Source organism: Abrus precatorius, unplaced genomic scaffold (genome assembly GCF_003935025.1).
Source record: "Abrus precatorius isolate BTA unplaced genomic scaffold, Abrus_2018 Scaffold7, whole genome shotgun sequence".
Taxonomy (NCBI): Eukaryota; Viridiplantae; Streptophyta; class Magnoliopsida; order Fabales; family Fabaceae; genus Abrus; species Abrus precatorius.
The window spans coordinates 5526992-5599080 of record NW_020874417.1 but is presented as its reverse complement, the minus strand read 5'-3'; the positions used below and the strand labels follow the sequence as shown (position 1 = coordinate 5599080).

General features: G+C 28.2%; 8 protein-coding genes across 11 annotated transcripts; 7 read left to right on the top strand and 1 right to left on the bottom strand.

Moving 5' to 3' along the window:
* The first annotated feature begins 10 nt into the window (after positions 1-10).
* LOC113872885 (purple acid phosphatase 22-like) lies at positions 11-3697 on the top strand. Its single transcript, XM_027510761.1, has 5 exons — positions 11-241; positions 664-955; positions 2070-2638; positions 2735-2823; positions 3359-3697. Exons 1-5 carry the CDS (start codon positions 74-76, stop codon positions 3558-3560), a joined length of 1320 nt encoding a protein of 439 aa, XP_027366562.1. The 5' UTR covers positions 11-73; the 3' UTR covers positions 3561-3697.
* Positions 3698-9220: 5523 nt separating this feature from the next.
* Positions 9221-10673, bottom strand: LOC113872309 (zinc finger A20 and AN1 domain-containing stress-associated protein 4-like). 3 transcript variants are annotated; one of them, XM_027509766.1, is made up of 3 exons: positions 10513-10673; positions 10260-10293; positions 9234-10194 (listed from the first exon to the last, which is right to left on the bottom strand). In XM_027509766.1, exon 3 carries the CDS (start codon positions 10114-10116, stop codon positions 9619-9621), a length of 498 nt encoding a protein of 165 aa, XP_027365567.1. In that variant the 5' UTR covers positions 10117-10194; positions 10260-10293; positions 10513-10673; the 3' UTR covers positions 9234-9618. The 3 variants fall into 3 exon arrangements, with proteins under 3 accessions (XP_027365565.1, XP_027365567.1, XP_027365566.1); XM_027509764.1 differs by lacking the exon at positions 10260-10293 and having other exon boundaries at positions 9221-10194; positions 10513-10672; XM_027509765.1 differs by lacking the exon at positions 10513-10673 and having other exon boundaries at positions 10260-10505.
* Positions 10674-19726: 9053 nt separating this feature from the next.
* Positions 19727-21623, top strand: LOC113870899 (serine/threonine-protein phosphatase 7 long form homolog). Its single transcript, XM_027507437.1, has 7 exons — positions 19727-20006; positions 20121-20370; positions 20465-20549; positions 20640-20887; positions 20971-20983; positions 21119-21330; positions 21437-21623. The coding sequence occupies exons 1-7, from the start codon at positions 19727-19729 to the stop codon at positions 21621-21623; spliced, it is 1275 nt and encodes a 424-aa protein (XP_027363238.1).
* Positions 21624-26694: 5071 nt separating this feature from the next.
* Positions 26695-32673, top strand: LOC113871960 (transcription initiation factor TFIID subunit 12). Of its 2 annotated transcripts, XM_027509060.1 has the most exons (10): positions 26696-27115; positions 27146-27407; positions 27497-27649; positions 28176-28664; positions 30510-30584; positions 31195-31273; positions 31353-31417; positions 31525-31560; positions 31814-32002; positions 32541-32673. In XM_027509060.1, the coding sequence occupies exons 1-9, from the start codon at positions 26844-26846 to the stop codon at positions 31946-31948; spliced, it is 1566 nt and encodes a 521-aa protein (XP_027364861.1). In that variant the 5' UTR covers positions 26696-26843; the 3' UTR covers positions 31949-32002; positions 32541-32673. The 2 variants fall into 2 exon arrangements, with proteins under 2 accessions (XP_027364860.1, XP_027364861.1); XM_027509059.1 differs by having other exon boundaries at positions 26695-27407; positions 27497-27637.
* Positions 32674-36353: 3680 nt separating this feature from the next.
* LOC113870897 lies at positions 36354-36759 on the top strand. The gene has a single exon (XM_027507431.1). It carries the CDS (start codon positions 36436-36438, stop codon positions 36757-36759), a length of 324 nt encoding a protein of 107 aa, XP_027363232.1. The 5' UTR covers positions 36354-36435.
* Positions 36760-41302: 4543 nt separating this feature from the next.
* LOC113873537 (GDSL esterase/lipase At5g03610-like) lies at positions 41303-46009 on the top strand. Its single transcript, XM_027511691.1, has 4 exons — positions 41303-41369; positions 41954-42151; positions 44717-44988; positions 45491-46009. Exons 1-4 carry the CDS (start codon positions 41303-41305, stop codon positions 46007-46009), a joined length of 1056 nt encoding a protein of 351 aa, XP_027367492.1.
* Positions 46010-56312: 10303 nt separating this feature from the next.
* LOC113873574 (GDSL esterase/lipase At5g03610-like) lies at positions 56313-59690 on the top strand. The gene is made up of 4 exons (XM_027511743.1): positions 56313-56384; positions 56487-56694; positions 58266-58537; positions 59172-59690. Exons 1-4 carry the CDS (start codon positions 56313-56315, stop codon positions 59688-59690), a joined length of 1071 nt encoding a protein of 356 aa, XP_027367544.1.
* A 2990-nt stretch (positions 59691-62680) lies between these two features.
* Positions 62681-67510, top strand: LOC113873300 (GDSL esterase/lipase At5g03610-like). The gene is made up of 4 exons (XM_027511360.1): positions 62681-62744; positions 63800-63979; positions 65444-65718; positions 66989-67510. Exons 1-4 carry the CDS (start codon positions 62681-62683, stop codon positions 67508-67510), a joined length of 1041 nt encoding a protein of 346 aa, XP_027367161.1.
* The last annotated feature ends 4579 nt before the right edge of the window (positions 67511-72089 follow it).

Below are 72089 nucleotides of genomic sequence, written 5' to 3'. Positions count from 1 at the left end.
TATGCTATATCTTCACTTTACATCTACAACTTGTTGAAGCAATAAACACACCAAACCAAAAGAGAAAAAAGTGATGGCAAAATGTAACAAGTGTCTCGCTGTGATTCCTTTCCTCCTTCACTTCCTATGCTTCCTGTTGCTCCCAAAGACCTTACAATCACAAGAGAATGATTTTTCTCGTCAGCCTTCTGGCCAGTTCATCTACACTCCCCACAAACGCTCAGATTCTGATCCTCAACAGGTTCATTATAAATCAATCATGCATGTATATTATACTTTTTTTTATATATACTTCTACACTCACTTTTTCTTGCATCCGTTCTTCATCCTTCTTTTCTTTCTATCTCTTTCTTCTTTTTCTATCACATTGTTTATTTTTTCTCTCTTTCTTGTTTCTTTTCTTCATTATCTCTCTTTCTCTACCCATTTAACATAAAAAATTTAGGTGTGTTAACATATCATTTTGTTATATTATTATATACACAGTTGTATTATTTGAATATCAAATAAATGGTACTACATAATTATCTTATTTCATATTTTTTTCATATACACACATCTTAAAAATAGTCTCAAGATTAAAGGAGATAAACTTGTTGTACGCAGAAAGTTCCCCTTACATATTATGGTTCATGAATCATAGTCTTTTATGTGTCAATTAAGGTGCACATTTCACTGGTGGGGAAAGATCATATGAGAGTGTCATGGATAACTGAAGACAAGCACACAGAATCTCTGGTGGAGTATGGAACAATGGAAGGGGAATATAGCACAATAGCAACGGGCGAATACACCTCATACCATTATTTCTTCTACAAATCGGGCAAGATCCACCATGTGGTAATTGGGCCTCTTCAACCAAGCACTACTTACTACTACAGGTGCGGAGGATCGGGTCCTGAGTTTTCCTTCAAGACACCTCCAAAGAAGTTGCCTATTGAATTTGTTGTCGTCGGTAAGTGCTTCTTTCTTTAGCATCACGATTTGCACTTGGCTTTTTAGTTTCATTTTTTAATGGTATATGTCGTATACGGTAGTTTCCGTTGTTTTAATTTCATTTCCTAGTTTGTATCATTTTGGGTGGGTATTATTGTGCTGTGTTCTCCTTTATAGTTGTACCTGAGTTTAATTAGGCAGACTTAGAGAGGGAGTTGATGAGTGCTTCAAACCAACGCAAAGGTCACCGTAAGAAAGAATAAGGTCACGAGGGTAGGCATTTGACAAAATTAGCACAAGAATCGCTTTCACTAACGAATTTCGATCTTTTGCAGTATAAAGTATACTTTAGATATATAGAAGAGTACAAACGGTAACCATTCATGATAAAATCAACAAAAAAATGTTTAGATCTTTTCATATTGTTAATTAAAATAATACGTCATCTTAGAAAGGGAAAGAAAGAAATTTTATCAAACAAGATACTAGCATGACTAGTTATACGACCCACTAATTATATTTGAATAAAGTAGTGTCTTTTTACTTCTTTCCCTAAAGGTAACCGTATCATGTTATTCAACAAGGTGAGAAGATTTTATTAAAAAAATATAAACTTCAACATGGATTGTTATTTAGATATATTATCATAGTTTAAATTTTTATTTTTATTTTTGTTTAAGATAAAGAGAGTGTATCCTTGTTAATCCAAGGCATCAAAAGCTTTTGAATTTTAAAAGCAGAGAGTAATAACGAGTTCATTATTCATTGTATCAATTTGTTTAAACAGGTCGTTAGTCATTAATCAATTGATATAATGAGCTTATATATATATACACACAATTTTCATGTGTAGTTCAGAAGGGGGTTTTCACGTGTAAAAATAACAAAACAACTAGAGGATATTGATATATCCTTATCACTAATTAAATCACGGTATATGCATACGCAATTCACTTTAATTAATTCATTTGACAACATTTATTTTGGCAATTTGAAACTTAATACACGGTCGCGATGGAAAATACTTTTACGTGGTATCATAAGCGATCATGAACCTCTCGAGTTAATTAGTCACATTTTTGCTAGCATTGCTCAATATAAAAACTAAGATACATATTAATGTGTACATATAGGTGACTTGGGACAAACTGAATGGACGACATCAACACTGAAGCACGTTGATAGCAAAGACTACGACGTGTTTCTATTACCGGGAGATCTATCCTATGCGGATTCTCAACAACCTTTGTGGGACTCCTTTGGTCGTTTAGTGGAACCATACGCTAGTCGAAGGCCATGGATGGTAACCGAAGGAAACCACGAGATTGAGAGTTTCCCCATTCTTCACCCACACGGTTTCAAGGCCTACAATGCTCGCTGGCCCATGCCTTACACAGAGAGTGGATCCACCTCAAACCTATATTACTCATTTGAGATTGCAAGCACCCATGTCATCATGTTGGGCTCTTACACTGATTTTGATGCCCATTCCCACCAATATAAGTGGCTTCAATCCGACCTAGCTACCGTTGATAGGAAGAGAACGCCTTGGGTAATTGCATTGTTGCATGCACCTTGGTATAATACTAATGAGGCACATCAAGGTGAAGGGGAAAGCATGAGACAAGCCATGGAGGAGTTGCTTTACGAGGCGCGCGTTGACTTGGTTTTCGCTGGACATGTTCATGCCTACGAACGATTTGTATGTCATGTTAATATTATCTCTTCTTCTTTTTTTTTCCTCGTTTGCATGATATTTTTTTAAAAAAAATTCTAACTATTTTCTGATTAACTGCAGACTCGAATTTATGACAATAAGGCTGATTCGTGTGGTCCGTTGTACGTGACAATTGGAGACGGGGGAAACCGCGAGGGACTTGCATTATCGTGAGATTACTGAGATACCTAGATTAACTTTTTGCTTAATGTTTGTACTAATGAAGTTTAGATTTTTATAATTTTTACTTAGAGCATTTTTACCGTTGCTTAAAAAGTTAAAAATAGTTAAAATAAATTAGAAAAATGCTTGTTATATATTTTTAAAAAAACATATTCTTAACATACTTCATATGATTAATTTACTTTTTAAAAATCAAAATACTTCATTAATTGATAATTTTTAAAATATTTTTTAACTTTTTAAAAAATTAATTAATTCATTATATAAAATATATGAAGAGTGTTATTAACCTTCCTCTAAATTTTACATATTATATTTTTTGAAATATTAATTTTTAATTAAAGAACTGTGGATGGGACAGGAAACACATAGCTTATTTAAGTCCTGAATTTTTTTTTTATATAAATTAAAATTTCATTTAATAACAGAGTACAAGGATTACTTAAACTCATGTACATTATATTCGTTGTCCTTGATATATAATACATATATATAATTATGCATGTGTTGATTATTGAGTAGGTTTAAGAAGCCAACAAGCCCGCTGTCGTTGTATCGGGAGCCAAGCTTTGGTCATGGAAGACTGAGAATACTGAACGAAACACATGCATATTGGTCATGGCACCGCAACAATGACACCCAGGCATTTTTTGCTGACGGTGTTTGGATAGAGAGTTTAAGCAACTCAAAATCATGCTGGGAGGTTCCTCATGAAGAGCTCTGAAAAGCTCAACTTGGAGCAATAGCAATACCTACTTGATGATGCACTCCCACCAAGAAATAATTAAGAGATGTCCCTTTAGTTAGTTCGTATATAGCATTTTGCATTTATCTTTACAAAGCTAGGATATTTCCTCTTCTCAACCCGTTTCAAATCAAAAGATTATAATTACTGGGTTCTGAGGAAAAATTTATTAGTTATTTGTAGTGCGTGCGTGTTCATGTTGTCTAAAAGGTATTACTTCACTAGTGTACATTATTCAAATTTATTAATTGTTCTGATCAAGATTTGCTTCTTCGCATTATGTGATAAAAAGACTACTAGAAAAAAAAGCTATAGTACATAGAAATAAACCTCAAACTTCACTGTGCTATACTTGACCCTTAATTTCATAGCCTTGAAGAAATTAGAATGGAAGGGGCTATGGATACATCTTTGCCACGCGCCTTGATGAAATAGCACGTAGGGCACAAGCCTGCACTGGCCTTTTTAATTTTCAGAGGAAAAAAAAATCACACTCCAACACATAGTATATAGTTAGAGAATTGGAACAAAAATGACAAATGTCGTAATCGGATGGTCGCAACCATATGGCAAAAATGTTTTAAAAAATATTAGAAGAGTGGCCACCAAAATTTATTTTAAGAAAATTTTAAAAAATCTTAAAAATAATATGATCTTTGAAACTAAAAATTAGTTGGAGAGTCATTTACGTGTAGGAAAGGTATTAGCACCCGTTTAAAAACGATTACATTAAATTAATTGTGTAAATTTATTTTAATTTTAAAAATATTTATTTAACCTCTAAACATTAATTATTTTTATTTTAGAAAAATAAAAAATTATTTATTAAAATATTAACTAGGTATCTTAAAAGAAAAAAATTATTTTAAAAATTATTTTGACTTGATAGATACAATTTTCGCTCCTACGTATCTTCAGGTACAATGGAAACTCAAAGTCATGTAGTTCTATCTAAAAATTACGAAGTTGGTTGATAAAAATTAAGTTTAGTAAAAAAGATTTATTTTGAGATTAATTTATAGAATAATATTTAGGATATGAGATAACGTGGTTATACACGTATCTTACGAGAAATAATACAGAAAGTAAAGGAAAATCATACAACCATATTGTAAATCGTTAAAATATATTTTTATTTGTAAATGAAATATTTGAATTTATATTTTTAAATTATAATTAATGTTGAAAGAGAATTTAAAATAATGTAAGTTATACATAAATTTCTTATAATTTATTGAATAATGAAAGAAAATGTAAATTACACATCAATATTGTAGAAATTTGTATAAATAAGTAAATAAATGTTTAATTATTTAATTTATCAAAATTAGAAGTATGCCTTAAAAAATTTTAAAATATGAAAGAAATTTATTTGAATTAATTAAAGAAGATACTTATTTAATTAAAAGATTAAAATTTTTATTTGATATATTTATATCATATAAAACCTAAGATAACGTTGGTACACATAATTTTTTTGATAATTTATAACACATAAAGCTAGAATCACTACAATTTAGCATTATAAATTGTTTTAAATTATTTCGTTAATAAAATCATCTAAATTTAAATTAGTTGATTTATTCATAAGTTAGTATATAGAAGATTAATATATCTTGATTTATTATTAAGGTAGTCATTTAATTACTTAAAGACAACATATAATAATTAATATTGTGTAAAGCCTAAATAACGTAGGTATACGTAAGCTTTATCAATTTATAATACATAACGATAGAGAAACTATACGTTAGTATTATAAATTAACATCATTATATTATTTATTTATTGCATCAAAGGAAATAAATCATAAATATAAATTTAAATTACATCAATACTCAATATTAGAAGGTCAATGATCGAAATAATAATTAAAACATAAATAAAATAATAACATAAAAAATATTAAAGAGAATTTATTGTTAATGTTAAAATAAAATAAATTTTACAAATAAAAATACAATTCACATATAATATGATAAAAAAAATGTTTAATCAATTTTAATAATTTTATCATAATTGTTCTAATTATTATTGCTTAAAAAATATAAATGAAATTTGAAGATTTAAATTAAAAAGTATTTCATTTAATGTAAAACAGAATAAATAAAATTAAACAGTAAATAAGTAAAATGATATGACGAGAAGAAAAAAAGAAAAAAAAAGAATGAAAAAAATATAAAGATAGGTCCACACAAACAAAAAAAATAAAAAATAAAAGTAAAAAATTAATCCTAACCAATAAAACAATACCTAATAACTAAACAGAAGAATAAAATAATAAAATAAGTAGAATAAGACCAAGATAATTAATGATGTACAATAGCTTAGACGTAAGAGCAGATTTCAAACTGCATATTTTGCATCGTTTAATCAAATCAACATAATAAAATAATGGTAAATATTAATAAATATATAAAAAAAAGTGATAAAAGGGACGATTACATTAAGCCTCGATGTCAACATTTTATCCATCTATCAAATCAGATTTAACATATTTAATAAAATAATATTAAATCAAAGAAAAAAAAGTTGATTTAAATATGTCTTTTGTGACAGACATACATCTATGCATGATATCAAAAAAACTTAAAAGAAAAAAGTTTATGGAGAGCAAATTTTAAAAAACAAAAAAAAAAATGAGCTTACGCAAATTGAAGAAGAAAAAATAAGCTTACAGATATAACGATTCAAACGATAGAACAGTAGTTAATAGTATAATTTCTTTTTTCCTTTTTGTTTTCATCTTTTTCTTTCTTTTTTCTGTAAGACTCAAATCTCTTTAAATTTTTTTTTTGCTTTCTCTCCAAAAACTAGTTCCCTTCTCTCCCAAAAACTTGGTCTTCCTTCTCTCAAATCTCTCAATTTTTTAAGAATTTTTTGCCCTCTCTAAAAATCTTGCTCTCTTGATTTTTCATTCCCCTCTAAAAATTGTTCTCTCCTCTCTAAAAAAATTTTGAGAAGAAAAAATCTCCATTCATCAAATCTCTTACTTATGTATTTATATGGGTCTAGTTCTTCGTATTTTAGGATTTCACATGAAAATAAGTTTCTAAACCTTTCCCTTTCTTATGTATGGAGTTTATCCTAGAAGCTGGGGTGTAAACTTATCTGAAGTAGGATTTCTGTTTCTAAAGGCTAAATCTCTTTTTTCAAAATTTTTTATTTTTTATGTAAAATAATTTAATTTTATATTTATATATATATATATATATATATATATAATTTGGAGGCAATTCCTGAGAGACAAAAATTGGTATTCACAACAAATAATAATAATGCGATAAAAAAATAAATAAAATTGGAATATGAGTATAAAAATAAAAGTTAAGACATAAAAAAACTAAACTTTTGTAAATTGTATGTGATTAATCTATTTTTTTTAATCAATTTTCACCTCTTAATTTACCAAAATTTTCCTTTGAATTCTACTTTGGCATATATATGATTTAGATTTATTGACAAAATGCTGTATAATTGTCAAATAATTGTATACTTCAAAATAAATTAATTTCTATCTATCAGATATAAAGAATACTTAGATAAATGTTAAATTGTTAAAATGTATTACTGTGTGCTTTCTATCTATAATACTAGAAAGAGAATGGATAAAAACCGAACTTAATTGGTGAGCAATGAAATCGGTGTTAAATAATGCCCATTTCAATGACCAATGAAGTTTGAGAAATAAGTTAAAATATTTAATGACCGAAGTATCATAATGAATTTTTAGGAAAAAAAAATTCATATTAGTCTCTATAGCAACAGTCAATGAGTCAGAGTGATATTTTTTTTTCTTTTTATTGCTATTGAATAGAAAAATGACATTTTATACAATAAATATATACAATTATTTTATAAATTAAAAAAATAAAATCAATGAATAATGTGATAAAAGAAAAACTTATTGTTCCCATGATACAATTCTAATTGAATATGAGTAATTTGTAGGAGGCAAACTCATTTTTTTTCTCCTCCATACTAATTAGTGTTCTTAAACGAGAGAATCGGGTTTTTATTCTATTTTTCTCTTTCAAACTACTTTCTAATTGTTATTTTGGGAATTCCTCAAGCCCAACCTCATCCTGTTGACACATTAGGCCCAAACTCTCGGCTCCTTCTTAAAATTAAGTGGGAAATACACCCAAAAAAAACGTTGGGAATATTACTATATAGCCTAGGCTTGTGAAATTGTGTGTTTCTGATTAACTGTAGGTAAAGCCCTACAATTCAGGTCCGTTTCATCTTTAAAAAATGTGAATTTATTGGAGCCCAACCATTATGTCTGTAGTAGTGGTTTTCTGTTTTTGTCCTACCAATGTATAAGTGAGTAGTGGCTCTTGCATTTTAATCTTACAAGGCATCAACGTATTTTTACAAGTACTGCTACCTTTCTCCCAATTTGAGACACCAAAAAGAATAATGAGTTATTCCACACTAATCAGAATGGTTCCTGTAACATTTGTGGCGTAGAATTTCACATAGTTAAAACACACACACACTTAACATGTTTAAATAAAAATATTATTAATTATTCAATATGATTGCATGATTAAGTAGTCCTCTTTTAAGAAAAGCTTCTCATATATTTCCTACACATACACTCTTATAAAATAAAATTGAGTCTTCATTTATGAAAGATAATTTTTGCGAGTATTCTAATTCTTATGTGGTTGTGTATTGTGACCCATACCTTCCAAAATTTTCCAACTAAATTAAATATAATTTATTATTTATTTAATAATTTAATTAGAAGATGTTTACTTTTTTCACTCCAAAATTGATATTCTCATTATTCAATTGATGTTAGATGTAATGAAATATTTAACACTACTCTTGAATTAAGTTTTCATCAATTAAACCAATCATCAAAAGTTTGGAACTGAATTCAAAATATTTATATCTTTAGTATTAATAAAAATAATATTTTATCAAATAATTTATCATTTTCTTAAACATTTATTTAATTTATATATTTAATAATTCACCTCTCTCTTTATATACTTGTTCAATATACATGATACTTTGTTTTAGGGAAAATATACATGATAGTGTGATACTTGTTTTTAATTGTATGCGTCAAGTATGTAAAAATACTTAATTATTACGCAAAATGACAATTTTTCACAATAACAATTAAATAAAATAAACAATTCAAATTAATTATCAATACATGTGTGTAATATGTAAAAAAACTATCACGAAAAGTGACATTTCACAATAACAATTAAATAAATTTAATAGTTTAAATTATTAACTAAAACACGCAACAACAATCATAAAACATTTTATACAATAAATATATTCAAGAAATGCTTAATTTGTTTAATAACAGTGTATAAACATCAAAATTTATTAATCTAAAAATTTAGTTTAATTTTTTATTAGTTATATTAAGTCTAATATATCATACGCAATTTAAAAAGTAACTAATGCTTTATTATCTAACTTTATTTTATCATATAATATACCATTACAGCATAAATAAACATTAGTTATAAAAATTTACATCGCTACAGATGTTGCCTAATTCACCTAAAAATTGAAAGTCATGATTCTGAAGATAACGTTCGTATCCTAAAAAAAGAAAAAACAGAGCACATACATGGATAATTAAAAAGGAAAATAAAAACATCTGAGTATGTAAACAATGAATAGATTGGAAGTACTTGAAACTCAAGTTTGACATTCATTACCGAAAGCATAATAAAACGCTCCACCGCACTGCGTTGCCCAAAGACACTAACCACAAATCATTTCATCCACCCCTCAAACTCAATCTCAAAGAAAGAGGACGGTGTGTGGTGGACCTACAAATTTTCATCCAATGCTCTTTTTTATCCTTTCACAAAAGCAAAGCCAAATAAATATGACTTATTCGTCCCTTCTAGACCAGACAAACGCACTTTATCTTAATCATATAATTCATAAGATTTATAGTACATAATCACATCTCTCCGTTCGCAGTACACGTGGACTGTCGCGATCGAATCATCAAAGCTCTCGGTCCCACACTAATCCAACGCCTCAGATCGAATCAAATCCTCCGCAGCTTCTCCGCTTTGATCACAGGGTTGGCGCGTGCAATCTCCTCTCGCCCCACCGTCTTAAAATCGAAGCTGCACGCGTGTTTCTCCGGATACCTGTGGGCCCCACAAAACGTCACCCCGCACCTGCACTTAAACCCGGTCAACCCCACGCGCTTCCGGCACGTCGCGCACCGGTTCGGTTCAACCGAAACCGAACCCACGGCCACGGAGCTCGACGCGACCTCCACCGGAGGCACAGATTCCACGGAATCGACAGCCGGCGGCGACGGAGACGACGTGGATAACGGAGGCATGGCGGCGGCAGCGGAGGAGGAGAGAGCGGTTTCGATGGTGGATTTGGTGGACGCTTCTTCTTGTTCCTTCAAACTGATATCAACGTAGCATTTGGAGCAGAGATTCATGGTGGCCGGGCTTCCGAAGAAGCCGCAGTTGTTAGCACAGAGACGGTGGCCTTCGGGAGCTTGGCATCGGTGTTCTTCCGCCATGGATCTGTGCTGGTAGGTTTTCTCTTTCTTGTTCGAGAAGATTGAAATTCGTGAGCGGAATCAGAGAATTCTCTGAACCTAAAGAAAAAGAAAAACGATTATGGTTCTGTTTGGATTCCGAGAAATTTTAAAGGGAAAATTAAAATTGGAAAGCTGGCTCGAAGCTGGAATGAAATACTGTATATAACTATATGTTAAAAAAAAATACAGGGTGCGAAAACGGTATCCGTTTGTGTTTTTTCTTCGTTTTCGCGGCAGATAAACAAAGCAGGGTCATAAATAGGCGAATTTAGTTGCGGCAAGGAAAAATATTAAAAATAATTATTATTATAAAAAAAGGAAAAAAAATTAAGAAAAGGGAATAGAATAAAAGGGAAAGAGTTAAGGAAATAGTACCTTCTTGATGCGAAGATGAAGAGGAAGAAGAAGAGGTTGAGGTTGGGAATGAAACGGAGAGGGAAGGGATGATAATAATAAGAACGGTGATGGGAATGGAAGGGCAAAGAGAAATAGAGAATCTTAACGGAGAAGGTTTAACAGAGTCTGAAAGGATGGTGAGAGAGAAAAAGCAAGAAACGGCGAAACTGGACAAATCTTAATAATCATTTTCAATTATTAATATTTTGTGTGATTTAAATAATATAATAATCAACAGTTGATGAGTCGAGAATGATAGATCTTGAGAGTCACAAAATTTGCCCCGCAAGTGGTGACAGGGACATAATAACTCTGTTTTTAAACACTTTAATTCCAAATTTGCACACAAAGCTTGTATACTTCAATGGTTATTATATGCTTTTAAAATTTTTATTCCAATTCTTCACAAATTTGCTCACTTCACGACAGAGGGGGCTGTAATTTGCATTTGTTGTTACCTGATCTTTTTTAGATGATTTTTTAGGCTAAAAGTTGGTCCTTTTTGGTGCTTTTTATTCCTTCATCTTTGTGAGTGTACAGGTAAAAAAGGGTTAAGAATAAGAGAGAACGTGTCCATATTAGGAGGGTACAAAATGAAATTATTATAATTAATTTTTTAAGCTTGTAATCAAAGATGTCGGTTAAAAAAAACATTTATTAAAAATTATATTATTTAATATTATTAAAGTAATAAATTTTGTAATATTTTATTTTTTAAAATAAAAATAATTATATATAAATTTTTATTGTGTATCTTAACACGTTAAAACAAATTATAACACATTAAAGAAAAAGTTATCTATTGATAATGAAATAATTTATTGAGATTTAAGCGAAACTTTTCATATTATTGTCCATAACAACATTGTTGGTGAAAAATGTTCCTAACACAAAGGATTTTCATGTAAGCAAGTGAAAGGCATGTTACCTTTCTGCTGGCATTTCATAGTGTAAATATAATGATTTAATTTTTAGGAAGGTAAAAGCAAAATGAAAAAAATAATTATTGTTGAACAATTTTTACCTATTATAAGTTAAGAAGTTTGGTATTTTAAGTGAGCTTTGGATAAAGATACAAGGGTGGTTTCACATATTATAATATTATAGTTATTTAATAAAGTGATTTAGGGATGATTATTGGTTTAAACCAACATAATAAAGTCATAAAATTGAACCAAATTAATTAAGTTGGCTTGCTTTAATCTATATATTTGGAATACAAACTAAATCAATCTAATGAATATTGATCATTATTACTTTTAGTTGCTTTCATAATTTGAATTCTAACAACTTGTTATATAATTCAATCCATTTCTTAAGTATCATTTTAATAAAAACGATATTATTTAAATTAAATAATACAATTTTTTTATTTTTTATTTAACTCAAACATAGTTTATATTTAACAAATATTTTTTGTAGTTTAAATAAAAAACTTTAATTTAAATTTATCTTTACCTTACACACTACACGAAGTTATTTTGGTTAAAAAATTATTACAAATCTAATCCAATTGAACCTCTTCCATAAATTTTTAAAATTAAAATAATATTTTAAAACCAAAAAAATAGAATCATACCAACTCATTTCTCATTAAATTTTTTATTCATATTAAAAAAATCAAAAACCAAATTGAACCAAGATATGTTATTGGTTCAAGAGTTTTTTTCTCATAAATTGAACAAAACTGACCTCCACAATAATTCACATATGATACGTATGTTTTGTTTTATAACCATGATATAATACATAGTAATTTTAACTCATAATAGTAACTTTTTGTAATATTAACAACAACAAAAAAAAAACATAAGTTTCTCATATTACAAATTAACAAGATAAAATATGGTTTATTAATTTGTAGGGTGGCTTTTTAGGTGCACTTATATATACTTTTCAGCCTCCTATTTTCTCTACTTAATATTTGAGAGAATACAAAATTAAAATTTTGAGAGATTTTATTTTGTTTTTCTAATATTGACTAAGACTTATTAGGATATTAACACTAATTTATTTTATCTGAAAGGGGTTTGAGAAGCAAATTGACTAATAAATGAATTATATGATAGATTAAGAATTATCATCAAAGTGAATACATAAATTACATGACATAATTAAATTCGAATTTTTAATCTGTTATTTACTACTAAATCTCATTATATAAATAGTTGAAAGAAGCATTACAACGAGCACTCCATCCTTTAAAATGATATAAATGTCCAACTAAGAATAGAAAGCTCTTTGGTAATCAAGATACTCAAAAGTAACTAAAGCATAAAATTGAGTGTAAACTATCTAGTTTTTTTCTCCTTAATATCCATAGTATGATTATTGTTGGTGACAATTAAGATGATCGTTTCTTGCTCTCAATAAACACAAATATGTAAATTACAGATAATATATAGTAGGTAGGAAAATGAAATTTGGACAACATAGGAAGGTGTTGATCATGGCACGGTGGCTAAAGATGGCAATGGTCTAAAGTGTGTCACCATTAATTCTACCAACATAGCTCACCCAAATTCAAGTACAGCTTCACACTCCTAAAGCCACAGTTCCTCAATTGTCATGATAGAGATGATTACTTCTCCCAACTTCAAACTCCCCATGAACAATTGAGTTAAAGAGGTGATTAACAACTTCATATTAATGCCATTGTGTATGGCTTTAGACTTATGAGTGTCAATACCCCTTACCCTTTTTCACTTTCAAGAATGCAAAGGCAAATGTGACTAATTTAAGCACAAAAATAAAATGAAGTTCTTTCGGACTTTTCAAGCACTGTACCACCACGTTACAGCTCTAGTTGCCTCTCTTATGATGTCGAAGGTTCTGAGCCAATGATAGCACTAACTGATTTCAACAGTGTATCTTTGTCGAACACCTTCTGAGCATCGTGGATAATTTTGGGTTGAAAATAGATGCACCTCGATGACAGCTCCTACCATGAGTCTATAACTGTATGACAAACTTTTCAATTTAATAAAATATTATTATATATAATAATAAGCGGTAATAATGTACTACCTGTTGAAAGCAGTTTACCTTAGGTATCACCTATTCTCTAGAATAACATTGTCAAGGGTGGACTGAAATTTATTTATTTTTTTAATTTTGACTAAGAAAGTGATTGTATTGTATATTTCAGACAAAGTTGATGAAGTCATATCTTATGTTTAACTTTTTTTTTCCCAAATAATTACTCTTCTTTCTAAATAATATAAAATTTATTTATTTTTCTTTTCATTAGATTTGTTTTAATATACTTTAAGACATTTGAGAATTAATTATTTTAAATTTTATGTTAACTAATTAATTGGTGATTGTCTACGATTAATTAATAAATTTATAAGACAAACTAAGTTAAATAACTAATTTTTATTGACTATTAAGTTAACATGATTTAACTCTTTAAAATGTGAAAAAGAAAATACCTATTCACTATTAATTTTAAGTTAATTATATTTGTAAAATATTTATTTAATTCAAATTAAAAGTAAATAAAATTTTAAATTTTCACTTTACATATATCTTGAATTTAAAGGAATTCAATTCTAACTTAATAAGCCTTTTTTATATTAATATTTTCTTAAAAAATTATAAGAAAATTTAATTATAAATTGAATTATTAGAAATTCATGACTATTGCTTTCTAAGAGAAATAATTGGTTAATGATAAAAAAATAAATATGTAGCTATAAAAATTCGTGAGTTAAACATTTAAACACAAGTGAAGTATAAGTCTAAAAAAAAATTTATTTGATGATAAAAGAGAATATTTACAAACCCTTTAAACTTCCTTCTTTTTTCATAAATTCATAATTTTAAATTCTTTGAAATTAAAGAATTTTTTTTAATTCCTCTTATCTTTTTTCTTTATCCTTTCAAACTTTTTTTTTTCTTTAAATTTTTACAGAAAGCTTTAAAAGGGTGAGATTTATCTTTATTCATATTCTTTAAATTTCTAGTACAATTTTGACAATTGTTAATTAATATCTGTAAAATGATAAGTAATACTCAGTTTGTATATTATTTATGTGACGCGTTACGTACCCTTCCTTTTAATATATTTTGTACATATTACTATCATAAACATAATTGATTGATATATCATGCCTTGAATGTTGTATGGATTTAGGGGGAGGAAAAACGGTTTTTGCAATTCTTGTCATGAAATCATTCAACAAGTTTATGAGTTTTGGAAGATTTTTTTAACAAAATTATTGAATATTTGGAAGCATAAAATATACGTATAATAAGATTATTTTGTGGGGTTGGTATTTATAATGGTGTTATCATTATCATCCCGACAACAAATGATCAAAATATGAATTATGTTATTTTATAATTAAAATAGCATTACAATTACAATATATATAATCAAGAGAATGACCCTTAAAAAAAAATATTATCAAGAGAAAGAGACAGGCCATAAAAATATGCGTTATGTTTTTTTTAATAAAAAATGATTAAAAGCTTAATATTATATCGAGTGAAAGAGACAGGCTGGCAGTGGTGACGCTGAATATGGATTTGGTAGCCACTTAATTAAAGTTCAGCATCTTTTTAAAACTTAGAAGAGCGTTCATCGTGAAAAAAAGTATCAAATAAATTATGGCCAATAAGGTTTCTAGCTGTGAATTTTTTGTCCTGTCTTATTTTTTAATATTTTCTTTTTTATTTATGAAATTTCTTAAAATCTAAATTAACATATTAAAAACAATCAGTTAAATTTCATATACAACAGTAACAAATTTTTGTACGGAGTTAATAGGTTCAATATAGTAACAAATATTTGATAAATATGAATGAATAAAACTGCATTAGAATCAGAAAAAGAATATGCAATAGTAATAATATATTCTAATCAGCTATCCCAAACACTCCACTTGAATAAAAAAACAAAAGGGGGTCTAATTGCAGCGGGTCCGTGTCTAACGCGTGGCTTAAAGTTGGGACAAATATGGAGTGGGGTTGAGGGAGAGTGACAAGGAAAGAAAGGAAATGGTTGATAGACAGGGTTTTGTATGGTGGTTTGGTAAGGGTGAAAGGAGAGGGATATTGTGTTGGCAAATATTTAGGGTAGTGGAGGTGTAAGAGGAGGTAGATGCACGTTTTGTGTTGGGAACACCATGGGTGTGTGCTTAGCTGGATGCACTGTGGTTTAGATAATGATCAAATGAATCCACTAGGGTAAAGTGAGTGATGAGCTGGTGACTCAGTTGATTCTTTCCAAAAACAGTATCATCGTATCCGTGTGCGAGAACTGAGCATGCGATATGAGGTTTTGGAATTGAAAGCAACCGCACTTGCTATGTGTTTTTGTTTCTGTGGGCTCGGGTCGGCACCGTCTCTGTCACATACGCCCCTCAGTCACATACGCCCCTCACACTTCTTTTTCTTGCTTTCAAATCATTTTCATTATATATTATAAGGTTAAATTAGTTAGTTTTCTAACTTTTAAATGTATTTTAAACATATTTATTTTTATTTATAATATCAATTTTTATTAACATTTTTTGTATTTTTCTGCGCATCGTTTTACATCGTCCTCTTTTTTGTCCCTTTTGAAAGATGTCACAGAATCAAATATGTTTAAAAGTCGGACGATTACAATGAAATAAACAAAATTAAAGAATTTAATTAAAGTAAAAGTTAAATTTAAGAGACATGTTTTACTAATTTAGATAATAATAAATACATCAAATTATAAATATAAATATCAATAAGAATCGTGATTGTTTTCGGACAAATTTATGCCCATACATTGTTGAAATATTTTTATGTTACTCGTTTATCTTATTATATTTGTTTTTAAAATTGCTGATGTATAAAATTAAATTTAACGATTCTTTTGATCTGAAAATAAAAAAGGTGAGAATTTATTTATTTTATTTCAATTAAAATATTTTGAAAACATAGGTAATTCAAAGATACCCATGGTGAAAAATAAAAAATAAAAAACCATTTAATTTGTTTGGATAGAAGAAAGGAAAATAAAGAATGGGAAAAATAATATTATATTTAATTAGAAAATAAAAAAATAAATTTTAATTATTCCTTTTTTATTTTTTAATTTAAAATTTTTAAAAAAGTTCCCTTCTCTCGTTTTCATTTTAATTTCATTTCAAAATCTTTGATTAATGGTAGATGGAAGTCAGGAAAATTATTTATTTTAAATATATTCTAATATGTTTTATAACGAAGTTAAATAATAATGAGTAATTTTTTAAATAAGAAAAATGATTTTATGGCCAACTCATTTGGCTTGTAGCTCATAATGGATTGCTTAGACTAATAAATATTTAAGATATTTATTGGCCATTTGGGAGTCAGCTGAGATAATTAGATTGACCTAAATTGACGTATCTATTATCTAAAAGTAATTGATAATCATAGAAGATAAATACGAGATGCATTTTAATAAATTTTTAATTGAGTATTAATATAATAAACTCTATTAAATAAAAACGTATTATTTAATTTCATTATAAAACATATTAAAATAAAATTTAAAAGACATCATTTAAACAAGTTTCTTATGATTTTTATTATATCTTTTAGCTTGTAAAAATATGAATTAAATAAAATTTTTATTTTTAAAATTTATAAAAATTTACTTTGATTTAATTTTTTAAATAAATTTTAAAAAATATTTTTTTCGCATGATGCTTAATTTAGTAATTTGTTATTATATATATATATATAGCATTTAACTTAATTTATATAATACGACATAAAATCGATATAGATTATCAAATAGTATATAATTATATTTTTTATATTTTTAAATTAAAATTTTTAAAATATTAATTATAATTTTAATAAAAATATTATTAATGAGATATTTTGAGTGTATACTTTTTAATTAAATTATATAAATTAATTTAAATATTATGTAAATAAATAATAAAATAATTTAACAAATTATTAATAAAAATTCACTTTTAAAAACTAAAAATAAAAAAGTTAAAAAATGAATTAAATAAAAAAATTACGGAATTTTGAAATATAAAAAATTTATTAAAGACATTATAAACTATTTTTATAATTTTTTTTTTGAAAGGAAAGAAACAATTTCAAATGCCTTTCTAATAACGAGATTAAGATTGTAATTTTCTTAATTTTCCAAATAGACAATTAACAAATAGGCATAGGCTTATGGATTAGGCTTTTTTATTTAATTAATTCATATTTAAAAACAAATTTCCAAGATATATTTATTTTCAAACTAATTCCCTATCTGGACCTTTTTTTTGCGAGATCAGTAGTAATATCGGCCATGCACCAACGATATTGTTTTTTTTTATAATTTTTTATTACTCTATCAACCACATACATTCGATACTAATCTATCATCTGACACGTGGATTTTTAAAACGGCAGAAAAAAAAACAATATTAGAATCGGCCAAATAGTGACGATAGAAATTTGAAATGGATGGTCAGGGATTAAGTTCGCCACGTGTCGAGATCATAAGTGTATCAACTCTAACACAACGACTGGGCTATCGTCACATCTGGGACGGTACTAAGTCTGCTATTGACACGTGGCATATTGGGAACCGCTGCCGCTCACGGCTTCTTCCCTTCCTCTCCATCAATTTTCTCCATTAACGCCGATCTCCAAGAACGCAATGTGATTTTGTAAAATTTTTGTCAAGAAGTTTGTTTTCGATTGCAATCTTGTGTAAAAAATTGGAAGGTAAGAATTAATTTGTTCAATTGATGATATTTTGTTGAGTTGCATTTAGAAAAAAAAAAATCGATTTAAATTTTAATTTTAAGATCTTCGTGTGATGAACTGGAATAGTAATTTTTTTTCTAATTTTTTTTCAGTTTTTAGTATGTTTTTTTTGTATTTATTATGAATATTGTGAATGTATGTATATATAAACACTGTGTATTTGGCTGGAACTGTAGAATAAGGCAAAAATGATATATAGAAAATAATTTTTGGTATTTTTTTAAACTGTAATTTGTTTATAAATTGTAAATTATAGATAAATTTAATTTTGTTAACTGTAATTAATATAGTTGTTAATTTGTGATGAAAAAGATTATATGTAGATCTTGCTTGATATTTAAAAAATTTATGTATAAGTAGTGCAATTTTGTTATTAGTTGTAATATTATGTTTAGAAAAAAAAATATAAATGTTATGATAGTTAAAATATAAAAAAAATATAAATCCAGTTAAATCATAAAATATTAAATTTAAAATACACAATTAGTTATATTTATAAGATAATAAGATAAATATATTTAGAAATTAAATTATTATTAAGTAAAAAGTATGAAAAATTATATTATATTAATTGTAATATTATGTTTAGAAAAAAAAATATAAATGTTATGATAGTTAAAATATAAAGAAATATAAAAATTTAGTTATATCATAAAATATTAAATTTAAAATACACAATTAGTTATATTTATAAAATAACAAGATAATTATATTTAGAAATAAAATTGTTATTAAGTAAAAAGTCTAAAAATCCTTCATATATTATTAGTTGTAATATTATGTTTAGGAAAAAAAATATAAATGTTATGATAGTTAAAATATAAAATTTAGTTAAATCATGAAAAATTAATTTTAAAATACCCAATTAGTTATTGGTAAAAGATAATAAGTATAACATGAAATGTTGTTGTTACTGGCTTGATGCATAATTATTAATTTGAAAGTTTCCATTAAAATTTAATATATAGATATATGATAGAAATTTGTATGCTGATATTTTATGTGAGACATAAAAATAAAATACATAATTGTTGTGTTAGACCTGTTATATTATTATCAATTTTGAAAAAAACTTTAGGGTGTTATATAATTGGGATTATATTTTTTTTTCATTTTATATTCTATTTATATTTTGTTAAATTTAATTTAAAAATTATATTATTAGTAGTTTAACAAATTATATACATGAATAATTATTTTTAATGTGTTTATAATGATATTTAAATGGTAATATATATTTTTATTTATTTAGATGACTTCATCTTCATCTCAAGGTATGATAATTAATTCTGGGCCAGAGGATCCATCTTTGTTGCGTTTTCAAAGTATACATGTCTCTGAACACATTTGAGATGGACGAGAGCATCCAATGTTGAGGGTCAAGAAGTCTCAGTTCATACCAGCTGGCATAGACGATGTTCCAGCATAGATTGTATCTCATTTGGAGATGGCTGGCTTTGGTAGAGTTACTCACCTTGCTAACTTTCCATTTGATAGAAATTTGATCACTGCATTGGTTGAAAGATGGAGGCCTAAGACTCATACATTTCGCATGCCACTAGGAGAGTGCACAATAACGCTTGAGGATACAACCATCCAGACAGGTCTTCGGGTTCATGGGCTTCCAGTATTTACAGCTATCGGATGTAATTGGTCGCAAATAGTTGAGGACAGTCTAGGTATTATACCACCACTGGAAGCTTTTGTGGGGAGTAGCTTGAAGCTTAGTTAGTTAGATCATTATTTCAGTCACATTGCCATGCAAAATCATGACAAGCTTCAGCTTACGAGATTTGGTAGAGCCTATATTCTTAGACTCATTGAAGGGTTTATGCTAGCAGATTACTCTAGCAGCAGGGTGACAGTTCGTTACTTGCCATTGCTTCAGGATTTTGCCATCACAAGGCAGTATAGCTGGGGAGAAGCAGCTATCAGTTTTTTGTACAGAGAGTTATGCATGGCAACAAACATTGATAGACTTGCCATTGGAGGTTTGACTCCATTGCTGATTATGTGGGCGTGGGATAGGTTCCCATGTTTGGCTCCCCCTTATCCTCCACATTTACAACATGACCTTCCTTATGGTGCCAGGTATGCATACTATATCATAAGTTCTGTAATCAATTTTTATAAAAATTAATACTTTGGAGTATATTTATACGTTATAAATTTTAGGGGTGTTTAGGTGGTTAGTAAATGGGGTGCCTAGAAGAGGGAAGAAAGATGTTGCATTTTATAGATATAAACTTGACCGTCTTATGCGTGATGATGTATGACTTTTAATTTTAATTTAAAACATTATTTGTTGAATTTGTTATTTTAAGAATATTTTTTAATTTTAAACGTTATTCAATTTGCAGATCGTATGGCAGCCTTATAGTCAACAGTTACTTTCTACATTGCCTCCAACTTGCTTAGAAGGGATGATTATTTGGAGGTCAGTAGTGCCCCTTATTTGCATACAGATTTGTGAGTGGCACCAACCAGATTGTGTAATGCGTCAGTTTGGGATGGTCCAATACATTCCTCGAGATCCTTATCAACCTGATGCATTACATGACATCACACTCAGAGGTAAGACTGGAGAGAATTGGAATGATAAGTTCAGGTATGTCTTAGCATTATGGGAGAGGCGCTTGGATTGAGTTTTCAGCAATGACCCACAGATTGGCTTATTGGGTTCTAATTCAGAGTACATGCGATGGTATTCTCGTCATACTAGACGTTAGATGATGAGAGATGCAACTGTATTTTCATTAATGGTATGTATATTCACCTAACTTCCTCATAATAATTATCCTGTATTTTGTAAACCAAGCATAATATTATGTTTGTGTAGGGAGATACACATGAGAGGACATACTACTTGGCTACTGATAACCAACAATCATTTACTTTTGATGAGCTGCGATCATTAGTTGAGACTATGTTGTCTTTACAGAGTGAACAGGCTCGGATCTTAGAACCGTCACAAGGAGTTGACCCATCTGTCCAAAGTGGACACTCTGAGGAGCCACATGTTGATCTTGGACAGCCTGAGCCTTTGCCATGGTGTGTATTTTGTCCCCTCACAGATGCCTTCCATTCTATCTCAGTCTACACATGCTTCATACTTTCACTCATCACAACCTACCACACATTCTACATCTCTGTTAAGTACTGCAGAAGACTATGTTCCCGACTTTCATCATTTTATGACCTCGCCTTCGTATGATCTGTTACTATTCACACCCTCCGCTCCAGGTCCAGTTACTGGGTCACTAGGAGAGCCTTCTACACTATCCTTAGGGGATCAAGGCATTGATCTAAATGCCCAATTTAGAGCAGTTAGAGATCCTACCTAGCATGATGTTAGACATAACCCTCATAGGGAAGCCAGAGATCGACCTCGTAATTTTATCCTCACACCACATGAGGACCATGACTTCCACGGTAGACATGAGTGACATTAGCATTCTATTTATATCTTTGGTTATTATGTATTATGACTATCCGATGCTTTGATGAAACTTTATTAATATGTCCATGTTCGTTCGTATTCCCATCTTGTGACCAAAACGTAACAAAAGACTAATACCATTAACAATACTTAAAAAATGTTACAATACTTAAACTAAAAACGTAACAAAAGACTAAAATAATAGTAATGCATTAACAATACTTAAAAAGTGTCATATAGGTTCATTATGCTTAGGACAATGGCGTTGGTTGTGACCAGTCTGTTTACATAAACGACATCGTTGACGTTGTTGAGACTCCACCCAATCCATTTTATTCCTAGTACGGGTTGATTTTGGTCGACCTCTTCCCCTTGATCTTTGCTCGTATGGTACTAACTTCCATTCATTTGATGTTAAAATATTGTTGTCATTTCCAAGTGGCCACCAGTCAGATCAGTATGCATTAACAACTGATTGGACAAAATAAACAGGATCAACCCATTGCCAATAATCAATACTCACAGATGCACAAGCAGCTATGACATGTGAGCATGGGTAGTGATACGCCTAAAACTTTCCGTATTCACAAAATCTATTGGATAAAATCACAGTCCACTTGTTACCACCGCGTTGCGTGATAGGATTAAAAGCCTCTTCTACTTCAAACCTTGTTCTTTGTGTGTCATATCGTCTAACTTGATGTGAAGAAGCTTCCTACTGATTTTTCTCCATTTGCTGCATTAACTTACGATAATATCTACTACCATTATTAAGCTTTGTTGTTGCTTCCTCACCACGTTTCACAAAATACTCTACTAACCGTGCATATGTATATTTGACCAATGTTGTTACTGGCAAATTTCGTGCACCTTTTAAAATTTTATGCACAGCTTCAGATAAATTGGTAGTCATATGCCCATAACGTCTTCCTTCCTGATCATAAGCCAAAGACCATTTTTCTTTGGAGATCCAATTAATCCAACTTCTAATGTCCTGTGACTCATTACAAAACTGTTCAATTTTTTTTTCAAATATTTGCTTGCATGTTTCATATCCTATAAGAAGAAATGAATAATATGACAATAAATCAATACGTGATAACTGAATAATATTTGGAGTTAAGCCAAAGCAACATTCGTACCTAATTTGATTAACTCTTTCTTCAAGCCTGCATTCTTGAATCGCTGATTAAAATTGCTTGCTATGTGACGAATGTAATACACGTGATATGCGTTCGGTGGTAGCCACCCAAGATGTGGATTAGAAATTTCACTTTTAATCCTTTGATGTCTATCAGAGATCAAACAAATACCTGCCCTTTCAGTGACATGAAGACGGATCAAAGCCAAAAATCATTCTCATGCTGACAAAGTTTTCCCTTCCACAATGGCAAAGGCAATTGGAAGGACACAGTTATTTCCATCTTGTGCGGTAGCAATCAGTAAAGTTTGATGGTATTTACCATACAAGAAAGTACCATCTACTTGTATTAAGGGTTTGTAAAAGTTGAAAGCAGTGATGCATTGTTTGAATGACCAAAATAATCGATGAAACACTCTATATCTGTTATCCACTTGGTGACCCCTCACATAGTCATTAGTTTCAATTTTGTATACTGACCCATATAAATGTAATTGCATGTACTCTAACCATCTTGGCAATGTGGCATACGATTCATCCCAATCACCAAAAACTTTTACTATAGCTTTTTGTTTTGCCTTCCATGTTTTCTTGTAAGAAACTTGATAGCCAAATTGACCACTAATTTTTTCTTGGATTAATGTGATTGGCACCGATGGTTGTTCTTTTACCATACCTACAAATAACAATATAATTATATATAATCTTCTTTAGTAATATATAGAACCATTAAACGTATTGTAATAAAATTAGTGCAACTTACCAAGAACGCAACTGCAAATGAAGTTTGAATCCAATTTTTTGTGGTCAAGAGACATCATTGCATGAACACACGTATGTGGTCCACCACACCTTGTGATTTTTTACTTGTTAAGATTTTTGCCCAAATTTGCTCTAACCCTCTAAGGACATCCTGTACTATGATTTGGGCATTTCACATGAAATTTTGTTGGTTTTGATTCCACCACAATATAACTTTGATGTGTTTTCAATGCAAAACTTTTTAGAGCCATGTTAACATATTCTTTACACTCAAATATTTGCCCAACAAATAATGCATCACCCTCCCTTCATGCTTGATCAGGATCAACATCTATATTTTCCAATTCATCATTAGCATGTTGCTAGTTAATATAGGTATAATGTGGACTAGAATTCCAAAAAGGAGTTTCAACCAACCCTGCACATTACAACATAATCGATTTATTTTACATTATTATTGAAACGTATTTTATAACAGCTTAATGTACTTAATACCTTCGACTCTAGCATTATTACTTATATTCAAGCTACTATGAATTCCACCCTCCATATCAGATTCAGATGAAGTTTCTTCAAGATCCCCACATTCAATTTCATTGTCATCATCATCTTCATTCTCATATTCACATTCTACACAACCATGAAAGTTATTGTTAGGTAAACATACTTACAATGAAATTAACTTGATATATTTTCATCGAAAAATATAAAATTACTACACCTGATAAAAATAGGGGTTCATCTGCCTCAGACATGTTATCACGTGAACTTGATAAATTTAGGTCCACACCTTGTGACTGAATACAAGAACTCTCACTAGACGCAATATCTGCATATACTTCAATTGCACTTCGCTAATTTTGTTGAAGAAAAGCACTTAACATGCAATCAATATTAGAGCTGTCAAAACAGGCAGTCCGGCCCGATACGGGTAGCGGGCTCAAACGGGTCGGGCTTAATTAGTCAAAGATGAAAATGAGCTTATATTTTTATTGCCCAAGCCTTATTCTATGCAGGCTACGGGCTTATGTGGACTAGCCCAACAATTCAAATATTTTTTTTTCTTTTTCTTATTTTTGTAACATGTCATTTTTTTACTGTTTTTATAACAACAAATCATTATTTTTATTGCTATTTTTAGTGTTTGTAACATACCATGTTAAACTATTTTTGTAAGAACTTAATAGAACACTCATTTTTTATGTCCAATTTTTGTATTATACTATTTATTTGTTTTTTTTTTAAGTTGTAAAAGGCCATTGGTTTATTTTTTTTATTATTTTTGTAGCGGTGAAAAAGTATATAATTTAGACTTGTAATTTTAGGGTTTTGAAACTAAAATATATTCCCTTTCAAACTCCTTAAAACTCAAGATTTAATCTCAATATATATATATATATATATATATATATATATATATATATATATATATATATATATATATATATATATATATATATATATATACGGGCTGTCCGGACCCACATGGGCCAATCCAGTTAAAGCCCTATCGGGTACTGGGCTTATTTGGACCGGGCCAAAATGGCCCAAGGTAATTTCGAGCCTTATTTTTAAGAGCTCAAACTCGCCCATCTAACGGGTTTTTTTGGGCCCAATCCATCGGGCCATCCCATTTTGCCGGCTCTAATCAATATCTTCATTATCACATATATCCATAATTGTGTATTGTCTAATAATCAGGTCTACTAAAAATCGTGAAATCAATCTAGATATAACCTGACTAGTAGACAATTTCAGTTTTGCATGGATTTTTCATTTCAATGTCTCCAAACTTATTCAATGTGCAATCTTTATCATTTTATTATTTCCTTCAAACGTAACACCTTCATTACTTGAAAATATTCGACCGTTCCAATATACAATTATCACAAAATCAGTCATCTTCCATCAACAAATTATACTACTCAATTAGAACACATTTATTTATTTAATTGTTAATAACAAATAACCCCATTCATATTTCAATTATAATTACAACATTTCACACATTTTTCAATAATTTAATAAATTATTATGCTTCATTTTATTATATTAATAATATTTTTAAATTTTCAAAACATCCATATTTATTTGTTACATAACTTATTACTTACTTGTGCATCCTAATATACATCATTTCAACACTTATTCTTCTGAAATCTTATTAAATAAGAAATTACTATTTATTTATTTAATTAACAACTACAACAATAACTACATTTACAATGCAGTAGACTCATTATTACAAAATTTTTACTTTACATGATTATCACAAATTTTTTCTAATTTTCTTCTATAAATCAATTATAATAAATTATAAATACATACTTATCAACAAATCTACATATATATTATACTAAATTTATTTAAATCCTTCGTTTATTTTACTAATTTTTAATAAAAAAAAAATTATTTTAAATTTTATACTAAATTTCTACACTATTAATACAAAAATATAAAATTAATAATAACATATACTAACCTCAAATGTTCTTTCGCTCCTCCAATCCAAACTGTATTTTCGGAATCTCCTCCATGTATATATACCAAGTAAAATTGGGTAATATACAGTAAGAAATTAACAGATAAAAGGATGCCTTGTGCCATATGTTAAGAGAGGAGCAATATCGTCCAAGTCAAAGCGATAAACATGAGGCATATTGACTACCGATAGTGCTATCGTCGCAAAACGTTCGATACTCTCGCCTGCTTGCCACATGTCAAAAGTTTGACTAGTATCGCCCAACGATGACCAATAGACTATAAAAAAATATTAAAATAATGTCTATCGTTCTTTTATATTTAAAACTAATATTTTTATTTTTTATTTTTTCTGCCATTTTAAAAATCTATATGTCAGATGATGGATTAGTATTGGACGTATATAGTCAATAGAGTAATAAAAAATTATAAAAAAATACTATCATTGGTGTATGGCAAATATTACTGCTGATGTAAAAAAAAATTCAAACAGAAAATTAGTTTAAAAATAAATATATTTTAAAAATTTATTTTTAAATATGTATTAATTAAATAAAAAAGCCTATAGATTAAGCATAGAGTTCCCAGTAAATTCCTCAGGTACCTTAACATACGCAGAGCCACAGAAGAAAAAACAGTTATAATAATCGACAAAATAGGCCATGTACAGTGAGTAGTTACATTGCTCCGTTTCAAGTTTTCAATCACATTATTCTCACAAGTCACAAGTAGCGCAACTCAATGGATCCTCAAACTCCGGCCACCGGCATCACCGCTCGGAGCGCCGCGGAACCCTCACAACCTCAACCACCACCACAACCTTCACCTTCTCTCCCTCCACCCTCCTCATCATCAACCCCTCCCATCTCAGCCCCAAACCCTAACACTAATCCTAATCCTAGCCCTAGCCCGAACCCAAGCCCAAGCCCGATTCAAAACCCAAGCCCCAAACCCCCCACTCCAACACCTCCCCAACCTCGCCCTCCAGCTTCATTCAACCGAAATTTGCCGCCGCCGCAGTCGCAGTCGCAGTCGCAGTCGCAGCCGCAGCCGCAGCCACATCCACCGCAGTCTCATTTCCAACACTTCTCGTCGCTCCCACCTTCTTCCGCTCCTCCATCATCTTCAGCGCCGATTCCCGGTGCAGCCGCGGCGCCGAGGGGAGGCATGGCAATTGGTGTACCCGCGCACCACCAAAATCCCTCCCCTCCGTTTTCCTCTTCTTTCGGTCAACATTTTGGCGGGTTGGGTCGAAGCGGAGTCAACGTAACGGAATCTACCTCCTCCAATTCTAGCACTTCCCAGGTAAGGCTTTGCAATTGGGATCTTTCATTGTTTCGAATGAATGTAACTACACTCTTAGTTTACTCTGTTTCATTTTTTGTAATGTTCAGGTGAGAGCACCAATGCAAGGAATGGGTATGCTAGGGTCTCAAATGCGGCCAAGTGGAATCCCTGCACATCAACAGAGACCAGTGGAATCATCTCTTAGACCTTCATCCGCTGCCCAAAATAATCAACCTGCTGGTTCACAAGTTAGTGTTAATGTTGTTATGACTGCTTGTGTGCTTTTCAATTTGGATATTAGGGTTTTCTGCTTGGCCTAGTTAGAGGGCTTGTGGCATTGGAACTTGAGTTTGTTGTGTTTGAAAATATAGTTAGGGTTGAAGTTGGTGTTTTGAGTTCTACTCTCTTGGCTTCCGAATGATACTATAAAATCAAAATTCATTTGGTTGAGATGACTGAAGTGTAGATCAACTTTTATATGGGAGCCTTGAGTGTGTTTTTCACTTTCGAGATGGCAGCTTTTGGTTCTGTGTTGTGGAAAGAGGTTCTCCCTAGTTTAGGGTTGGTGAAGAATAGATGAGTTTAAGTTTTATTCCCTTTTATAAGCTTATGATCCATATTGTATTATTGTGATTTGTAAGTTGAAATTGTAGATATTCCCAGCATTTCTTATTTTCGTATTCTACGTTGTTATGCTGTAATGCTTGTGTTTTGTTTACAAACTTATGTATTTGTAGGGGGGGAAATTGCTGGTGATTTCGTAATAATTTGTTACATTTTCTTCAGGGCTTCCAAGGGCATGGAGTTATGAGACCCTCATCAGTTGGATCGCCTGCTACTCCATCTCAGAGTGCATCACAAAGTATGCAATCACTTAATCAGCCATGGTTGTCATCTGGGCCACAAGGGAAGCCTCCTTTGCCTTCCCCGGGTTATAGGCAGCAGTTGAACCCACAATCCTTGCAGCAAAGGTCGCATATTCCTCCACAGCAGCAATCTGCACCAACAACTTCACATCAGCAGCAACCTTTGCCATCTAATCAATCGCAGGAGCATTTTGGGCAACAGGTTCTGCCATCCAGGGCTCTGCATGTGCCTCATCAGCAACAGCCTACAAGGCTACAAGTGGCCGGAAATCAGAAACCTTCAACTTTTGTGGCAACACAATCTAATGCAGTTCAACTAGGGATTCAAAATAGATTACCAAATGTAGATACTGATGAATCTTGTAATAGTATTCTCAGCAAGAGAAGTATCCATGAGCTAGTCAATCAGGTGAGCTACACTAATTTCTTGTGTTCCATAGTAGATTTTCTTATATTTTATTTTATTTCTAATTACTGGCATCTATTGTTAAATAAACATGTTTGGAATTCCCTAGATTTTGTAGTTCAAGTAGGATTACTGTGTGTCTCTTAAAGGGACTTCCTAATTTATTATGAAAGAAAGTTAATTTAATATATAGAGGGCTTGCATTAATCATTTTGATTAGTTCCATTCTAAGTGACCTGTTGAAATTCAAAAGAATTCCATGGTTTTTCCTAAAGGTCCATTCATAGAATTTTGTGATATCAGGTCCCATATTAGACATGTATGAAATTAGATGGTTGCTTATAAACACTTAAAGCTACTAAGATAACTTTGGCTAGCTTTTAGGGTTGTAGTGTGTCGTAGAAGTTTTATTTGGAATTGGCACCGTTTAGGCTTGAGTCCATAATAATATTTAGCTATTAATGTAGCTTTTACTTTACGTAGGTTCTATGTTCTTAGTAAATGACCATTTTGTTAATACAATTCTCTTTCTGTACTATGTTTTTTTTTACCCATCGAAAATGAAGGTCAAACCAGACAAAATTTTCTTTTTAAATTAAAAATAAACTTATGTGGCGTTCTACTAAAATTTATATTTAAATTTAATATAATAAATTGTCAAAGATTTTTTGCTCACATTTCTAAATTTTTTATGGTTAATGCTTGGTAGTTTTTATCCACAATTTTGTGTAATAGAATGAATATGATAACTAGATAAGAAAGATTATGTTATAAGCATGTACATTCTTTTGGGCTAATTGGGCTTCTAGGATTTTTCCTAGCAATTTGAATTTGAACCTACTAGTAATAGAGTATTGCTACCCCTACTCTTACACATTTTCTCTCAACAACAATGACTGAGCCATATCTTATTATTGGCTACATGAATCACATGACGCTATTGGGCTCGCTTAAAAATCAAATTTTTATAAATATAAATAATTAAAAAGTCTTTTTTAATAACTTATTCTGGGTTTCTTTCTACCCCTTTTCATTGGACTAAAATGGGCTTGCTTAAGAATCAAATTTTCAGAAATATAATTAATTAAAATGTCTCTTTTAATAATTTACTCTGGATTTCTTTCTACCCCTTTTCATCAGACTAAAAATCACACCTTTTTCTCTCACCACTGAAATATTGTATTTTTTTTTAAAATTAATGGATGTTTTCAGTAAATGCTTTTAATATAAGTAATTAAGTGTTTGAGACGCATTAGAAAAAGTTACAACAGTAAATGAGTAACAATTTCTGGCAACAAATAACTCAATGGTTTGGATTGCTGGATTTGTATTAATATGTTGGTTGATCTTTTTGAACTCACTGAACTAAACTAGTCTCTTTGATTAGATTATTTTGAGAAAATTATCTTTTTTTTTTTTTTTTTTGCAATTTCCTGAAATTGAAAGCTTTCTAAAGAAAGAACCAATAGCTTTCCCAAAATATAGCTGGTTAAAAACATGACAGTATATATGTGTGTGCTAGCTAGCTATGTATTGATTCTATTTTGGTTGTAGTTTGTGGTTATGATATATGTTTACCCAGAACTATTCAACTACTTACAGTTGCCTTTTCCCTCTGTTGCTCAATGGATGTTTCCTTAAAACACTTTGTTGTGCAACAATACAGATCCACTTTCATTTATAACTCAGGGATGAGTTACAATTTGACTCTGGTTATGGAATGCAATGTGGCATAAGGTGTTTCAAAGTTAATAATTTTACTATGATTCTGTGAGCTTGTAATAGCCCTATTTTCATGAACTACTTTTTGTTTTTTGTCATATATTTACATTTCTGCTTTGTTGGCAGGTTGATCCACTGGAGAAGTTGGATCCTGAAGTTGCAGACATTCTTGTGGATATTGCAGAAAATTTTCTAGAGTCTGTGAGTATTTTCCCTTGGTTTTATTGTTTTCACCAGACTGATGGGATTATTCACCTTTTCGAAACTTGATAAAAATTGTTGGATTTATCTTTTATTTTGTTTTGATTTATTTTCTTCTATCTTTCTCAAAGTTGTTTCTTACTATCTCATTTATCATTTTGACTAAGTTACTGTACTTAATGATTTCTAAGCATAATCTTTCTCAAAGTTGTCTAATGCCTTTATGGTTTATTTTGTTTTTTGACAAATGCACTTTTGTTTAGCTTATCTTCTAATCTGAAAGTAGAAAACACATTTTTAGAGCTCTTCTTCTACCATCTTTCTGATTGTTATACATTCTTTTTCCACTGCTTGTACATTGGGCATTATACATTGTTTTTCTGTTAATTTAAGCCCCAAATAATTGATGTTGACTTGTTTTATGATTTCCTCTTTCCTATGATCGGTTTTCTTTTTTTTTTGGTGATTAATATGCATAGAAATGAACTAAGCTCACAATTGCTCTTGGTCTTTTTTTCCAGATAATCTCCTTATCATGATTTATTTATTTTTATATACTCATAATATATTTTTTTCAATAATGGCCATTCTTTTGTCTATCGTTAAATAGATAACAAGGTCTGGTTGTTCACTAGCCAAACATCGGAAATCAACAACTTTGGAAGCGAAGGACATACTTCTACATCTTGGTTAGTTACTGAAAAAATTCTGTGCTCGAATTTTATCATCAAAACATTTCATGCTTAAGTCAGTTCTACGTTTTTATAGAGAAAAATTGGAATATGACACTTCCTGGATTTGGTGGTGATGAGATTAAAAGCTACAGAAGACATGTAAGCACTATCGTAATCTTTGTTGCATCTTTATGTTTAGGCTTTTATTGATTGGTTTATATTTTGAATTTCATATTATTGGCTTGTAATTTGTGATGGTTTTGCAGCTTGCAAGCGATATTCACAAGGAGCGTCTGGCAGCTGTAAGTTTTGGTTTCTCTTTCTCTTCTTATTCTGGTAGCTATATTGTACTTGTGAGGTGCTTCTTGTGATTACATTTTTCTGCCAGCATGAAGACATGCTGGTAGACTTCTTGTGGTACCCTTGCTATACCTATTCTTGTGTTCTTTATTTCCTTAACCTATGTTCAGTAAACATGTAGTTCTATTTTTTGTTATTATTATAGTGATGGCAATGATTGTTGTGATTTCATTTATTGTTTATCTTGGTTTGCAGATAAAGAAATCAATGGCAGCAACTGAGGCAGCGCATGCTAAGGGCTTGGCTGGCCAGGCATCTGGTAGTGCAAAGGGTAGTCAAGCGAAGACACCTTTGAATGTCATTGGCTCTCCAAACCCAAAAACCTCATAGAATGAATGCTTTATTTATGCTTTACAAAGCAATGGAGAAACCACTATGGCAAAGGTAGTTTAATTTTGTAATAAATCAAACTGGTATTCCTGTTTGCAATATGTACCATAAATATCTGCTATTCGTCAGGCAACATGAATTACAGACCTACAAATATGATGCTTTAAGGGAGGGGCTTCACACTTTCACTTTCGATTAACTTTGTCGAAGTGTAAAACCAATCATGTTGAGCAGTGATCCACTGATCCTGATAAACATTTAAATCTGCATGACTTGTTCTCATAATGATGTAAGTAGGACTTTGACTGGTAATGTTAGTTTATGCTATTCCTATCCCCCAAATTCATAGATGACAAGCTGAAGCCTTACTTTTCCAGGCCAACTTGTTCGACCTAGTGCTAAGACAGTTGTTCGACCTTAGTCAAACTTGTTATTTTCGTGTCTTCTTCTTGTTACTTGTTATTCGTCTATATTTTTTTTCATGCGCGTATAAGGTGATTTACTACTTTTGTGAAACTTGATAGCAAAAGATTTTGTACTTGTTTATTGATTTAAGACGATCATGGTTTTTTTTTTTTTTTTTTTTTTTCAGGCTGTTTCTTAGCATTCCATTTAGCAGAACACGAGCAAAGATCTGAATTTTGAAACCTTGCAAACCAGACAAGGGAATCTGGATTCGTATGAATCGTCTTACAGAGTTTGTCAAACACCAGAAAACCAAAAAGAAAAGAGAATTGGCTTCAGCAACATCATAATTTTTTGGACTGATAACTGTATGAAAGTCATTGGTGGGGTAGGCTGGGTCATTTTGTAACATGATTGACTTTCTAATTTTGATGCAAATAGTATCCCCAAATATTGATGTAATTACTTTTCCTGTAAAGGCGGGCTTTCGAGTATCAATATCCACAGGAATCGTCGTTTTTGGTTTCATTTTTGTTTCGCATCAGCAATTTTAATACCATGGCAGACTAGGGTTCAGACTTGAGACCTCGTGAAAACGGAGGTATATATGGCTACGTGGCCATCAATTTTTCTCGTGGATGTTTCGTACATGGATAGTAGGAATCAACATGTATTTCCAGATATATTATTCAAGAATTAACCGAGTACAGTCAGGCAATTGACTGCTTGTATGATACCCTTTCAAGTAATATGTAAAATGATCTATTTTGTACACACGCACAAAGAAATGCGATTGCAAAGCTAGAAGGCGAGCAAATTAAAAGAAAGGTCAGAATATAAATAAAATCAAAATATTAAACAGATGAATAAACTCAAGTTTCATGTGCTTAAATGTAGAGTTTCTTAATTAGGTGCATTAAGGAGCAAAAATGTAAGTTAATATTTATTATTTGATGTTTGAATAGCAAAACTGCATTTTATCTCAAGATAAATTGACCTGGAATGTGTATCTTTATATGTACTTTACGCTTTGTAATGGTGAATTGGACTATCCCTTGTTCTCTATTTTTTAATTTTAATTTTCTTTTTCTTATATAAAAAAGTTTCATTTATTTTTTATTCACTAAATAGTTCTATTAATTTATTAGATAAAAATAAATTATAAGCTTCTAAAAAACTTATTAGATTATATTACCAAACACAAACGAAAAATAAATAAATGTAGACATTGAAGTGGTTAGTATTATGCCAGGGTATTTATTATTTGCTAACGGTTATTAAAGGTATACTATTCTCCAAAACTTGGACCCGATGATAACGGGAGTTGAAATGTTTTAGTTCAACTTAACCTATGCAAGATTAATGATTTTGCAATTTGAGTGATGGGTATCACAAAATTGAAACCAATGTGGCTTTTGTCCTAAGATATAGTTGGTAGTTTTATAATCCTTTCACAAATTGTCACCAAACTCATCATAACAAAAATATCTGGTGAATATCAACAAATTAAGTCTGATACTTCTTTAAATATTTTAACAAGGATTTTATTCTTGGCCATACGTACCAAAAAAAAAAAAAAAAGCTGGTAAAATCGGCAAAAGAATTCCATTATTAGTTCGGTCATGGGAATGCCTCTAAGTATGTTGCAGTAAAACAAAGGGTGCAATGTCTTTTTTCTATCGATAACTTCGATGTAGCAAACAGGTTTTCATTTTGTTATTAAACAATTTATGTAATCAGCGTAAGGATACCTATATACAATTGAGAGTGGATAAATGGACTACCTTATTTGAAGCAGATTATAAGTAGTTCATATAAATTTATGTATTTTACTTTTTTTATTTATATTATTTCAAACCTTATTTGAGCGTGAACAAATACATCCTCTCATTTAGAGACAACGAGACGATGATTCAATTATTTTAAAAATAAAATCAAGCATAAAATAATTATAAGATATGAAATTTATTTGATCATATAATTAAAAATTTTCATGATTTCAACATTTGTACATATATTATTACATGATGATAATTATTGTTAATTTTTAATTACTTTATTTACTTGTTTCGGTTGAGCCAAAAAAAAAAAAAGTGTTTTCCAAGCAACACACCTTGCCTTTGTTCTGTTAATGGGCCAACATTAACTACTCCAAGCTCGGCCTTAATTTCCATTAAGTCCCTGATTGTTTGTTGAAGTATTGTAGAAAATGATTCAACACCTTAGTGGTGTCATCTTCATAATTAGTTCCCTGCCTTAGCATTGCATCAACATCAACCGTGCAAACTGCTCTCATGCTAATTTATAATTATCTGCGATTTGACTCTCCTTCAAAGAAATTCATATTGCACTCTTTTTGTTTTCTTGTACTGGTAGATTTCATGTCAGAGTCAATTGCATATTTAAATCTTAAGCTTATATATTCTTATTATGCATAGGATTCTCTATTAGTTTTTAATTAATAGATAACTTACAGAAGATATCAATTTTGAAATTAACTTCTCTGTAAAATAAATCTTAAAATGAAAATTTGAAAGTGAGCGCAGGAAACCAATAATCCACAACTTAGCAAAACTCTACAAATTAGAACTAATGCAAGATTTAAAATCAACAGAAACCAAAAGATAATAAATTAGCCATACAGTAACCCACTAACATTAATTAATAAATGATAGATTAAAAAAATGAAAAATAACTAGGATATGAGATTAATCTTCAATTCATGCTCTATATGACTCATGTAGACTCACGGGAGGAAAAATATTAAGATTTGAAAGTAGGCTTAATTCAAGATTGAGAAAAATTATGAAGTATAAATTTTAATGGTCCACAGTTTTAGACTCCTAATTTTCTTATATACTTTATAATTTGTTGCTAGCTTACCCATATGAAACTTTCATTATTTTAATATTCTCTCTGAAGTTTAATTAATTAGACTTGCGTTTGAACCCATGTTTGTTTTATTACTTGAGTCTATTCCTTTTTCTTCAATTTTTTTAAAAAACTAATTCTGATATTATAGTAAGATTTAAATGCAGGTCTGAATCAAAATTGAGAAAGAATATGACTATAAGCTTGAATTGTTTGTTTGTTTAAAATGATTTTGACAGTTTAGGCTTATAATTAATTTACAATTTATTCTTAATACACTAATGGAAGACTTTTATCGTCTTAATAAGAAAAAAATATTAAAGCATTTTAAGATGAGTATCGTTTAGGTAGATCATGTACAATATATCACTCAATTAAAACAATTTACTTAAAGTAATTATATAATGTAATCCACATGTTGTTCCGGAGTAGGTATAATTCATTGCTTTTAGGAGTTTTCGGCTTTTGAAGTCTATAAGTACAATTATGGTCGAGAATTGTTGGTATTATTTATATGCAGCTAGGAGCATGAAGGACAGGTGGATGATTATAATTGGTGATGATCCATCCCTCATCAGCCATTTCGGTTAGTTCAACCAAATAATAATCATGCCTTCAATTTCAATTCACTGCAAGACTTTCTTCATCAACCTTTTGTTACACATTCCGTAATGCTCTTAAAAGTCCAAATTCTCCTAAATCAAAGAGGCACAGCTTATTTTGCTGCCTCATGTGTCATGATTCATGAATGAGTCTTTAATCTTCCATGGAAACATAGGCAGTACAAGTTTAAACTCGTGACATCCACAACAAGGGAAAAGGAAAAAAGGCTGTCCCTTAAAAACAAGCAAAGTCAAAACCAAGACCATTCCCATTTAATAAAGCAGTTAAACCAACTCTTTCCCATTTTAAATTTTAGGTCATACCCTTTGCTCACTTGACAGTTACCTACTTTACTGAATGAGCCATTTCAACCCCCACATAAAACTGTACCCACTCCAACAGCCATTGAGAAGAGCACTTCTCTCATTTTATCTATGTCTCTCTCTCTCTCTCTCTCTATATATATATATATATATATATGTTCATCTAAAACCAAAGATATGACAATGTCATTTTGAGAGGGATTTTTTCTTAAAAAAAAAAAATACTCTCAAGAAAACCTTAACAAAGCAATTAAGGGTGAATACATAAATTTTTAAATTTTAGATATGGCTTGTGGGTGTTCATCAACGGCAATGGCAGAGAAGATTTCATGGAATTGTGCATTGTTCGTGGCACTAATGCTGGTGTTAAGTAGCTGTGAGTCAAACACAAGTGAGTTCACAATTCAGATGTTGGAGGAGAATGTCAACAATTACAACAACAAGGCTTGTGATGAGATTTACGTGGTTCGTGAGGGAGAGACCCTTCAAACAATTAGTGAAAAATGTGGTGACCCTTATATTGTTGAAGAGAACCCACATATTCATGACCCTGATGATGTTTTCCCAGGCCTAGTTATCAAGATTAACCCTTTCACCAATAGATCATAAAATGGTTCAATTTGAGATTGTATATGCTTTTCAACCCTTGGTTCTGCTCTGGGAGAGAAAGGTTACAGAGGTAAATCTTTGAAAAGCATCTCATGTACGTATGCATTTATGGTTTCAATTTCCATGTGAATTGCTCGTTTTTAGAAGAGTGGAAGTATAATACATCAACTCAAAGTGGTTGAATTTCCACTTAATTATTTTTAAACTCTTTTGATTTTGTATCAGAACACATATTTTAGTTAAGTTCTTGCGTAACAAACATAGGATAGATTTCTAGTTATACTATGCTTGTATGATAGATATCTAGTTATATTATGGTTGTATGAACTTTTCGTTAGAGACTTTGATAAAAAGAATAGAATCTAATTATTTCACATCACCTTTTTGTACAATTACCTTCATATATGTTGAAAATGAGTTTTTTCCCCTCTCTCACTCTCTTGAATTGCATTTTATAAGAAGTTTAAAGAGAATATTTATGAAAGAATGATGTAAGACTTTTTTTTAAAAGTAGTAAGCTTGGAGGGCTTCTAGGTCTAGCATTATACACTTATGGTTACTTTTTTCTAATTGTGTAGATTAAATAAAATGGCTAATTAGGACTAAGCAATGAAACTGCTAAATGCATGGATTAAAGCGCAGCAACTCAATGCATGCATCACCAGCAAATCCAAGTGACCGTAGGATTTCAGCGCAAATTAATACTTTGAATTCGTTGATCTTATAATTCAACGTTAAAAACTTTGAATGTCTCTACCGTTTGACTTAAACTTCAAAATTCCAATTGTGTTATTGACTTTGACGTGAAGACGTTATGGGCGATTTATATTAATATATCTATAAATACTCTTTAAGTTTTGAAGCATATTTTATTTCTCGTGAGTTTCTAAGAGTTCATTCAAGTTAACTTTATTTATAAAAGTAAAATTTTTATGACATTCTCGCATTGTTTTATTGCAATTCCCTAAACCTCTTATTACCAAACTTAAAAAGAGTGATCTCACCCCAACAACTACTACCATTAAATAGTAATTAGTAATGATAAATTCTATCAAATTTTATCAGGCTCGACCTTTTGTCTCTCCTTTTGAATTTTCACAAAACTATTTTAGAACTCAAAATCAATGACAACAATAAACGAAGCACATATTTTACATTTTTTTGTCCATGTGCTTAAATTGTTTAGTATATATAATAATAATATCTTATCATCTAAAATGACTTTTTTGTGTCAGTACATTCTTTTTTATTTTTTTGGTCAGTACATTATTTAAAATTTTTGTATTTTTGCGTTGTTTATTGTGGGCTTCTCCCCCCCACCCCAATCTCTAGCTTGCTTCAACATTTTTCTTGTCATGGCTACAATGTAATCAATAATCATCGGAAACAATTTAGTTTGGCCACCAATTTATACAAAATGGTGAACAAAGAAAGCCCAATGACTGGCCTAGGATGGTCTTGTATCACTGAAAAATAAACTGTTAAGAGAGCTTATAAAAACCATATCTCATGGACCAGAAAAAATAGATATTTCATACAGCAGTAGCCTGCTAAAGTTGTTGGATAAATTATTTCGGACGACAAAAAACATAAAAATAATTGAAATTGCAACTCATCATATGATATCTTCATTATGTCTCTCACAAAAACAAAGTAATTTTAATTTTTTATTCTCCTTAATTGATAAATTGTAATTATTACTTTAATAAAACCTCTTAATCTGAAATTAACCCATCAAGGGTGATCATCATTAACATATGATAAATACTCAATCATTAATTTATATTTATAAATTTGTTTTCTTTAATTATTTTCTTTTTTAAATGAAAAATAGTATAAAAATGCAAACGAATAGACTAAATTTCTTATTTTTCTTTTGAAGTTTATGTCCAAAGAAAGATATTGTTTCAATTGTTACAAAATTATTTTTGAGATGTAAATTTAAAAATGTTATTTCCATGTTTATTATGAGTCTTAAAAAATTATTATTAAGTATTTTTTTTATTTAAAAAAAAATATTACCTTGCTTTACTTAGTTTCTATATCCATGATAAAGTATGAGAAGTTTCACATAAGAATATAGAACATTATTTTCTAATTCAACTATAGCTCTCTCTTCTTCTTTTTTTTTTTTTACTTTTTCTTTTAATTATTTAAATTTTTTTATATTAAAATTTTACTAAATATATGGTTAAAATTTACTAAGTAACATTTCTAATCGTGATATTTGTAAGAATGTTATTCTTAATAATATGATATTATGATCATATATATTATCAATAAATTAAAATATATTTATATGATTTTTATATCAATTGATTTTAAAAAATAATTTTATTAATATAATTATTCATAAATAATAATGCAATTTCAGACTTTCAGTGTATTTAAATTAAAAATGTGTCTTCCTAAATTTTAAATGAACTTCTCCACACTTTCAAATTCTCTTCAAAGCCCTTATAGAGAGTTTTTTCAACCAGGCTAGTCTTAGAAATTGTATTTACTATGAATGGCTATAGACAAATAATGGCATGATTAACAATATTGAAATTCTTCCCTTCATCAATAGTAACAACATGGTGGAAGAGTGTCACAATAAATAACTTAGTAGAAATTGCAATTTGGTGTAGAAAGAGTCATCATGTCAGGTCAAGATACAACTTAGCAATAAGCAATTTGTATTGAACAGAATGAAGGACCTTTTTGACCATTTGATGGCTTCTGTTCAAATTTGCCCAAGTCAATACATAATCAGAAGACGAAGAACCTCATAAAGAAGAGCAACTTATATATTTTACGGTGAAGTGAAGAAAACTTAAAAAAAAAAAAAATAATTAGTTGAGATTATTTTTGTTGTTGACAAAATTTAAAGTGTTGTTAATGTCATTAATTACCTGCATGCAGTTGATCTATTTTCAATAATTCAAGTGTTACAGACATATTATCTGCAATCTCAGGCAACTTACTGCAGTAATTACAGTATTTATTTACAGTTTTTAATCTCCTGTTAAAGCTGTAATTTATACATCTTTAACAGATTTATATTTATATTTACTTACGATTTAATAACTCCAGATAAATTTATTACTAAAGATGACATTATATTTACAAGCAATGTTTTATATTATTATTATTATGTCTGAAGTGTTTAAAGTCAACTAATAATCAGATAAAAAATAGTATGTTATTTTATTGTTTATGAATAAAAATGTAGTTGTAAGAATGAATGCTTTGAGTTATACATATTATTTTTTATATAACTATTTATATAAATAAATATGAAATTGAGGATATATAAAATATTTGATATTATTTTTTAAATAAAATCACTATTTACATTTGTAATGAAATAATGAATACCTACTTTAACTAAAATATTTTAAAACTAAACCTTTTTGATGATTTTTAAATTTATTAAGAAACTTAAACAAACAACCATTAGATTAAATTAAAATACAAATGAGTAAAACTTACTCAATATATCTGTGTAGGAATTTTTTAATATTTTTAAAATATTCTTGTTAGTTGAAGTCTCAAGAGAATCAAAAAATTATATTAGTTTTTCTTTTAATTTAATAAGTCATAATTATAATATTTTTAAATAAATTATAACTGATATATTTGTTTAATTTTATTTTTTAATTACACAATTTTAATACACTTATTTTATCATTTTGAAGCATCCATCACAATGATTGTTGGCATGCTTATATGCTAGTGGAGACAATTGCTTATAAATAAAAAAAGTGCCATGCCACACACACGAATATTAATTTAATATATAGATCATTTCAATAGATCCTAACTTTCTATGGTCATAAAAAACGCCGTAAGACGTGCTTGGCAACTTCCCAATTTTCAAGCATTGGACCCATTATTATTGACACTTCCATTGTTCAAAATGGATAATTTTTTCTATTTTTTATAAGAATTTTTAAATATTTTTATTAATATTTAATATAATTCTTTTATAAAATTTTAAGAGTATTTATTATGTATATTATAATAATAATAAAATTTGAATTTAATTAAAAATAAATTTAAAAATATTATAATTAATTTCTAACTTTTAATGTATTAAATATTTTTAATAATTTTTTAATGCATCTGATTTAATTGAAAAATATTTATAAAAATAGCATAAGAGTATTTAAAATTACAAAAGACTCTAATTTTTGACACGTAATTACAATGAATATTTTAGTTTTGATCTGTAATTATGAAGTGGTAGCAAATAGACTGGGCCAACTTTTGATTTGGGTCTTCACTCTCTCTCCGTGTTTTCACTACACGCAGCCCAACGACAAATCAAACCGCTTCTATGTATTAATTAAACTATTAAATTATTTTTTGGTGTCACAATCCAAATTTCAAGCTTTGGCCAAGTCTTTCTTCTTTCACTATAAAAGAGCCACATTCAGCATCATATCTTCAGTTCTCTCACCTTTAACCTTTCCCATTAAACTATTTATAATCATTGATTTTCTCTCCTTTTAACTTCACTTGAAAAGGGTGCATCAAAAAGCTTATTCCATAGCTATCCATGATGGACTCACGCAAACAACTATTTCCCCTGTTATGTCTTCCCCTTGTGCTTCTACTTCTCTCAGGTATGATTATGAGTACCATAAAGATGCCACTTTTGCTCAATTATAATTATAAATGAATCTATGATCATCTGCAAGCAACTTCTTGATATCACTTATTGATTTTTCTTGGCTAGTCATTCTAAAACCCAAATGTTATGCCCATTTGCTTTAAATTACTGATTGCATGTTGATTTCATATTAAATGTTCATGTCACGCTGATCACTTTTTAAAACATTAAAGTACAAGTGCATTTTCTGTGCATTTCACGAGGTTTCAAATATACATTAAGTTAATTATTTTTTAATTAAAATTACATGTTATAACAAAATATGTGATTTAAAATAATCTTAATTACTTTTTGCAATTTCAAATTAATTTTATTAAAATTATATTAATTTATCTTTGTATTCAACCACCAAACATAGATTAACTTCATAGATTTATTAAGTGGTTTCAATTTTAAATCTTAAACATGTGATTGTGTTTAATACTTATTAAAAAGCTTTTTAGGCTACACTATTCTTATATGGCTAAGGTAAAATTAGCTTTTATAACAATACACGAAATTGAAAAAAAAACTAAAATATATTATGTGGTATTACAGGACAAATGCAGTTGCAAGCTGAGGCTCGCTTGCGCCGTGAACAATGGAAAAAGTTGTTCGTATTTGGCGACTCATATGTTGACACTGGAAACACAAGAAAAGACCAACTTGGTTCCTGGAAAGAGCCTTATGGCATAACTTTTCCTGGAAAACCAGCTGGAAGATTCTCGGACGGTAGAGTTCTAACGGACTATATTGGTAAGTGTTTCATGTTTTTCTAACTTATTTAATTGTCTTTTCTTTATGTTTTAGGAATTCATATGCTTTGTGTATGTAAAAATTGCAGGAATTTTAAATATAAAATTAAATATAACGTAATTATATATAATACACATCATAACATTTCAATATAGTTCCAATTATATGTAATTGAATAATTGCGTTAAAAACATACACGATGAGAACCCACGAGTCTACACAATATCCTACAAAAAAAATTGCTAATTAATTTTTATGAATAATAAAAGATAGTAAGCTTTTTCCATCTTATCAAATTTCTTAAGTTTCTTGCCTAGAGACTATTAAATTTTTACTATTTTGCGACAGATTTTTGCTAAAGAATTTGTTTGTCACTAAACTTACTTACTTCAAAGTTTTCACCGAAGTGGGTATAGACACTGATGTGGGAAAAAATAAAATTTAATATGCACAATTAGCTCAAGTGCAACAATAATATGTCCATCACAAAAATTTCTTAATCCCGACTAAGGATCCTGAATCACAATAAATAAAAAAAAGGAATACGATGCACAAAACTTCATGTCACAGGAATACTAACATCGATAGGTATCAGTACAAAATTGACATAAGCAAAACACAATTGCATGATATTTTCAAATCACATTAATAACAACATATCGATAGGATATAATTATTATTAATACAATACATAATTATATAATTTACACAAGTCATGTATAAATGGTCTCACGATAGGTGGGATGACATTTATACAGAATAATCATGCATTCAAAATTAATTTAAATATGTATCTTATGTATGAAATCATAATTATACCACAATTATATCAAATAATTGGATCATATTCTATCAATATAATAATTATTTAATTAATTTAGGCACAAGTTAATTAATTAAAAAATATTTATAGTGCCCAAAAAAATTATGAAAATTGTCTAAAATATTAAAAATTTAATATCAAAATCCTCTACTCGACACTCTCCCAGCCCCGCGAGTGGACTTAGTACACAAAAAAAATAAAATTCATCAGTTGCAAAACAGGTCTAACAAATATAGAAACCTGACCCAGTTCAATCTTGCATTCTAAAGCACCAATTCATGCCGTTTCAAACGGTGTATTTTGAACAACAAGAAAGAGTTTCAAAGACTCAAACCCGTGTAACCATGGAGGATTCGAAGTAAGAATTCAAACAACCCAAACAGTTTCTTTCAATGAGTAGGGTCCACCACTACATTCTTTGTGATGTGTACAATAAAAATAGGGTAATGACAAACGCAAAATGAAATAAAGAATAAATTTAATTTTATATTTAAAATTCCTGCAAAAATTAATAAACAAAATGGATGATGTAATGAAAAAAATAATAGATATGTACAAGAGTATAATGATTGTAAAAATTAAGTATAAAAAATTAGAATTAATGAATAAAGAAAATAAACTAATAATTATTTTAAGAGCATTGACTTAAAGTTTAAGGGTATAAAAAAATTTATGTAAAAATATTATCAATATATCAATCACACCATTATTTTTAACCTACTTTTATGTTTATTAATTTTTTCAATATGTATCTTCAATACAATAACCATAAGAAACCAATAAATAAACACAACAATGCTACCTTTTTAATTATAGTTTAAGAAAGGGTGGGGTTCAATTCTTTGCTGGCTTGCCACTTTACCATTCTTGTGCTATTATATATAAGATTTTGGATATCCATGTGACGTTGTTCGAAGCAAGCTAAATGCTACACATCATTGGATAAAACAAAAGCTACATATTGAATATTGCGTTTAAATTATATTTAAGCAACGTTTGTTAATATAATTGCGTTTCACATTGAAACTTTACATTCTCCACTTGCATGCTTCGTGCTTTTAATAAAGAAAAAGAAAGACGTGTCTTATACATTTTCAGTTACAAAATTATAATTTTGGAATACTAAACAAAGTTCACATGATAGGTAGGATATCTTGTTTTGATCTCTTGGAAATAATGCTACCCATTCTTTACTTTGTTCATTCTCACATTTGGACCCACCTGACACTCTTGAGTTTTGTTTTTATTATTACTATGAATAGTTTGTGGAAATTTTAAGTTAATTTATAAGGTAATTAATTTCATCTTTAGGGAATTAAGGAATTTAATACATTATATAAAATATTATATATTTTTATAAATAAAATTTTATTAATTTACTTTGAATAGAGTTATTTATTTCATAAAATAACTTTCACAAATTATATATTATTTTTTTTGGATGCACTCCTTTCTACAACATCTCGTTTTATTCTCTGTTTTTCCTCTCTCTCTCTCTCTATATATATTTTGCCATGATAACGAAACTTAGCATATCACTACTTTTAATATTATTGTTTTAGTTGTAATTTTTTTCTTTAGTTATAATTGTTTATGAACCATGCCAGATGGTTTGCCATGAAACTATAATTGTAAAAAGATAATAACTTCATAATTGTTATTTGAAACGTCTTTTGTTTGTGTCTTACTGCACTGCTTTATGTTGTAACACTTGAGTAATTATAAAACTAAATGTGCTGCAGCTAAGTATTTGGGACTGAAATCGCCACTCCCCTACCAATTTAGGAAAGTGATGAAGCAACATTTGAAATATGGGATGAATTTTGCATTTGGTGGTACTGGAGTCTTTAACACATTATCTTCAAATCCAAATATGACAATCCAGATTGATTTCTTCAAGCAGCTCATAGAAGAAAATGTGTTCACTGCCTCAGATCTCAGCAACTCTGTGGCCCTTGTCTCCGTTGCAGGAAATGATTACAGTTACTACTTGGCCACAAATGGCTCTATCGAGGTAAATTAATTAGAATAATCTATTATATGTGTAGAGACTAATTTTAAAGTGATCCAAGTTAAATATACTATTTTTCACTTCACACAATTTTGTTATTAAATAAAATGTTTTTCACTTTCTATAAATATATTAAATTTAATTTTTATTTTAGCCATCATAAATTTTTACATATTTTAAAAATAAATTTTATCACTTTTTATTGATAATATAACTTGAGTTTTAACATGGCACATCACGTATAACTTTAAAGTGCAAGTCAAGCTACTATTAAATGATAATAAAGACTATTATTAGAAAATTTAAAATTTATAAATAAATATCAAAACAAATTTTTTAAAAAAACTTAGTATTTATGAAAACAAAACCCTATTCAAGTCATTATTTAAAACAATGCATTAACATTCTTTTCCTATATATTCACTCATAATTATTATTGCGCAAAAGTCTTCTATTTATTCATATCTACTTACTGATTTTTACTCTCCTGATGAAATGTATTTAGGGTTTCCCGTCTTTCATTGCCTCAGTGGTTAATCAAACTGCTACTAATTTGCTTAGCATCCAAAGGTTGGGAGTAAAGAAAATTGTTGTGGATGGTTTACAACCGCTTGGTTGCCTTCCTCAAACCACAGCCTCATCCTCGTTCCAGCATTGCAATAGTACATTTAACAGCCTTGTATTTCTCCACAACAACCTATTGAACCAAACTGTGACCAAGTTGAACCAACAAACCAAGGATCACTCCACCTTTATAATTCTTGACCTTTATGATAGTTTCATGTCAGTGTTGAACCACTCTTCTACTAATCACATTAAGGACCAGTTTAAGCCATGCTGCGTTGGTGTAAGTAGCCAATATTTTTGTGGGAGTGTAGATGAGCACAATGTGAAGAAATATACGGTTTGTGCTAATCCCAAATCGGCTTTCTTTTGGGATCTATTGCACCCAACTCAAGCAGGTTGGAATGCTGTGTATAGAAACTTGGAAACGACAAGTGCTCTTCGTCAACTGCGATACTAGCTATAGAGCTATTGGTCTAGCTAGTTCTCAGCCTTTGGTTTGTTGTTTAAGATTGCACTCTCTTTCCATTTGTTAATTTATCCTCATGTTGTGCTTTGTTTGTATTTATCAATTATATTCTAAATGTTTCCTGCTCTCTGGGTGCAATGTTCAAATATGTTGTTCCTTTAATTGGTGGTAGAAATAAATCTACAAGTTGTTGAATCTATTTTGCAATTATTATTATTGAAACAGAATTGAATATGATATTTAGCTTAATCTGCAAGACACCAATACCGGTTGGTCATAACGAAAGTGAATTATGACTGGGCAAATTTTAATTTTACCTGCAATTTCAAATGTTCAAGTATCCGAGATGTTAATGTAGGGATGACTTATTGCAACTGGGTGGTCTCAACATTATGACAAAAACGTGTGTGAATACCAATTTTACCTCTCAGATATTACTTCCAAAATTTTTAAAAAAAATTAATGAAATAAAATTGTTTTACAGCAAAATAAAAAATATTAAAAAACAAACAACTTTGCTTCCGGAAACAGCAGCCTGCATTACACAACTTTATACTCCAAAATTAAAAACTAGTTCGGAGCATAGAAAAGAAAAAAACTCAGGACCTTTGGTATTTTGCAAAAATCCTAAATGTACTCAACATAAAATCTCAAGTAAAAGAGGGAAAGAGAAATTCCTTTTTTTTAAAGAAAGAAAGCAAAAAATATTTAGAAAGAAGGGACATGAGAATGAGAGTTTTTTTTCTGAAGAAGGAGAGGAGAACCATCTTTTTTAGAGAGGGAGAAAGCAAAAAATTTTAAGAAGAAAAAATAAATTTTCAGAGAGATAAAAAAAATTAAGAGAGCAATTTTTTTAAGAGAAAGATCTAAAGTAGAGGAAGGATAAGAAGAGAAAAACCGTATCAACCATTTTGCTATCTTCTACTTTTTATTGCCGGGTACTGACTTCTCTTCTTAACATAAGATTTACATCTACTTGTTGCTACAAAGCTTAATTTTTTGCTGTGTGTGAATACGAAAAGTGAGATAAAGAGATGGTCAATGCAGTTATGTAATAGCTTCATTTTATTTATTTGTTTAAAAGTTATAACATGACGTTACAAAAAGAAAAGTGAATGTGAGGCTCGATGCTCTGCATCATCTCACCGCAATTGCCATATCCCTTACACCCTGCACCCATCAAATCATATTTAATTTGCTTTACGTTGCTTTTTTTTTTCCTAAATGATTTAATAACAAGAATTAAATAAAGGTTAAAAAATAGAAAGTATTAATTGAAGGTGGCCGACTACATTTTGTACAGTTATTTACTTACTATCATTATTATCGGACATTTTTTATTATTATTTTTAGTTCAAGTTACTATTACTATTTTCCTTTAAAAAATAAGATTTTTATTCTTTATATTTATATATTTTATCTCAAATGCAGTATTTTACTATTTATTTATTTTTATTATTTAATTTTTTTCTTCTTTTTATTTTATTATTTATTTATTTATTTACCTCATTTATTATTATTATTATTCATTATTTTTTTATTTTTAATCATAATTAGCATAATAATAAGGAATAATTATAATTGACTTAACCTTAATATATATTATTTATTTATTTTGCTATTTCATTGTTTGTATCTTAATTTGTTTATTTATTTATGTATTTATTTTTATTATCATTCATTGTATTATATAATTTTAAATATTTGATGATAAATAAATAATATTTTTAATTTAATAAGTAAATAATGTAACATAATATTTGCATTAATTTATAACATTAGCATATAGTTTCTCCACCATTGTATGTTATAAATTGACAAAGTTTACGTGTACCTACGTTACCAAAACTTTAGGCAATATTAATTTATCATATGTCATCTTTAATAAATTATAAAATTATCTTAATAATCAATCAAAAATGTGTTTCTCTATAATTACTATTTTACTAATCAATCAATTTAAATCTAAATTATTTTACTAACAAAATAATTTATAATGCTAATGTATAGCGACTCTAGCTTTATACGTTATAAATTGTTAAAAATCTATGTGTACCAACGTTACCTTAGATTTTATATAATATAAATCTATCAAATGAAATTTTTAATCTTTTTATTAAATGAATATCTTCTTTAATCAATTCAAATAAATTTATTATTTTTTATTAAAATGAAATTAATTTCATATTTTAAAATTTCTTGAATCATATTTTTAATTTTGATAAATTAAATAACCAATTATTTCTCTATTTTTATTTTATTATACAAATTTTTGCAATATCGTTGTGTGATTTACATTGCCTTTGATTGTCTAAAAATTATAAGAGATTAATGTATAGCTTACGCTATCTTAAATTCTTTTTCAACATTAATCATAATCAAAATTAAAATTTAAATACTTTATTTACGAATAAAATATTTTTAACGATTTGCAGTATAGTTATGTGATCTTCCTTCACTTTCTGTATTATTTCTCGTAGGGTACATGTATAACCGTGTTATCTTGTATCCTAAATATTATAATTTTATAAAAATAATTTTAATTTCAAAATAAATTTTCTTTTACTAAACTTAATTATAATAAACTAATTTCATAATTTTTAGATAGAACTACGTGACTTTGAGTTCCCCATTGCACCTAGGAATACGTAAGAGCGGGAATCAGACCCGTCAAGTCAAAATAATTTTTAAAAATAATTTTTTAAGGTATCTATTAACATTTTAATAAATAATTATCTTCTTTTTAAAAAATAAATAATAATAATAATAATAATTATTATTATTATTGTTTAGGGGTTAAATAAATATTTTTTCAAAATTAAAATAAATTTGCACAATTAATTAAGGTAACTATTTTTTAAACGGACGTTGTAGAGTGCTAATAACTTTCCTACACGTAAATGACTCCCGAACTCATTTTTTATTTCAAATATCATATTATTTTAAAGTTTTTTCAAGGTTTTCTTAAAATAAACTTTGGTGGCGATTCCTCTGATATTTTTAAAAATATTTTTCACTGTACCATTGCGACTGCCGGGTTGTGATAACGTGTTTAAGAAAAATATCTTTTAAAAATAAAAATATTTTTTAAAAAGTCAAATGAGTTACCACCAAAGTTTATTTAGAGAAAATCTTGGAAAAACTTTAAAATGATATGATCTTTGAAACTAATAATGAGTTTGGTAGTCATTTAGGTATAGGAAACGTATTAGCACTTCACAATATCTGTTAAAAAATAGCTACCTAAAATTAATTGTGTATATTCATTTTAATTTTAAAAAATATTTATTTAACTCCTAAATATTAATTATTTTTTATTTTAGAAGAAGAAAAATTATTTATTGAAATGTTAACTCAGTACTTAAAAAAAAATTATTTTGACTTGAATATTTTTTCTTTTTAGCATTTTTTTATGGATATCAATTCAAAGGATGTAGTTTTTCTCATGTCATTTTTCATATTAAGTGTGAATTCTCTATTGCAAATAGTGAATTTTTTACAGAAAAATATTAAAAAAATAAATATATACACAGATGCACCCAGCCTCAATATATTTACCAACTAGACCTGTTCCTTGTGCAGGTTTAGAATTCGCGTCTCAGGGACCGAATTCTGACTTGTGTTTTACTCAAATAGCCAAAATTTTTCTGACAAAATTCGGTTTCTGGGAATCGAATTATGGTTAAGTATTTTTTCTTTTTGAAATTTGGTTTTTTGTTTTTATATAATAAAATAATTTTTATGTATTTTTTTATGTTTATATATTTATATATTGTGAAATTTAATAAATATTTAGTTAATTTTAAAAAATAAAACAAGTTTTATTATTTGAATCATATTTATATTTTTATATTATGTGAAAATGTATATTTATATTATGTTAATTTATGTGAAATAATATTTATATATTTATATTATGTAAAATAATAAAGAATATTATGTTCATATATTTTATTAAATTTGTGTTATGAATTTTAATATTAATATGATAATATTATTTTGAATAAGTATTTGATTTTTAAAAAAATAAAATTTGTATATCAAATGAATAAAAATAATAAAGAATATAAGGGTATATATTTTTTTGAATATGTAAATATGTGTTATAAATTTTAAATATTAATATGATAATATTATTTTGGATAACTATTTCATTTTAAATGCAACGTGAGAATTTTTAATAATATGCAAAAGTGATTCAAGGAGCGGTAGCGTGGGAAGTAAAACTATGACATATATTAATGCAACGTCCTTTCAAGTTAGGTTTTCCTTTTTCTTTATAACCCGTTACGACAAAAGAAATCAATGACCGAAACTATATGCATGACTAATGTTTGGACATGTCTTCCTTGTGTGACTAGGGGTGTAACAATAAGAATAATTTTTTACACGATTTTGTTATTCTCTAATGTTCATCTCTGTTCTTATCCTGCTGGACTTGGGTCAACCCTTTGAAGTTCTTTTCAGTTCTGGATTTGGACATAAATTTTGGTCAGTGTAAGTTGGCCAATAGTCTTCGTGTCTGAGCTCTTCAAATTGACCTTCATAAACCTTAAAAATTTGTTGTAAGATATACATGGGAGATATGTAGATGTCAAAGTTGTGGTGTGCGTGTAAGCATGAAGCAAGTACATGCGAGTATGAGATGTGAACTTTTTAGAACTTGTCACAATCACACTACATTTCATCTAACCGTACTGTAAATCTCCCGACAGGTTGAACTTATCTTGAATGTTGTATTTCTTCGACTAAAAATCTAGTACTTGTTCTCTCAAAGGTGATGACTCTATGAATGTTCACCTTTGACTGTGTATCTTGAATTACTTTAGTTGCAACCTCAGAGTACACATATCCAGCATTAATCATTGCATCTACTTCCCTACCCCTTTCAATTAAGAACTTGTTGCAACGGGTGTATGTCGCCATGACCATAGAGCAAATTGACAGGTTTCTGGTTTTCTTCAAAACCGAATTGATTGACTCCACTAGGTTTGTTATCTTGTGTCTCTAGCGTCGTCCGTTGTCCCATGTCAACGTCTATTTTTCTCTTGGAATGTTGTCCAACCATTGTGCAGCTTCAGAATTATTATCTTTTACTATGTTGTAATAGTAAAAGAATCTTGGTTCAGTCATTCCATATGCTGGAAAAAAGATTACAAATTAGATTAATATAACTAGCTAAGTAAGTGTTTAAAATATTAATGATAATATGGAGTATGTAAAAAAAAATTAAAATTATCCATATTGATGACATTTTTCTTAAGTGTAGTGTTTTTGAATCGTCCCATAAAGTTTTGTGCAATATGTCTAATACAATAGACATGGACAAAATTATTTTCTGTCCAACCCCTTCCATTTCTGTAGTATGCACGTCTTATGGCCTCGTGACGACCTGAAATGAGGCACAACCCATCTTGCAGGGTTACGTACCTTCTTAAGTTTCTCAAAAAAAAAAAAAAAAGAATCATGCATAACTGGTTTCACCTTCAACCATAGTAAAGGCAATGGGAATTATGTTAGTTCGACCGTCTTGCGCAAATGCCACCTATAAAATCCCTTTGTATTTGCAGTACAAAAATATTTCATCCACTTGAACAATAGGTTTGCAGAAACAAAACCATCAATGCATGGCTTGAAGATCGAAAACAACTTTTTGAAGAATACATTCCCCTCGTCCAACAAGTCACCCTGGTATAATGGTTGTGTACTCAATTTTCAGATGAAATCCAAGACATACAGTTGCATTGCTTGCAACATACTAGGTAAATTTTCATAACTAAAATTTTAATTTTTTTCTTGTTTTATTTTATTTTACATATTATCTTAATTAATAAAGTTAAATTTATTTGTAATTTTTATGGGCGTCATATCAAAAGTTGCAAACATCAATGCCTATGGAAGCGTACAGAGATGTCCAAATGCGGACTTCATATACCGTCATCCTTTGTTTTGCGATTGTTAAATGGCACCAATCAGATAGAGTCAAATTACAATTTTGACTCTTACAAGAAGTCGTTTCTCCACCCAATAATTTGGATGATCTCTATACAATTGACATGAGAGGAAGACAGGATGAAAATTAGATCACAAAACTTGCTCGATGGATCGATGTGTGGAACAACAGATGTGATATGACATTAACGGGTCATCCAATGTCAAGCCCATTGTGTTACACACAAGATTACATGGAATGGTACATTGCTAATTCCATCTATTTTTTATTTGTGCCACCACTATTACAAGATCCAAGAAAGAGCCATCAACAGTTAGGGACTACCACAACATTTGACACCGGTACGACTTCCACACTGTTGTACACGACACTGCATCAATTCCTCCACCGGATATCACGCCAGATGCAAACATAATGGACAAAAGACATTCATTTACAACAACTTCGGAGAATTTTTTACAAAATACAACTTCATCTTCATAACAGAGTTACATGTAGTCTCTTTACCAACCAGAGTTTGCTAATGAACCTCAACCGCATTCCAACAACTAGAATTTAATAATCCTCCACAAGTTCATCCTAAATTTTCACAGCAACAATCACAACGACGAAACTCAGCATATAACAGACGTCACCCTCGTTGTGAAATTGGATATCATTATAGAAATAGTGATAGTGAAAATCACTAATGAATGTTGTTATCAATATTGTGTTAAGTGTTTTTTTGTTAAATATTTAATGAATTATGATTTCTTTTAAATATATATATATATATATATATATATATATCTACATCATATTCTTTATTTATTTTATTAATATTAATAACAAATTTTATATCCAAATATTATAACCATAATTTTAAAAATTAATTAGGTATATATTTTAATAAACATATAAACAAAATATTCTTCATTATTTTTCTTCATCTTATATACAAATTTTATATTTTTTGAATCAGATACTCAAAATATTATTATCATATTAATATTCAAAATTCATAACACAAAATTACATATTTAAAAAAATATATATAAACAAAATATTCTTTATTATTTTTATTCATCTTATATACAAATTTTATTTTATTTAATAAAATATTGATTCAAATTTTTTTTATCATATTAATACTCAAAAAATATATACCCTTATATTCTTTATTATTTTTATTCATTTGATATACAAATTTTATTTTTTAAAAATCAAATACTTATTCAAAATAATATTATCATATTAATATTAAAAATTCATAACACAAATTTACATATTCAATAAAATATATCAACATAATATTCTTTATTATTTCACATATTATAAATATATAAATATTATTTCAGACAAATTAACATAATATAAATATTTATTTTCACATAATATATAAATATAAATATAATTCAAATAATAAAACTTATTTTATTATTTAAAATTAACTAAATATTTATAAATATTTATTAAATTTCACAATATATAAATATATAAACATAAAAAATACATAATATTTATTTTATTATATAAAAATAAAAAACTAATCAGGAAAAATTTGGCTATTTGAGCAAAATATAGGTAATCAGAATTTGGTCCCCAAAGACATAAATTCTGAACTTGTACACGTAACAAGTCTAGTTGAATAGATATAGTGGGGTTAGATCTATTTTAGTATATATTTATTTTTTTAATATTTTTTCTATAAAAAAATGTATATCTTCAGTTCTTCCCTGGGAATGTAATCCCTAGGAAAGGCATTAATGGAATCTTGCAAAGTTTTCTGTTTCTATTGATTAGACTCTTTGGAACCAAAAATAAAATATATTTCATAAAGTTAGTAAAGAGCTACAGTATGTAATATAATTGATTCAAATAAGATCTTGGCTGGTTCAAAGCTAAGAAGGATTTTTTCTTTCACTCGTTCTATGAATGGAGTATAACTCCTTTGTTGTGCTAGAGATAATCTCTCTTGAAATCTTACGGAAGATCTAATATTGTGAATGTGTTCCTCATAACTCGTTGCAGTTAATTTAAGCTGACCTTTGAGACAAATACTCATATTTAATATGGTTCATTCTGTTGGTTCTTATCTCTTCAAGTGCTTTGGCAAAAATTGTTTTTCATTTTGACTATTTGGTGACTTACTAGAAAGTGTACAGAAGGCTTATCAAAGATACATTCTGATAGCTGTCATTTATTCAATCGTGATTAATGATGTATGGTCACATAACATGGAGGCAGACTTAATAAGGGGTTCTTTCAAGATGTGTACAAATATCAAAAGAAATTTTAGGAATTGAATACCAAATTCTAGCTTGGGAAATGCACTTGAAATGTTTGTATTTGGGAGCTGGTGTGGTAATATTGAGTTCTGTGTATTCTTTCTTAATGATGTATGTTAAATATGATGTGTTTTTTGTGTTGTATTGAAAAACTTTTGGGGTAATCACATCTTGTCTTATCACATTTTTTTTCATATTTTTTTCTTATAAAAAACCAAAAGACATTGTATTATTCAATTTACTGTGAATATGTATTGCAAATTAAAAAATTGAAATTATTTTTATTTATAATTTGCACTAAATTATAATTTATGCTTTTAATTAATATGCAAAATAAGTTTTTTTATTTAAATTTATTATGTGTTGATTTTATTTATTTAATAAGTGTTGTCGTTAACTGAAAAATTATTCATTACAGAAATTCATATATTGATTTGGGACTATATTCTTATTTGCTTAAAAAAATAATCGACTTAATTCAAACAGTAAAAATGCAAATGAGATTGATTCAAATTTAATATTATTTTAAATTGATCTAAATTATTAATATGTAATTATTTGTTTATAATTTTTTTATCATTTGTTTATGATTAAATTGACTATTTTATTCTTGACAAAAAATATATATTTTATTACATCACAATTAATTGAAATGGAACCACGATTACTTTTATTTTCTGTCTGTACCATATCAGTGAGTGAGACAAGGTCATATTGGGCCAATCTAATTCCTGTATGCATATGAGTGAGTTGGACCTGTGGATCCATCCGAAGCATAATCCAAACTTAATTAAAGACTCTAAACTTCATGCGTTTTGTTTATGTTGACCTAACAAAAGGAAGAACTTTATAAGCAGACCTAAACAGGAGTATATATTCCAATCAATCTGCAAGTTCCTTATTCAATAGTAAACGCTAAATACCATAAATAATGTGCTGTAAAGTTGACCGAACATCCCTTCTTTTCAGCCTCAGGAATTTCTTTTTTGATAAGAGAGTTCTTGTTTACAAAGAAAATATTTGTAGCATAAGAAAGTTAACTCTCACAAGTGATTTTTTGTATACATAAAACTTTTGATCACTTGTATTAATCACCCATTAATACTTAAACATAGCTTGTAAGGAATTGTGCAAGATAAAAATAATTAGTATTAATTGAGTTTTAATTTGCTTACTACACGCTAGTGGAAACAACTGGTCATAAATAAAAATAATCAATGCCATATTAGAATATACGTACATAATTTAATATATGGACCATTTCCAATAGACCCCGAATTTCAGTATTCATTAAAAAAAATCTAGTTATATGATCCAGTCACATGTGCCTGGGAATTTTGCAGTAATTCGCAAATGTCAATAGCACCGAACAAAATGTTAAAGTTACAGGTTAATTGAAAATAAAAAAATTATTAATACATATTTATCGTATTTTAATATATTTTTAACATTATTAAGAAATAAATAATTCAAACATAATTTTTTAATAAAATATTTATTTAATTTTTAATTATAACCATTAAAATATTAATTATTAAGATTCTTATGATTTACATCTTTAATTTTTCACTAATTGTGATGGAAACATTTAGTTTTGTGGGACGATAATGGAACATTCATAACTGCAGAAGCTTGTTGCTGAAAACACGACGCAAGAGGGTTTAGGAATATATGAACAGTGTTTAACAAGTAATTATATATTGAATATTTTATTTTTGGTATGTAATCACGACTATAAGTGATCGAAAATAAAATAGACCAAGCTTGACCAGCTTTTTCATTTCAGGGTTCATATTCCGTGTTTCCACCACTCAGTCCAACCACAAATCAGTGTCTTCACTTCAACCATGGAATTACAGATAAAAATATAATAATATTCACCAAATCACTAGTGTTTGCCACATTTCTCCTTTCACTATAAAATGCCATAATTTCTTGAGTCCTATCACCCCTCAACCAAGCTCATTACCTCCTTCCTTTAACAAAGCTATTATCATTCATTCTGTCTCATTTTCCTCTCTTCTTTTAAATCACTTGAAAACTCTTGCATGATTTATCCATCCCATAACTATTCATGATGGACTCACACAAGCAATTATTTTCCCTCTTATCCATTTCCCTAGTACTTCTACTCCTCTCAGGTATGATTATGAATATATCACAAATATCTCATTCGAGCTCCATAAATAAAACACTATAATGAGTCTTTGATCCTCTATTCAATATTTCTTATTGTTCATTATTTTACGCAGGATTGCAATCTGAGGCTCGTTTGCAGAAGGGTCACGAGCTAAATTACGCACCCAAAAAATTGTTCATTTTTGGGGACTCTTATGTTGATACTGGAAACAATAGAAAAGGTCAAGCTAGATCCTGGCAAGTCCCTTATGGCATTACTTTTCCGGGCAAGCCTGTCGGTAGATTCTCCGATGGTAGAGTACTTACAGACTACATTGGTACTCTCTCTCTCTCTTCTCTAATGTTAAATTATTGAAACAGGTACTATGAAGTGCATGCTTGTTGGTTTATTTTCTTTCTATTGAAGTGATGTGTTTGGAATTTTGGTGCTTTGCACAATTCCTATATAATATATGATACAGCCATACTTCAATCTTAAATATAGTTTTGGAAAGGGCAGGGCTCATTCATCTGGTGGCTTGCCACTTTACCTTTTTTTTTCTATTGTTCTGTTTACAAGATTTTGTATATATCTATATGACGTTGTTCCATTTTCTAACTCGCCAGCTAAAGGCTACATTTTCGATTACCCAAAACAAAAGCTACATTGTTGTCATTTCTTTATATTCAGACTGTGTTTATTAATATGGTAACGTTTCACGCTACGGATCTATACATATTTTACTTGTATTCTTCGTCTTTTTCTTTTTAATTTTTCTTAAAAAAAACTTTTGTCTTGAACATTTTTATTTAAGGAAAAAATAGATTAAATTTTTTATATTCTTATTATTAGGTTTTGGACGTATGAACATTTTAAAAAATTTTCATGGTATTCGTAATGAAGCTTATTCAATATTTAAAAAAAAAAGAGCTTGTTTCTGTTTGATTTTGAAAAATATTGATAAGGATATAAAGAATTTAACTCATGTTTCATCCTTTATTAAATTATAATTTTGAAATTCCAAACAAAATCATAGATAGGACATTTTTATTGGCTAACTATGATAGGATTTCTCGTTTCTAACAAATAAAAATTAAATAATGTTGCTACTAGCTGGCCCTATTCTAACTTTTTGAACTCCCACGTTTGGACCCAGATGCACGCTGTCTATATATAATGTGTTAAATGTTAATCCTCGCTTATCTATCTACGGCACCCTTCTCTATTTTATTTAGCCACCTTTACAGCTTTGTCCGTAAAAGTAAAAGCACTGTTGTTATGATTTCACTTATTTGTTTATTGAAAAAGTGTAAATGATATATATATGAACCATCTAAAAATAAGGATAAATAAATAAAAAATCAAAACCATATTATATTTTATTGAAATACTTTTATATATATATATATATATATATATATATATATCAAAATATAATATTTTTTAAAAAAAATTATGAAAATATAAAATTTAAAAATTGTCAACAATAATTTTTAGTGTAAATATTAATAGAACAACAAAAAATTACAAAATTTTAAAAATCACCACCAGTTATTTTTAAAAAGATATTAAAAAATTATAAAAATAAAAAATAGCCATGGCAATATTTAGAAAAATCTCATATTTTTGTAATTTTTCTCAGAACATCATATTTTGGTAATTTTTTCATTTTTTCCATATAAAAAATACCCTATTTTATTAGTTATTTTACTTTATTTATTTATACACTATAATTGATTTTTAACAATGCAATATAGTTTTCGTACAAAAATATTTATTCTAAATAAAGCGAAAATAATATTTTAAAATAATTTTGTTTCATATCTAATAGTAGTTAATCATAATAATTTTATGTATAATGTTAGAAGTCTGAATCATTGCTAATGAGCAAAACTACATGTGGTGCAGCTAATTATTTGGGATTGAAATCGCCAATCCCCCATAGATTGAGGAAATTGATGCCGCAACATTTGAAATACGGGATGAACTTTGCATTTGGAGGTACCGGGGTTTTTGATACCTCTTTTAAAGCTCCAAACATGACAACCCAAATCGATATGTTGCAGCAACTCATCAAAGAGAAAGTATACTCTCCCTTAAGTCTCAGCAACTCTGTGGCCCTTGTCTCTGTTGCCGGAAACGATTACACTCATTACGTGGAAACAAATGGCTCTACACAGGTTTGTTAATTTTAATAATCTATGACACCTACTCTCTTGTCATGGTCCATTCTATCATTTTCATTTTTACTTCACACCATTCAGTTGTTTTTCTCTTGAAAAATTATGTTAACTATTCTTATTCGTTCGTCAATTATAAAATTTAGACATTGGCTTGCAGTACTTATCTTCGGTAATGCTTATGCTATTTTCTAAAACTTATTTTCTCTTGATAATTTCTGTCAATTTTAATTATTGAGATGAAGATATTAATTATTGAAACAAAATATTAATTTTTATTAGAAAATAACATATATCTAACTGTATCTACATTTTTGTTGAGCTCAATTCTATTATTTACATTTTTACTTCACATAATTAAAAGTATGTATTGAAAAATAGTGTTAATTATTTTTGTATTCTTTCACAACTAACGTTGGCAAGAATAAAATTTGGATATAATATTTTGAGGATAATCGACATTGTTCTTCAATTAAAGTTTTTCATTTCGTTAAGTGTTGCCAATTTTAATTACTAAGATGAAGAGAGCAACTATTTAAACAAAATGTTAATTTTTTTTATTGAAAATTACCATTAACAGTGCCTTAAAGTAAATTGTATGTAACTTGTTACTCTTCTTGTTGAATATATATAGGGTTTTCCGTCTTTCATCGCCTCACTGATTAATCAAACCGCCACCAATTTAATTCGCATCCAAAGGTTGGGAGTGAAGAAAATCGTTGTGGATAGTCTACAACCCCTTGGATGCCTTCCTGCTTCTACAGCCTCATCCTCATTCCAACAATGTAATAGTACCTTCGACGACCTCGTAGTTCTCCACAACAACCTATTGAAAAAAGCTGTGACCAAGTTGAACCAACAAACCAAGGATCACTCCACCTTCATAATTCTTGACCTTTATGATAGTTTCATGTCAGTGTTGAACCACCCTTCTACTAATCACATTAAGGACCAGTTCAAGCCATGCTGCGTTGGGGTAAGTAGCCAATATCTTTGTGGTAATGTGGATGAGCACAACGTGAAGAAATACAAGGTTTGTGATAATCCCGAATCTGTTTTCTTTTGGGATTCGGTGCACCCATCACAAGCAGGTTGGAATGCAGTTTATAATAAGTTGCAAATGACAAGTGCTCTTCAACAACTCCGCTACTAGAGAGCTATGCGTGATAGCTATATTCCTCACTTTGTTTTTTAATAGTGCACCCTCTTTCCATTTGTTGATTTTTCCTCATACTTGAGTTTTGTGTGTGTTTATTCCCAATGCTTTCTATGCAATGGGTGCACTGTTCAAATATATTGTTGTTTTTGTGAAGGAAATGAATCTATAACTTGCTGAATTTGTTTCGCAATTATTCTTCTTTAATGATAAAATAAAATTGAAAATGATGATTCAAGTTAACTAATATGGTACGGACTATGATCATAAGCAAAATTTACTTATAGTGCCAATTGTTCAAATATTGAATTCGCCGGTTGACAGAGAACTTTATCTAACTATCCGAATCCAAAAGGTTAGTCACACGTCTATATCTAAGGGAATATTATTCTAAAATAAAATCTTATTTCATAAGATTACTTAAAATATTTAAAATTAAGAAAGTGTTCAATGTTCATACGCACGGTTTTGCTCTTTCTTCTTCATTTTAATGTATTCATATCATTATCAAAAGACAGCCTTTAGCTTCTATGTTCAACTTGCTAAACTGTAATGCATTAACCACTTTTTAAAATAATAAAAAAAATAGCGTATAATGTAAGCATATCACTCAAATAGTAAAATAATCTATCCTTTGCTTAATTTTATGTTTGTAATACTCTTCAAAATTACATCAGCATATATTCATGCATTATGCATATTTTTTTATTATTTCAAACATTGCAATATATGAAAATTCTTCATGTAATTAACTGAAGTATACTAATTGAAAATCTGCTTATAGAAGTTTTACGATTGAATCTTGCTAGTTGCCTTTTTTGCAACCGTAGATATTAAACTTATTTAGAGGGGTCACCTTAAAAATTGCTGAATTACTTAGTACCCTATTTCTATAAAAACTTCTCTTATTTTTTAAAACATATATTTTAAATTAACATGCATATGGATCTCCTTTATATTTTTAAATATTTCCTCTTAGATTATATGTATCTCTAGGTGTTTTGTGATTAAGGCTTAATTTAGATATATTTTTTAATAAAAACATATAAGGAAAAAAGTAAATAAATAAAAACTTTTCTAAGAATCAAAATCAACTTAATATATCATCCTTTTTAGAATTTTTTTTATTTAATCTTTTTTAACTGTTAAGATGTTTAACTAGCCCTAATACAATTTAATTTTTCTGGTAAGTCTATTTCAATCATTTTCTCACAGGATTAAAAATTTTCTAATCTAAAGTGGTCAATTCATCTCATAGTTAATATTAAAGAGCTTTAAAAAACTAGTGTAATTTAATATTTATTTTATGTAAATTGTGCAGTATCAAATCTAATTTTTGTTTTACTTTTAAGAAAAGTCCACCAAATTATTAGAGGCGCTCATTGTCCGGTTATGACTCACGCTGCAACAATAATATTAACAGTTAAATTAATGAAATTTCTAAAATGAATAAATGTATGTATAACGTGACAAATAAAATTTTATTATCTTTTTAATTTTAATTAAAATATTTGATAAATATAATTAACTTCAATTTAACTCCGAATTAACTTTTATTACTTTTTTACTTTACATATTCTCACATGTAAGAAAATTCAAATCAATGATTAAATGATCGATTTTAAAAAGGACCAATCAGATTTTAAAATATATTGATTAAAATACATTTTCCTTTTCTTTTGTTGGAAAAAGTTGTATGAAAAATGTAATTCAAATTTAAATGATATGCTGTGCCAAAAAAATTCAAATGATATACACATACTAAATATTGCTGTATAATTTATACTCATTAATGGGAGATTATTTATTTATATATGAGATTTAAAATTTATATATATAAAATATGATATTTTGAAAAAAATTATAGAAATATGAGATTCAAAAGTCGGTAAGTATAGATATTAATAGAATAATGAAAATTTTAAAAATTTTAAAAATTGTCACTGATAATTTTTTAAAAAATTATAAAAAGTTAATATTTATTAGCAGAAATTTTTCAAAAAAATAATAAAAAGTTTTAAAAATAAAAAATTATTAATAATAATTTTTTAAAAGTAAAACGTCATTGCACATAATTAAGTAAAAAATTATCGCTAACAATTTTTTAAAAATTTTCATATTTTTATACTTTTTTCTAAAATATCATTTTTCCATAAAAAAAACCCATTAATGGTTACTGGAGTCATTCACAAATGCAAAACACGTTCCATGAATCCGCCGTCCCTTCCGTCAACATTTTCACGTAATTATGTACCTTTCATTATTAATTTCATTTGTAAATGAATTTATGTTGAAAATACAAAATATCACGTGCATTATTCAATAACTTTTCATTTAAATAAATTCTAAAAATTAATTAAAATGAAATATTTAAATATAAAAAATGATTTAAATAAATAAGTAAATAACACAAATAATTAAGATTTATAATGACAAAGGAAAAAATAAAATTTTAAAAATGGTAATATAAAATCTTAGTTAAAGAAAAAAATTTAAGAAAAATTTTAATGTCAAAGAAAAATTTTAAAATAATTAATAATTTAAAGATCATATGTTTTATTTAGTCACTCAAGGGCAGCCTACCTAGGTTTTTTCACCCTTTAGTCAAATCAAAGCTATAAATGTTCCTACAAAACTTGAGTATAAATTTAATTATTTGAAATTAAAAATATTGTTTTATTTTATATAAAATGAAGATTTAACATTATTATAAACTATTTAAATAAAAGTATAGTTTTAATTAAAATACTAAATATATTTTTAAAAAACTATACCTAAATTTTGTTCTAATTATTCATGGTCATTTCACTATAAAAGCGTGTAAGTTCTCACTTCTCGCGTTCAGGTTAGCAACTTCCTCTCCCACTTTCCATTTTCTGCGTGTTCCTTCCCTCAAAGCTATATGATCATTCAGTTTAATTTTTTTTCTTTTTTATAACTTTAAAGAACTTGCACGTCTGGCTCCATTCCATAGCTATTAGCTCAATATGATGGACTCAAACAATCAACTATTTCTCCACCTGTACCTTTTCTTAGTTTTTCTTCTCTCAGGTGTGATTCATGAATACAAATCTTTTTAGATGGTTAAGCATGAGAGAGAAAGACGAACACATTCTTTTTTTATCAGTTCTACACATATCGTGAGACTCAAAAATATATATTTTCTCTCTCTCTCTCTCTCTCTCTCTCTCTCTCTCTTATTAAATCATCCAATTACTAAAGAGTTTTTAACTCAATATTTTCATTAGAGTTTTGAATAGTAGTCACATTGCAGGCACAATAAACCAATGCATGCTAGTTTTAATTAGAGCACTAAAATAAGTGAATTCAACTAACCTCGTCTAAATATAGTCGTTGAAATACAATTTTGAGTCATTAATTTTAAGATTTAAATAAATTTTTTTTCAATTTGACTCAGTTAAGTTTACGTACAAAAATTGAGTTTAATGTAGACGGACTTATACGAGTTTGAACTGGCAGGCTAATTTTTATTTTTAATTTTCTAAATGTTCATATTTTAGATTCTTTAAATTATACAATCTACTTTTCTGTTGTTTGATTTATTACTATTGTTAGTACGTCTTTGTCATACTTATAATTATGTGAATCAACACTCATTAATTGTTACTTGCATGGGCCCAAGCTTAAACTACTTATTTTAAAAGTATAAATAATTTTGAAGATTTTGAGCTTAATTCACGTAAACCTATTACTCACATTAAGTTGGGCTAAGCTAGATTAGATTATTATTATTTTTATAAAGGAGAAGGGGTGAGATTGGAGGAAGGGGATAGCTCGTGATTTTTGCATGTAATAGAGTTTGAATTATGCTCCTTCCATTCCAAGTCCCTCTAGTTTTACCACTAACCACTCAAATTGTCGTAGTGCATTGTGCATAAGCAATTTCTCCCAAAAGTAGGGCAGGAGAATAAACTAACCCGATTTGTCACCCTTGGATATATTATCTGTACAAATGACTTTCAATGTTTGAAAATATTTACTTTCACCACACCAATATTTCACAATGATATGTTATATTTTTAATATTGTAAAAATTTATGGTGTAAAAACAACTTGTCTTGATCAAGAGATAAATCATGATATAGGACAAAAGGGGCTACTGGGTGAGGCTGGGCCAACAAAATTGTTCGTTTTTGGGGACTCGTATGCAGATACTGGCAATGGCGATTATTTATCTTGTTCCTGGAAAGAGCCTTATGGTATAACCTTTCCCGGCAAACCTGCCGGAAGATTCTCCGACGGCAGAATTCTCACCGACTTGACCGGTACGCACTCACTCTTGTCAAGCCAGATCAGATGGAATACTATTTTTCATTTTCCCCTTACTTCATAGGATCATTATAAATTTATATTTCTTTATTAGAAGTTGCGCGATTTGTAGTTTGGAATTTGTTATAAGCTATCACTGCCTAAATCATTACCAAAACTATCAAATATGTGAATCAGTAGTTGGTCAAAGATTATTTCACCCTAACTTAATGAATGAATATAAATTTTATATCAGTTATCAAAAATAATAATTAATATTAATATCAAATTAGATATTGTTAATGCTATTAATTTAACAATTTATAATTATCAGCGTATTTAAATTAAGTTTTTATATTTATATTAACAAAGTAAGTTAGTTTTAATATATATATATATATATATATATATTTTTTTTTTCTTGTGTCAAATTAAATTGATAATTTTCTTCAATGAACTCATTATTTAAATATATTTCCATTTTAAATTTTTAGAAATATTTATGTTTCTTCAATTAATAATAAATATAATGAAAATGTTATATATAATTGATATTTCTTTTGATTAATGAATTAAATCTGACAATGAATAAGAACATAAAAATAATTTAATTATTAATGCATCTGAATATAAAATTTTGTATTTTATATTTAAAATAAAAAAAATAATGATAGGTTTTTCTTATAAAAAAAAAACTAAAGGAAGTATAGTGTAAAATGATTTTATAAGATTTGAAACTTCCATCTATTTTAAAGATAGAATTTTTTTAAAATACTTTTGTTTTGGATAAAATATGATGTCTTGGTTTATAGGTTTTAAGTGAAAATTGTTTAATTTGTCTATTTGTCTTGTAGTTTTTAAAAAAATTGTTCAACTAACATTTAACCTATAAATTATGGTTTAGTTTAGGTAATATTTATTTTATGGGTTAGAAACAATTTATCTTCTCAAATTTTAGAGAAGATAAATGAAAAAGTTAAATGAGAGAACTTTTCATAATTTTTTAAAAAAATTATAAAAAATATAAATTATTTCTAATTTATAAAAAAATTATTCATTTTTTATAATAATTTTTGTTATCTAAACTTTTTTTAAAATTTACTCAAATTAAATCATAGTTACTTATAATTTTATCTTACTTTTACTTTTACCTATAAAAATCTTAAATTTCTCTCATCTTATTTAATTCTATTATTATTTTACTATAGTATTTACATACTATTTTTAATTATTTAATACGTTTCAACTAATTTTATAAAATAATTTTAATTTAATGAGCAACTTCTAAAACTATAAAGCTTTCATTTATAAACTTTAAATAGAACTGACGTATAAGTAATGAAATATTTTATACCCGTATCGTCAGCAAACTTTCTCGCTGACAACTTACAGTAATTTCTTGAAGTGAGGCCATTGACAAATTCTTGACGTAATTCCTCGTGAAATGGCTAAATTAATAATTAAAACTCCATGAGATGCAGCTGCCTACTTGGGAGTGCCATCGCCAATCCCCTATAGATTGGGAAAACAGAAGACACAACAATATTTGAAACATGGGATGAACTTTGCCATTGGTGGTACCGGTGTCTTTGATACCTCTACTCCAGTTCCAAACATGACATCCCAGATTGATTTGTTTCAGCACCTCGTCAAACGCAAAGCGCCCCTCTCCTTAGATCTCAACAACTCTATGGCCCTAGTTTCGGTCGCTGGAAATGATTACGATCATTACTTGACCACAAATGGCTCTATTCAGGTTTATTTATTTATTTGAATTGTCTTTTTTATGGTTCTCTCATCTCTGGGACTTTTTCATAATTTTCCTCGAAAAAAAAATTCTTTGATAGATAAGTATGATTATTTTAGACATTTTTCTTTGCGTATTCTCTAAAGATAGATTTATATACTGGCATGCATGATGTATCCGTTGGAATGAAAGAAACTTAGATATGAAAATTATGTGATTATAAGTTCGATCTTAAATTAAAATGTATGGAAATAATACTGTTGGAAGGAATTTCTTATTTTAGCATCTTACTGTTTTAAAATATTAATCATTGACTTGTAAATTAAAAGGCAAATCCTTATGAGAGACATTGTTTTCACCACCGTAAACAAATATATATAAAAAGAATCACATATATGTGGCTTTAATTGTATTAATTGACCCCATCCTCACTGTTTTGAACCGTGAAAAGCACATTCTTATTCAGACCACGAATTCAGATTTTTATTGTATTCAACAGAAGCCCCAACGTGTCTCATGTTTCATTCCTTTGTCTTTTCTTTTAGGCATTACATTAATTGGGCCTGTAATTGGTTTGGTAAGTTAGGTAGCAGGTGTCCCCTATCTGCAAGGGAAAAAACGAACGAATGAGCATCATAAAGTTGATGAAATTCCCAAGTAATAATAAACAAAGATAAAAGTTCCACTTATGATTAGGTGACTAGTGTTTATAGTTTGAAAACTGTTAATTTTAATTTTTAATACAGAATAATAATAGTATTTTTTAAAATAAACATTTAATAGACCTTTTTATATTTTAATATAATATAAGTTAAAACTTTACTGGATATAAATGTTAAAATTTTATAATTTTTTAATTTATCAAATAATTAATCTTAATCGTCATTTATGGTTTATATGATTTATATTTACTTTTTTCACTCAATTTGAACCATAAATCAATATATGATTAAAAGAATTTTAAAGGTTTGAAGGTGATTGAAAATAATTATACGTGGTTATCGTTAATCTTAATCATTTATATAATATCTAAAAATCTATATTTTCCCCCTCTCATTATACTCTCATATAAAGGCAATTATCTCATTTAACAGACGTAGGCATAAAATTTAGTTTTTCACCCTCGTATTGATGTTAAATATTCCAATGGTTTCTATTTACTGATGTCACCTTTACTTCATCCTCTCTAGTTTTGATCTAATCAATACTAATGCTATATATATATGTGTGAACAAAAACATTTTAATAAATTATTTCTTTTACATCGAAATGTATACAGAATTTCCCGTCCTTCATTGCCTCAGTGGTGAATCAGATCGGTTCCAATCTGAAACGCATTCAAGAATTGGGAGTGAAGAAAATCGTTGTGGGTGGTCTACAACCCCTTGGTTGCCTTCCCTACAACACAATCCAATTCCCATTCCAACAATGCAATAGTACCTTCAACGATCTCACAGTTATCCACAACACCCTCTTGAACCAAACCGTGACCAAATTAAAACAACAAACCAACCATAACACTACGTTCGTGATTCTTAACCTTTACGACAGTTTCATGTCAGTGCTTAACCAACGACAAACCAATAACAACATTGAGAACCGACTCAAGCCATGCTGCGTTGGGATAAGCAGTGAGTACATGTGTGGGAGTGTGGATGAGAACAATGTCAAGAAATATAAGGTTTGTGATAATCCCAAATCAGCTTTCTTTTGGGATCAGTTTCACCCCACGCAAGCAGGATGGGAAGCTGTGTATGACAACCTGCGAAACTCAAGTGCTCTTCAACATTTTCAATACTAACTACCATAAGTGCGATTTGAATTTAAAAGAATTCTATTGTGTAGCCTTTCTTACGCTTAAGTGTGTGTTTCAACCAACTTCTACAGATATGAATTAAAAATATTTGAATATAAAATATAAACAATTATAAGATTTTGTAGATTCTGATTTTAAAAATAAGATAAAAAAAAAAAACTCAATTATTTAGATTAATTTTTCATTCAAAAATGTTTCTATTAATTTAATTGTATAATATGTAACTCATTAAAATTAATTATCATTTTTGTAGACCTTAGAAAGTGCTAAGAAGAAAAACTTGCAACTGTCTGAAGTAGTTATATTAAATGCTTATTTTAATTTTTTACTTTAATTTTAGATAAATAATGCTGTAATTTATAATATTTACTTTTACCGAAAGAAATTAAATTTATTAGATTTAATTATATTTTAAGGTAAGCTAATCAAAGTGTTATATAGTTAGTTAAATTGAACATGAATACGGGTTACCTTTTTTTTATTTTGATAAATCTCTTTCTTTTTTTGTGTTTTTCTTAAGTTGGATTATTTAGGTATTTGATTTCCTAGATTCTTAATATAGGTCCTTATGTTCTGTAATTTCTTCTTGAAAACATTTTCTACCTTGTTCTTTTTCCTGTCAATTTACATTTCAACACCTTTAATTTCCTCTCAATTTTCTTTTCTCACTAAACAAGTTGGCACGCTCAACAACTCTCCAGTGGTGACTATCGATAAATAATAGTTGATAAAATATCATTGCTAGCACTCAGACAAAATGAAAAAACATGTCTTGACAAAAAATATAATAATAAAAATGTCTTGGGAACAAATTTGTCGAGTGAAATTATTATTCTTTAATTTTGAAAATTATATTGTAACAACGTTACCATATAAATTTTTTTCCTTCTGAACATATTTTTATATATTAATTTAGAAAATGTTTTTTTTACTAAAATAAGATCAAACAAACACATACCCTGAATGTCTATTCTTAAATTCAATCATACTACTAGCCTAACTATTATTTTCTATTTAACCTTTTGAACCACAGCTAATCGACAAGTTACACTCAATACTGCACCAACAGAATGTATTTCAATCTTCTTTTTTAATGTCCCATCTTTTATTGGGACTACGAAAGAAAATTTACTTTCTAAGAAAGCAATTAACAAATTTCTCTGATGGATGTAAATATTTATACTTGCCTTATGTGACATTTGTTTGTTGTTTTGGTTTTATCCAAAGTCGATGGTTACCATTTTGTCATCATTGCTCACAACTTTATCATCATCATTAATTACCTATCTATTGATTGTCATTCCACATTAAGCTAATTAATTTTTAAGTTAAGTGTATAATGTCACTCATCGCGTTATAGTGAGCTCATGTCAGACGACAAGGTATGTCCCTTTGATTTGATCGCTATTTGAATATTATCCTGATAATATTGTGTTAAAACCACAAATTATTAGTTAGAAATTATAAAATAGCACATAAATGTCTTTTTCTTCCCTTATCAAGTAGTCACACGCATCCCATCATGTATTTCAACGTGAAAGACCTCAATCCATTTAATCGTGAGATCACCTTGTTAGATTAGTAATTATTGGCGTAAAATGACGTGCGGTTCATTTTTAATTCTTACATTTTACAAATTATAGTATACATTGACTCCTTCTATTCTAAAAAACACTTAAAAAAAATTTAAAGACAAAAATAATAAAATTTAAATAGTAACATAAGTCCTTCAAAATTGATAATTATTTTTAAGAATTAAAAATATATTTAAACATTCATTTTAATATATATACTCCAGTATAAATTATTCATATTTTTATATTATCAACAATTTTAATAAAATATAATTTTTGTTTAACTAAATGTTAAATTATAATTATATATTACTTTAATTATCTGTGTCAAATTTTATAAAATTGAACCATCATAAAAATATAATTAAATTATCTTTATTTTTATATATTTTAAATATATATATTTAAGTTAATTTTGATATATAAAAATAAAGTATTAAATAATTTTAATTGATATAAATTTTATAAATATAATTTATATGATTAAAATTTTTAATTTAACAATTATTTTTTAAATTAAAATATTTAATAAAATAGTATTAAAAGATATAAAAATAATTTCATCTTTTATATATAATCACAAGATGTATTAAATTACACTACTGTCAGCTATATATAGTGTGATTGTGTGAAATTTTGTTAAAATTGAACAACTAAAATAAAATTCTTATTTTTATATATTTTAAATTTATATATCAAGTTAAAGTTGATGCATATAAATAAAATATTAAATAAATTTATATGATTAAAATTTTTAATTTAACAGTTAATTATATAATTAAATTATTTAATAAAAAATTTATTGTACAGCATAAAAATAATTGTAGTTTACACCAGTATTATAATTAAATATTATATATTGTTAAATTTTTATAAAAAATGTGTCCTAAATGTGATTTAAAAAAAAAAAAAAAAACTATTGGCCAATGTGAGTCATGTGACACTCAATGAAAGGTATCGTGACTATCGTCTAACCCACAAATAAGTTGTTCTATCCTGCCGACACTATATCAATTTAAATATTGTATAATAATAATAATAATAATAATAATAATAATAATAATAATAAAACAGAGAAAAAAATCTCACTTTTTTATTCATAATTTTTCTGAATTTTCAAGTTTTACAATCAAAATGCCTTAAAATGGCAAGAAATAAGCATGATGTTATTCTTAATCGCATTCATTTTCAATCATTAATGTATTGATAGTCAACGATAACGAATAAGTACAAATATTGACTTTAAATTCTCTCGAAGTCTTCGTTTATTATATTTATAAATTTTAAAAATGCTAATAGATTAATCTTTGATAATATGTTTGGGAAAATTTACCAAAGTTACTATAGCTAAATCTTTGATAATTATGAACACATCTTACCAGTAATTGACTCTCATGATGCGCTGAATTTATTGCAGAGTTTGTGAAGAGGTCTTTCAACACTATACTTTATGTAAGATTCAATCCTTTGTGCCCTTGCTTTGGTTAGACTTTTATTTTAAATTACAAGAATAGGTAATTGAATCTTTTTAAAATATTTAATATATTTACATTCTTAAAATTTAAATTTAAAAATATCAGTTAAGTTAGGCTTTTTTATTTAAATAATGTAAACTTAAAAACAAATTCTTAATATATAATTTTTTTGAAACAATTTCCTTGTTTGGGGTGTGTCAATCCACGTGGCATTAGTTTCATCAATGCGACTAGCAAAAGTATTAAATTTTTATTTTTTTAAAAATAAATTTCACCACAAAAAATGCGAAATAACCAGATTGTGACATATGTCAACATCTGCAAAATTTTGCAATATGATTGGCGAAATTAAATACCAGTTTCGCCATTCAGAGTGCAAAACTCTCAGATTATGACACGTGTCATGATCTGAGTGAGTTTCGCTATAAAAATTGCACAACTTGCAGGAATCTGACACATGGCACAATTTTAAGCTATTACGCAATTTTACCTTTATTAATTTTAATAACATAATCAAACCAAATCTGATTTAGATTTAGATGCAAATCATTACCACATTTAAAATAAAAATTAAATTACTAACATTCCACTAAAAAATATTTTTTTTATTTACATATAAATTCAAATTACATATTAATTATATAAATTTAAATTACTAACATAATTAAAATTATTACATTATATAGTAAAAACTAGTATTATAGTTTTATAAATTATACCGATCTCATATAATAATAATAGATTTATAAAATATCATGATTATATTATAATATAACAACATGTTATTGTACTATTGTAAGATATTATATTATTTTTAAAAAATAAAATTTCCCAACACAACATAATATAACAATTATTATTGATCATATCAAATAATATATATTTTTATGTTATATAATTTTTTTGTAATATACAAAAAATAATGTTAATCTAAAAATTAAAAATATTTATGCCCATACATTTCAGTGTTAAATTTTATTTAAAATAAAAGAAAATATTTTTAATCTTATTTTAAAATTGATTTAAAATGTTAAAATTATTTTTTAGCAATATTAATATTTATCATATATTTTATATAATTTGTAAATACTAATTTTTAAATAGAAATGATTTTTAAAATAATATTAAATGAGGATGTTTGTAAAAGTATTTTTGAATAAGGGTAATTTTAAGCATTGATTTTTTATTATCATGTTAAATATTTTTTGCACATGAAATATTTTTGTATTTTATATTGATTTTAATCTTATATTTTATAATTTAATTAATATAATAAAATATTTATGGTTAATAATTGTAATATTTTTTAAAAAATTTCTAAAATATATTAAATTTAAAAATAAATATGTAATATATTTTTATTATTGATTTAAAATAATTTAATTTAATTTAAAAATATTAATGTAATATACAAAAAATTTAATAGTAATTTGTATGTAAATATAAAAAATATTTTCTTGTATTATGTTACTATTTTTTAAAAATTTTAATGTAATCATAATTGGTATCTAATTA

What these genes read in the sequence shown, in the direction of transcription:
- LOC113872885 (XM_027510761.1), top strand. Translation starts at nt 74, where the DNA reads ATGGCAAAATGTAACAAGTGTCTCGCTGTGATTCCTTTCCTCCTTCAC. An exon ending in TTCATGCCTACGAACGATTT is followed by an intron (nt 2,639 to 2,734) that starts GTATGTCATGTT and finishes GATTAACTGCAG; the next exon opens with ACTCGAATTTATGACAATAA. An exon ending in CGCGAGGGACTTGCATTATC is followed by an intron (nt 2,824 to 3,358) that starts GTGAGATTACTG and finishes ATTATTGAGTAG; the next exon opens with GTTTAAGAAGCCAACAAGCC.
- LOC113872309 (XM_027509766.1), bottom strand. Translation starts at nt 10,116, where the DNA reads ATGGCGGAAGAACACCGATGCCAAGCTCCCGAAGGCCACCGTCTCTGT.
- LOC113870899 (XM_027507437.1), top strand. Translation starts at nt 19,727, where the DNA reads ATGGCTGGCTTTGGTAGAGTTACTCACCTTGCTAACTTTCCATTTGAT. An exon ending in GGGGAGTAGCTTGAAGCTTA is followed by an intron (nt 20,007 to 20,120) that starts GTTAGTTAGATC and finishes TTATGCTAGCAG; the next exon opens with ATTACTCTAGCAGCAGGGTG. An exon ending in ACCGTCTTATGCGTGATGAT is followed by an intron (nt 20,550 to 20,639) that starts GTATGACTTTTA and finishes TTCAATTTGCAG; the next exon opens with ATCGTATGGCAGCCTTATAG.
- LOC113871960 (XM_027509059.1), top strand. Translation starts at nt 26,844, where the DNA reads ATGGATCCTCAAACTCCGGCCACCGGCATCACCGCTCGGAGCGCCGCG. An exon ending in GGACATACTTCTACATCTTG is followed by an intron (nt 31,274 to 31,352) that starts GTTAGTTACTGA and finishes ACGTTTTTATAG; the next exon opens with AGAAAAATTGGAATATGACA. An exon ending in ACAAGGAGCGTCTGGCAGCT is followed by an intron (nt 31,561 to 31,813) that starts GTAAGTTTTGGT and finishes CTTGGTTTGCAG; the next exon opens with ATAAAGAAATCAATGGCAGC.
- LOC113870897 (XM_027507431.1), top strand. Translation starts at nt 36,436, where the DNA reads ATGGCTTGTGGGTGTTCATCAACGGCAATGGCAGAGAAGATTTCATGG.
- LOC113873537 (XM_027511691.1), top strand. Translation starts at nt 41,303, where the DNA reads ATGATGGACTCACGCAAACAACTATTTCCCCTGTTATGTCTTCCCCTT. An exon ending in AGTTCTAACGGACTATATTG is followed by an intron (nt 42,152 to 44,716) that starts GTAAGTGTTTCA and finishes AATGTGCTGCAG; the next exon opens with CTAAGTATTTGGGACTGAAA. An exon ending in CCACAAATGGCTCTATCGAG is followed by an intron (nt 44,989 to 45,490) that starts GTAAATTAATTA and finishes AAATGTATTTAG; the next exon opens with GGTTTCCCGTCTTTCATTGC.
- LOC113873574 (XM_027511743.1), top strand. Translation starts at nt 56,313, where the DNA reads ATGATGGACTCACACAAGCAATTATTTTCCCTCTTATCCATTTCCCTA. An exon ending in TTCTACTCCTCTCAGGTATG is followed by an intron (nt 56,385 to 56,486) that starts ATTATGAATATA and finishes TCATTATTTTAC; the next exon opens with GCAGGATTGCAATCTGAGGC. An exon ending in AGTACTTACAGACTACATTG is followed by an intron (nt 56,695 to 58,265) that starts GTACTCTCTCTC and finishes CATGTGGTGCAG; the next exon opens with CTAATTATTTGGGATTGAAA.
- LOC113873300 (XM_027511360.1), top strand. Translation starts at nt 62,681, where the DNA reads ATGATGGACTCAAACAATCAACTATTTCTCCACCTGTACCTTTTCTTA. An exon ending in CTTAGTTTTTCTTCTCTCAG is followed by an intron (nt 62,745 to 63,799) that starts GTGTGATTCATG and finishes ATCATGATATAG; the next exon opens with GACAAAAGGGGCTACTGGGT. An exon ending in AATTCTCACCGACTTGACCG is followed by an intron (nt 63,980 to 65,443) that starts GTACGCACTCAC and finishes CATGAGATGCAG; the next exon opens with CTGCCTACTTGGGAGTGCCA.